The 72,089-nt window shown below is 40.5% G+C and overlaps 1 protein-coding gene across 1 annotated transcript; it reads right to left on the bottom strand.

The window, feature by feature from the left end:
• Positions 1-7,425: 7,425 nt before the first annotated feature.
• meis2b (Meis homeobox 2b) lies at positions 7,426-35,040 on the bottom strand. Its single transcript, XM_068708236.1, has 13 exons — positions 34,690-35,040; positions 34,208-34,437; positions 33,500-33,641; positions 33,353-33,403; positions 33,033-33,083; positions 32,732-32,878; positions 27,890-28,004; positions 18,848-18,987; positions 15,786-15,862; positions 13,994-14,052; positions 13,575-13,664; positions 12,528-12,624; positions 7,426-8,830 (listed from the first exon to the last, which is right to left on the bottom strand). Exons 1-12 carry the CDS (start codon positions 34,699-34,701, stop codon positions 12,566-12,568), a joined length of 1,173 nt encoding a protein of 390 aa, XP_068564337.1. The 5' UTR covers positions 34,702-35,040; the 3' UTR covers positions 7,426-8,830; positions 12,528-12,565.
• Positions 35,041-72,089: the final 37,049 nt, after the last annotated feature.

Raw genomic sequence — 72,089 nt, forward strand, 5'->3', positions numbered from 1 at the left:
ACATGTCACCAATTTTGAACTGCCTGGCACCAGCTGAGAAATAATTAGTGCATCCTTTGGGAAGGATTGGCCACGGTGCAGACATTCACGGAACTGACTCACATAATCGAACACATTTTTCTCGGACAACTTTCGCAAGAGGAATTTCACGTAAAAGGGCATTTAAAGGCAAAAAGGACAAAAGGTATCCCTTTATCCCAACTTTTTTCCTTCTTGAAACAATATTTACGCAGCATGAATTACAAAAACTGGTGCCATTGCTACAAAGCGCCCTTATGATGATGTGCGCTGGAGACAACATGGGACACATCTAAAGTTATAAGCGCCAACACAGTCTACTATGACCCACTGAACTCGCTCTCCTATTGCATTTAGAGTCTGTATTGGTGCAGGCGAAATTACTTGGTTTGGTTTACCAGCTATCTGGCACGCATGACAACTACAGCATTAATTGGCTACATCAGAACCCTGCCAAATGAACTCAGAACAAGTTGATATGTTTTATATACACCCAAATGTCCAGGCTACTGACATACATATGCCAAAGTAAAGATTTGGTGACAGTAACTTGTAGGCACGACAATCTGGTGGACCACACTCCAGTCTGAGCCGTCAGCTATTGCTGGTGACTATTTACACATCTGAATGTCTTGATCCATAAAGTAACCTACAGTCTTGTTATTAATTTGGTTTCCCCATAGATCTGAAAAACACTTCCGTAAACTTTGGTAGCAAGTCACTCTTGGCTTACTGGCAGCAGCAGCTCTTCAGGTTTGCTGGGCTGCTTTAGCTCAGCCTTTCAGGGTCACCACAGGACACTGCTGCCATCCCGGACTCTGGCTCAGATTCTCTTAAAGACTGGCATAAATAGACTGTCAGACAAATCAATCTTGTCGATTTCTGTTTTTTTTTTCCTGGATTGTACATGTACACGATGCAGTGACTGCAGGATGTATCCCATTTCAATACCACTTAGTACAGTACTGTAACCACAGGCCGTTATTTTGGAGAATGGCAGAACTCCGCCGAGGACAACCAATTGTGAACCTCGGGTATCACATAAAATGGGCACGAGTTGCTGACCTTTTGGAACGGCTGTAAATGCAGGATTACCACTGCTCCACTTGGCTTGGTCTTAACTAAGTTGCTGGAAGTTTCAAAGAGTTCAAATTGATAGAAGAGATATCTGCACACTTAGATACTTTATTTGAGCTTTCAGTCTAAAGGTCCTTTATCAGAGCATACATGATTCAAGTGGAACAGCAGGTGAATAAACAAACTAATGGTTCCAATCACTCTATGTAAAACACCTGCACACTGTGGTGGTAGAGGCTTCACCTCCTGGGAACTACAGCCTTAAAGTGCTGAATGGAGAAGTGAGAGGCTTACAAGTGGATGCCAGACTTACCTAAAGATCACCTGTTAATGACACTAACCCATCAGAAACTAATGGTTTTAAAAGCTAACATTTTTGCAATAACATGTCCAGTTTTTTGGCAGTAGAAACTTTCTCTCTTCTCCTTGTTGAGAGCAGACACCTTAGGTGAGCTCCTCAGGCGTATTAGCTATAGAGCGAGGTTTGTCATTGGAGGGCAGAGGGCATACAGTTTTGTGTTATGTGAAAGGCAAAACCTTCCGCTTTACAAGCAGCATACCATTTTTCACATAATGTGGTCTCTTAATTTCTGGCTGTAGGCCTCTGGGACCAATTCATAAGCACACAATATTGTAGTTTTGACAGTTCCATACTGAAGACTATCCTCTAGAGGGAGTGCCAAAACTGCTTTTTTGAGATTTGCATAGAATTTTAGCCTGCAAAAGCAATGCCCACGTATCAGAAGGCCAATTGAGAGCAGTAGTGATGCGCTCAAAAGCACCAAAATAAGAGTCCAGTTCTGTGGCCGGAAATATTGGCACCAAAGAAATGTGTTTACTTATGTCAAATGAATGGATATGTAAACCAGTGTAAATAGAAGGAGAGCTTGCCGACCTAGAAGATACATCTTCTGTGTGAGCTTCTCTCTGGAACTCAAGATCAAGCTGACGCAGCCTGACAGCCCTGTCCGCCTAGCTGTGCTTGTCGGACATGAGCTTTTTCTCGCACGTCTACCTTCAGACGGGCTTCTTTGTGAGATCCCGATAAGCCTGGGGAAAGGGGGGGTTTCAACCCCTCCCTCACAAATTTGGCCCTGCACAAAACAATAACTTTGTGTCACAAGAACTATTATCCCTGGAGCCCCCGTTTGTTAAGGGCCTCAGAAAATACAGTAAAATAGCAATATATATACAATCACAGACAAATAAGTGGAACTGATATTATATTAAGAGAACGGCCGCGACTGGTGCCATATCATTAACAAACAAAAACAATTGCACTTACTTACTTAGAGACTGCAGGTGTGAGTGGAGTGACCACATTGGGGAACCAGTCCTGGGTAAGCGGAGTGCAGCAGCACGCCACCATAGTCCCACCGTAGGTCCAGCCTGGACAGCTGAGGACGCGAGGTCTGGACTCTCTATCTGCTCCCCGGTCCAAATCCATTCTTGCTGTTAGCTCAACAGTCCTTCAAGACTGCTACAATAAGCTAACTGTTGCATTGGCTACTGCCTGATTAAAAAAGGGAAACATGAATATGATTAAAAAAAAGTAGACTGTATAAATTTCAATTTTTTCTAATATACTTCTGTATGAATCTATGTATCGCTTAACTGCCAGTTTGTCACACTCACATACAATACAGTGGTAGAGAATTGATAAGGAAATTATCATTGGACCAAGACGATAAATGATACTGAGATTTGGTTAAGCCCTCAGCGTGAAGGGTATTACAAACAAAAACCACAATCAAGCAAATTCACTTTTTTCTCCAGTCAAATCGTCTTGACCAAACTTTACCAAAACCTAATATGCAAACCTAATGTACAGAGTACTAATGCTGACATGGTGTAAAATCAGCAGTTGAAGCTTTCCATTTTCCGACCCTGGTCCAACCCACCTCTCGACCTGGGACGCGAGGCCGATTTGTTCAGTGCAGGTTAACACTTTCAAACAGAAAATGAACGCTGGTTCAACTTTGGTTAAGCCCTCAGCGTGAAGGGTATTACAAACAAAAACCACAATCAAGCAAATTCACTTTTTTCTCCAGTCAAATCGTAAGCTTAACCACAATCCAAACAAGAAGTATAAAGGTGTAACTGTTGGACTGCTTTACCTCACTATGGTCAATACATCAACAGTTAGTCAATGTGTGTATAGGGTAGAAGTAATAATTGAATAGGACTAAATGAGCTAACCTGCAAGCGAATGATTGCAGAGGGCTGTCACAGGGAAAGGACCTAAACTATCAGATGTTTATAAACCAGGACATCAAGCCTGGACAGAGAGGTTTTAGAGCAGTGTGGCCCAAACACAGATTTTTTTGTAGTTCATATGGTCTAAATTATGGTTCAACTTTAAAACTATGTTTCAATAAATTAACTGATGGGATGCAAATCCCACAAACCTTACACCAAACTATACCAAAACCTAATATGCAAACCTAATGTACAGAGTACTAATGCTGACATGGTGTAAAATCAGCAGTTGAAGCTTTCTGCTAAATTGTGCGATAATGTAGTTTGGAGTATTTCTTTAGGCCTAGACTTCAGGACACTTGGTTAAGGTTGACCTCTATGTCCACATTCTTCACCATGGATACAGCAGTTCAACAACACAATCTAAATTTAAGATCAGTTCAACAGTTTTTTTTCAATCTTAAGACAGTATCACATGTTCTTAATCAGAAGGTGGAGTTTTCACAGTTGTCCCAGAACTGTAGATGTTTAACCATTCCAAACTTTCAAACTCAACGCCTAAGCCAAAGTGTTATTTGAAAAAAAACATCTGAAAGGATTGCCAAAACCAATGGCCCGATTGTCATGAAACTGAAGTGATTATCCGTGGACTCCAGAGGATGATCTGGTAAGCAAATGCTACTGCCACTATGAATAGTGTGATCATGTACAAGAATCTTATTGCAGGTCATTGATTAATTTTTATCCTAATGGTATTGGTTAAAGCTGACTAATCAATATTTTTCTATAGATCAAGTGTAGAGCAGGTCATCCTTCAACAACAAGATTAGGGGTTCGATCCCCAGCTAGTTCATGTCGATGTGTCCTTGGGCAAGACACGTGACCCCAAATTTTATATATATATATATATATATATATATATATATATATACATATATGATCAATTTATAAAATATGATTGAGTGCTATAGATTAAATTAATTGTAAAGTAGATAATTTGTAGACCCAAGTGAGTACTTTTGTACTTTTACTTAAGTTAAAGCATGAAGTTAGGATTTTGACTATAAGTAATAATGTATCTTTAAAGTGGTATTGCTGAAGTAAAATATATCAGTACTGCCACCACTTTGTCTTGTTAACAGGATGAAGATATGATTGGGAAGATGAGTGAGTATCACCAAGTCTATGATCCTCTCTCCTCCACTACACTTGTGTCTCTCTGCCTGTACCAAAAAACTTTCTGGACTGAGCCTGAAGATGTCTGTAAGACTCCTTTGAAACACATTCAGGTATGCTTGTCTGGTTTTGGGGTGCTGCCCCTGAAGAAGTAGGAGTATCACTTTGGCAGGAGTCAGGATAGGATAACTCTTGTGTATTACTACAAGGGTCTTATATGCTTTTGGCCATTGTTCCTAAGATTGCTCTAACTAATCTTAGGAATGTTTGACTCAACTGCAATAGCTGAGAACTGGAAACATGGTGACATCAGTAAAATTAAGTAGATATAATTGTGGTAATCTTAAGAGTGTGCAGAAGACAATTTGACTTGTCATATTAGGTGTTGCTAATAACATGGACAATGGCTGCGTTCTATTCAGGTGCCTCATAAATCTTAACAGTGTGACAGTGAGGAACAGGAAGAACAATGCCAAGAGCCTGAAATGGAAGCAGATGGAATCCAGCCGTCATTCATTTTATTATGAAGGAATTAAAATACAACCAAACCGTACAGTGCCAATGAAAATGTTTAGTCTGGATCGGAGGATCCCAGGACAGAGGATGTCGTATGTGTACGGATTGTAAAGCCCTCCGAGGCAAATTTGTGATTTTGGGCAATACTAAATAAATTTAGTTGAAGTATTTATACTTGTGCTTTGTACAATTTGTGTTTTTTGTGCTAGTGGAAAATAGAGAGGAGACTTCCAGACGAAATTCACAGACATTGTAATTACATAGTCAAATTCAGTCAAGTCAATTTTATTTATGTATTCGCAAATCATGAGTTTTCTCAAGACACTTTTCATGTAGAGCAATTCTATAGCCCTGGCGTACTCTATGCTCTGGGTGGGCGCCATCTGCCTCCAAAGGTTGGGCTATGAGACAAAGTGAGTAAGAGGAAAGGAGAAATACACAGCAGCAACAATGATAACACAACTGCTGTAATAATTATAGAAATGGGATTATTAATAATAGTAGTGGGGGTTTTATATTATAGAATGATACTCAGTGCCACGTGGATGCCACCAGGTTTTTCCTTTTCTCCAAAGGGTAAAATTTTGCTTTGGAGATTATTTATGTTGTACTTCAAATAAGGAATTTTAGATATATTGAGACTGTACAAAATCTGAGATTCACACAAAGCATCTACAGCCTGGTAAGATTTTCTAAGAAAAAAGAAAAGAAAGGTGAAATTTAACATGTGCTGTCACCGTTTTCCAAGTTCTCATCCATGAACTTGGTGAGTGAAGTGTTATTGATAGAAATGATCCATGAAAATAGAGTCGCTGAAATATCTTTTAGCCAGATTTTGAGTATCAATAAAGATTGATCTTTTGATTCAATAGTATTACAATACTTTACAATTCTGGTAATGTCTGTCTTTTGGCCCTTATGAGCTTGTAGTGTAGAAGTTGGAGCGAATATGTTATTAAATATATGCATGTTCTTCACCTTTCTCTATATTTCAGATTTTTTCGGAGTTTGTAGTAATCTTATTGTTGGCAAAGTTTCTTTTACAATATTCCTTTAATAACGCAAAGTATATGTGTGATAAGAAATCAAATGTATTCGAATGGATTGTACTCCTTTTGATATTTGTATAACCTACCGGTTTTCTATGATTTAATACGATATTCTTGCTGTAGCCTACTTTTTGAATTTTGAAATGGTATCATACTCTTCGGTAGCTTGAATGCCCTGCTGTTGTAAGGAGGCATTACGTGTAAAAAGCAGTTTGTGCATTATGTGATGCAGCTTTCTGCGGGAGCTCTGACCCATATTTCAAATGGATAGGCGCTTGTTTCCGGCAGCCTTCAAAACGCATTTATCTTCAGCAGAGTCGGCAGGGCTGAATGAATTAGGCCTGTTAGAGCGCTGACAGAGAATACAGAAAAGCATTACACTCTGTATTTGTCTTTATGCTGCTTCACGTGAGCGACGGTCGATTTTACATTTTTCATATAAGGTTTCAGAAGAAATGTTCGTTAGTCGCATTGACGGATTCAGTTTGGAATATTTTCATCCGTTAATATGATAATATGACACGTTGTGTATTCTGAGGAAACACAATCTAAATATAAAATGGCCCGTCCTCTGAAGCATAGGGCTACTATGCAGGCAGTGAGCAGAAAATATAAACCAGCAGCGCGCAATGTAGTGAAACCCAATGCAATAACTGCAATATATATACAGTGTAGAATTCGATTACATTATGCTCTGTTTCCTATTATCCACTCAGGTAAAAATACTTTGTATTTCTATTATTATTAGTTTTTAAAATTGTGTTTTACCGTGTAAAGAGCCTAAGTGGAATCGGATTTGGAACAGACCACACACCCAGGCCCGCAGCTCAGAATCTGGACCTAAACATGATGTGCTTTTCGTCTGTAGAAGGCAGCAAGCAATTGCTTGCTCAATGTATAATTCAAAAGGTGAATGTGGCTGAGAAGTTATTATATTTGATGACAGTGTGACAGCACTTACGGAGAAATTATCACCCTCCTTAAAAGTCACTTTACAGATTAAAATAAATAAAATAGCCCAGTACAACAATAATAATAATAATAACAACAATAATTTAGATTATTGTTATTATTGTTGCTGTTATTATCATTATTATTCTTGTTGTTGTTGTAAAAATAATAATAAACAGTCATAATTTAGACACGGTACAAAGCGAAATCATTCGGATTTAAACGAAGCGCGTGATCATTTCGGTCAGCAGTTGTCAAATTAAATTAATATTTATCAATAATCCTAAAGGCCCATTTAGGCCTTCTCCAGTCTGCGCTGACGGGTGCTCTCCCCATCAATACAAACCGCAGAGAATCGTAACAGGCTGACAGTGATAAATGAACCAAAGCTCAGCTGTCTTTATTTATTTATTTATTTATTATTCTATGTCCTGTGACGCACATGTGGAGAAGGTAGCATACCCTAGAAAATACCCTGGAAAAGTACAAATTAAAATTGTCAGTGTTTCATTGGAAACGAAGGGATTTACACATTTTAAGGAAACAACCTTACGTTTTGTTTTCATTTCTCTAGGAGTACATATTTGTCTCTCCGTGTCACAGTCACACATATGCATCGAATCATTCCAGCAGTAGACCAAATAAAAACAACCAGATTTAGTAAAAGCTGCAGCCTCCTACTTCGCTGATTTTCTTGAATTTAGTATCCAGGCCATCCATCATTCCTGTCACCATCAATCGAATAACGCAAGACAACTGCAATCCCGTCTCATATCGAACCAGAGCTGGCACGTGACCTGCTCCACCAACTAATGTCGTTGCTTAAACCATTTTCTCCAACGCCTACACTGACCTTTCTCTTCGGGTTTTTAAAGTGAGCCCGTAGGAAAATAACAACGGAAACGATCAGAATCAGGCCGGCCATCTGCTCTTCACATTAAAAACACTTTGCTGAAGCCTTGTTTTGTCTTCGTCAATTTACTCTTTATTTTGGTTTTAGTGCAGACTTCTTCTGTGTTTTGGTGCTAAAAACTATTCAAAACATTGTCAAAAATGGAATCGCCATTAAGTCATGTCTTGTCAGTTCCAATTCATAAGAACACAAGTAAGCTAAAATAAAACAGAAGAAAGAGACGCAGTGCATGAAGAACATAAACAAACATTCAGATATTTAGTTTTCCTTTAACATCTTGGTTTGAGTTGGAATTTAAAAAACATGTCAGTGGTAAATGCTCTCTCTAACATCTAGTGATTACAAGCGCAAACATGGCTAGAAACAGTCAAATTAAAAGCACCCATCTATACAGCACAACAATTAAAACTCTCACCGAGTCCTCCTCATTTTTTAAAAAGATATTCACAGTGTGTCTTGTTCGGTGTGTGTATGTGTTTTCTTTGTACAATATTTGTCCAGAGGAGATGGGCCCTAGGGCATGGGAGGGCTTTACTTGGAAAAGAAGAAAGACAGTCGTTTCCTCCTTGGTCCGTCGTTTTAGAAAAATAAATAAATAATTTAAAAAGAACTGGAGAGGAGTCGAACTGCTTTTCTTCGCCATGAAGTGTCGTGCAATAGGCCGAAGCTGTACGGGTCCTTGCAGCCTACAGCTCCGGGTCTCTGTTCCGTTTCAAGTCAAAGTTTGTGGGCGGGCTCTGGCGCAGAGCTCAGGCGTTTCCATGGTGATGCTCTACACGCGCGCACCGTGCAAGCTCAGGCAAGGTGAGGTGGGGGTGCTCAAGTGTGTGAACGGTCAGGTGGGTTTGACGTGGTGGCTGCAGAGGCAGCTCCAGTAGGCTACTGAGCTCCACAGCAAGATGAAGAAGATCCCTGAGCCAACCATGGAGGCCTGTATACACAGGGACAGAGGACAGGGCACAGAGGTTAGGATACAAAAGTCCAGGTGTGGTTCAAGACTTAACTGGCAGCCCCCAAACCCCAACATTATAGAGACATCAAAGTTAAGAGCAATTAAGTGCATCTTGCCTTTTTTTTGCATCCATTTTTGATTGTATGTATAACACATATTCCAAGGTTTTGTTTTGCCGAGGCATTTAATGAAAACTGACACTCTTCAGTAGTTGTCTTATTTTGAACACAGTATTTCCCCCCTGAATAGTTTTGAATCTTCCAACATCAATAAACACAGCATGTATAGCAGTTCTAGGAAAACTATACATATTTGGCCTGAGATGTGACAGATGATTCAGGGTCATATTTTTGTTTAATACGCATGCCATTTTTAATTGTCACATATAAATAGAGCTATGAACAGGCATGAATTGTGAACTGCATGTAACCTATCCCAAACATTAGAAACAATAACCTCTGTAAAGCAGGGAATCAAAACGCCAACCTTGTGGTTGAAGGAAGACCCACTCAACCCCCTCAGCCACAGCTGGACCCTTCTGACATCCGTCATGCTGCAGGATCATACCATATCATTCTGACTTTATACTCTCAGGAGTCCAACTTTACTCACAGAAGACTTTTCTTAAAATGTTTGTTTGAGTGGAATGAACCATTTCCTTCAATTTATGATCACTGGGTACAAAAAGTTGTGTATAATCTATACAATTTTGAAATTCTATGTTATGTGAAAACACTTTTTAACTTTATTGGAAAATATGGAAGCGGATAAACTGAACCCATACTGTAACTGTTTTCACTCCTGTGTGACTTATTTATTCATGATTTCAAATGGAATAATTTGTCTGGTTAAAGTGTTGTTATGGGTGAGGTGGGGGATATTAAAAAGAGAATCCTCACTCAAGGTTCACTTACGAGCTTTTACTGAAGCTTTAAACCTCTTCTTACAATCTTTATGGATGGACTTTGCTCAGCTGTCAGGGAGATACTTAAGTTCAATTGTCATCATCTGATTTACTGAAAGTATGGAGCTTAGAAGATGTTGCTATGCAATACTTCCTCCATCTGCTGATGAAGACCATGGGATGCATTTGAAAGCTCCAGAAAAACTGAGGACCTCAACTGAAGATTATTTTGTCAAACTTCTTTTTCAGTTCTTCATTTTCTTAAAAATTTTGACTTTAATCTTTGTTTCATCACTTCTCATTTCAATTTTTTCTTTGAGATTTATCTCAGAAAAATAATTTAGGTCTCATTCCTCTTCCGTCATGTTGCTTTTGAAATTAACTCTTTCAGATATTCTCTCTACAACATGTACACTCTAGATGTGCAGTATGAAATAAAGCATATTGTGGACTCAGCTGTATTGTGCAGCAGAGAGGAGAGTAAAGTAGTGCAGATTCAGTCATGTATTCCATAATGGTTAAATGTTATGGCTCGGGCTTTATCGTGCATAGAAAACCCTCATATTACTCCAAACATGGCTCTCTTCCTTCCTGCAGTCCTGGGGAGATTTACTGCTGTAGTCAGCATACGCTCTCGCCACAGATCAAATTAGGGGAAGCAAAAACATCCGGCTCTACTGAGCTATTACTGTAACTAGTCAATGATCCATCAATGAGAAATAATTAGATTAAATACTCTCTAAAAATATATAGGCATCATTTACTCAGAGCCTGATGTCACTATGCAGATAGATGTATTTATTAATTTATTTTTTACACGAAGCGTCACAATCTGCTCGTTGAACTTTATTAGCAAAGCTGGGGGAATTATCAGACAGGGAAGGGGGAGCTTAGTGAAAATTGGCCCCAGTGAAAAAAAATGAAGCAAGTACAGCTCCTATTTACATATAAAGAGCTCTATTAATCAAGGTAAGTGTCATTACATCGTGGCTCATTGAGCAGTGGAGAGTGGGTGTTAAATAAAATTTTCTGTGCTTGGGTGCCTCCGGCATGCCATACGTCTTGATTTGAGAACTGTCAGCAGTGGTGGGGAGCTGATAGAGGCTGGAGGAGGGGGAATAGTACCCCGATTCTTAATCAGAATGCCAGGGGAGAGGAGATAGAGGAAAAGAAAAATGGAGGAAGAGGAGCAGAGAGATGGAGAGGAAAAAAGGAAGTGTTCTGGAGATAGAGTGATGGAGATGAATGTGTTTCCCACACGTTATTAATAATAATATATATATATTTTATTTTCTGTCCAAAATCAAGATGCACACAGGTTGTATATAGACCATGATCTATATATACTATATTCCAACTTGCTAAAACATCAATGTCAGGACCAAATTCTGGTGGGAAGATAATTAAATAAATAAAACCCTACAACCCTAACTGGTTGCTTTGGCCCCGTGTTGTACTCACCAGGTTACCTGATGAGATCCGGGAAAAGGGTGACATTGGTACGAACAATATTCATAAAATTGCCAGAATCGTCTCCCCTTGTTCACGGTTAGACAATCATACAAGCAAATAATTCTAAGATGACTAATGCTGACAGAAACGAAGGTCATAACTATGTCAACAAACCCTAAATTGCAATAAACTGGAATTATCCTGAACAAATAAAATCCCAAAAAGCAGTATGCTCACAGGCTATCTTGCCTTAAAATCAAACCGTGACAAGAACAGCAAATATTGATATTGTGAAAAGACAACTGTGAATATATTTCTTGAGCAGCATGGTGTTAATCCTATCCTGGGCACAGTGGGCAGTACCTGCTCTTCCTTTCTGATCTCCATCACCTCTTTTCTTTTTCTCTCCTCCTCTTGTCCCGTATCTCCTCCTTTCCGAAAGCTGAATATTGAACATTGACAGTCTTTCCTCTTTTGTTTGTCTCAGTAAAAGTAAACACATGTATGGCTGAAAGTGAACTAACTGGTGGGCATTGGTTTTTAATGTAGCGTGACCACACAGGGAGCTATTGGTCAGATGATGTCTGTCTGGGGATAAATGGCATTGAAATACTAATAATATACTAATACTAATACTAATAATATCTAATAATAACATCTAGTTATCTGAATCACGCATAATCAAAGAATAGTAAATAGACTGTACTGGTATAGCGCTTTGTCTTCCGACCACTGAAAGCGCTTTAACACTACATGTCATCATTCACCCATTCACACCCATTCATACTCTGATGGTAGGGGCTACCATGCTAGGTGCCACCTGCCCATCCACCTAACATTCACACACATTCGCACACCGCAGACACAGCGGGTTAAAGGTCTTACCCAAGGACACATCAACATGGACTAGTGGAGCCGGGGATCAGACCGCCAATCCTCTGATTGAAGGACGACCACTCCTTCAATCAGACTGTGACTGAGCCTCAGTCACCCCAAAGAACCACCGTGTTGAGTGAAGATGCTATAGTAACAACAAGATCATCCACTTCTGTGAATATATTTCTTGCATCAACATGAATGGGCTTGGAAATGGACTTGTTCAGCGCTTTTCTAGTCTCTTGACCACTCAAAGCACATTTACACTGATTCATACACTGAGCCACAGTCGCACATGAAAGTCACTCCAGCAAAGATCCAGGTGGCAAAGTAATTTTTCCAGTCAGGATTAGATTGTTAAGGGAGGTGAGGAATAGAGTAGAAATCTGAGTGAAAGCAGTGGAGGAGAAGTGAGTGAATAAAGACAAAGACGGGACTACTTACTTCACCCTGTTTTTCAGGCTTGCCTCAGTGGAGTGAATTTACATGTAGTGCCACTGCCCATCCATGCCCATGTTCATACCCATTCCACCCATCGGCCCTGGAGTGAGAAGTAAAAGCAAGATTAAAGATTACAGACCACGCAGAACATGGTAAACAACTTCTGTCCAGTAAAAGTGTATGTACTAGCTTCAGCTTTGATGGTAACACAAAGCATAAAAATGCCTTAGCCACAAAGAAAAATCATCTTCTTCAAATTGTATGTATCAAAGCTTTTGTGTTATTTTATCTTACTTCTGTTTCCAGTAACAGTGACAGGGATACCACAGACCTGGAATCAGGAGCAAACTGCCACCGTAGCTCCATCAATTTATAAATTATGCTATTTTATACTAATACTATTCTAACACTGTTATATCTAAATGTTACCCAAAAGCCAACATCAACTTAACTGTGTATCCTATTAAATAGGCCCTATTTTCTGAAGAAACTAGGGCCACGCATCATCCTAATAACTAATAACTAGCTAGAGATATCATTTTCCGTCCATAAGATGTTGTCTGTCTCCCGTCTGCCTGATTCCATGGAATGCAGCATAACATCAGCTCCTTTCACCTTAAATTCATCAGCGAAAGTTGGAAAGACTATACAGTTTTTTGAAGAATAACCTACAACATCATTTTCAGAAATGAATGTTGACAATGTTTAGTGAAAGTGTTAAAATAAAAGCAAATTCACACTCCCGTTCTCTGTATAAAATAAAGAACACACATCTACGCCTTTATCTACCAAGGCATAGATAAAGTACACAATAGGTCCTGCATTGACACCAAGCATGGACATAAATCCTGAGATGTGTAATTGTGGTCGTCTCTGAAATGTTGCTATGAGAAAAACAGACACCTGCATGACATGTTACTGGATGTACATATGGGGAGTCCGTAAAAGAGAGAGAGAGCGTTTTGTTTGAAACTTAGCTGACCACAAACAGAAAATAATTTTAGAGATTTTGCCCTTGATGGTTTGATAAATGTATGGGATATTGCTCACCTCCAGGTCGGAGACCCATGTGCTGCTGCCCATCAAGAACAAAGCCTCCCATTGGCTGGCCATCTGGACTGTAAGTTGTACCCTGACTCACTGTGAGCATAGAGGAAAAGCAAGATTGTCAGAGTGAGCAACCCAGAGTACTACAATCACTCTGCTTCACACCCAAACATGCTGCACACAAAGCCACCTCTTCATTCTGGAGGTCCTTCATGCAATCAATTCTCCAAAAGCCTTAAGGCTGACTTCTCTGATACATAATCTGTCTCACTTTACATACTGTGTGTAAATCCTGTCGTCCACTCAGTAGCCAGTGGAGTGATATCAGTAAGACACCATAGTTTGCATTTAGTTTCAACTGATCAGTCGAGAATGGAAGGTAGTATTTAGTACATTGAACACTGAATGAACTGCAGCTTTACCTGCTCTGTTGGACTGGTCAATCATAGGTTGGACTATTCTCCTCCTTGCATTGATGAACCTGGAAAAAAGAGCAATATTATGTGAACTATTTGATAAACAGGAGAAAGAGTCACTACATATTGAATGGAGCTAAAGCATTCCAAAATGAATTATTAAAAGCTTCCACATTACCAAAATCAACATGTTTTAAAGTTTAGCATTCCTGACCTTGGAACACTTACATGTGATGAAATATAAACTCAAGGGGTCACTTTGCACTCTGCTTTTTTCCAGCCTTTTGACAGTATTCCACTGCCTTTTTTCGTGAATGGACTTTGCTCAGGTGTCATCCTGTGAACCTTAGTATGGAACTTTGGTGACATGAGTAAGTTAAAGTCACTAAATAATCCATGAAGCTAGTAAGTAAACTTTGAGTTCATAGTACAAACAGTTCTTAAGTCTTAAATCTATTTTGTGCACATTATGTTAATGGAATCAGCTGGATCATTAGTACAATTAGCAAAAACAGAGATCCCAAATGTTTTGAAATGGGTTAACAACAATTCTGCAATTCTGCAAAGAAGAGTGGGCCAAAATTCTTCCACAGCGATGTGAAAGACTCATTGCCAGTTATCGCAAACGCTGGATTGCAATTGTTGCCGCCAAGGGTGACAAAACCAGTTATCAGGTTTAGGGGGCAATTACTTTTTCACATAGGGCCAAGTAGGTTTGGATAGCTTTTCTCCCTTAATAAATTAAATCATCATTTAAAAACAGCATTTTGTATTTACTCGGGTTATCTTTGTCTAATATTAAAATGAGTTTGATGATCTGAAACATTTAAGTGTGACAAATATGCAAAAAAATAAGAAACCAGGAAGGGGGCAAATACTTTTTCACAGCACTGTATATATATATAGTTTTTTAAAATATGCAGAAATGTATCGTCTGGATACATCATCTTTAACTCCTTGAACCTTCAGCTGCTTTTCCACAGTTTTTATTCCCTTTATTCAGAGGCCTGTAGTCACTTCATGTCTTAGCCAAGCATGCCATAAATTGTTATTTTCAGGATAAGGTAGGTGTGTTTTAAGTGAATTTAGCATGTCAGTGGTACTTTACATGTTCTAGGACAGTTTAGTTTAGTAATATGTCATTTGGCTTAAATTATAGGGAAATAGATACACTGTTTAATTGGTACACTTCCAATAAATTCAGTTTAAAAAATTGCCAGCGTAAAATAGAGAGTTGTTCTCTCAGTGCACAGCAACTAAACATAAAACAATTTTAAATGTACAGACAGACACACGATACAAGATACAATAACGATACAGTGTAACAATTAATTAATATTTACTTGGATTTGATATGTATAAACTCATCACAATTTGAACACTAAATATATAACCTTGATCAGAATTACAGACCTGTAATATTAAGTGTTACCAAAATTTCCAAACAAGGTTTTATATTTTTACAATATCACCATAGCTACTTAGGACTCAGCATATCTTTTGATGAATTTTAAGCAACTGTTTGGACTTTTATTTGTGATGGCCATCAGAGATGGCGACACCCCGGAGACACCCCTACTGCTGGAAGAACAGTAAGTCACACTAAATCCAACAATATGTGTATAACGTGTTTTGGTTTGACTAAATTACAACTTTATTACTCACAGTCAAGACTGAGGTGAAGATATAATATGTATTCTAAAGTCAAATGTATTTATAAAATGCATTTCGCAAACCAAAGATTCAGATTGTGTGTGCATTTGTGAGTAGATTCCAATCTGGCGTTAAAGTGACTTACCAGTTGTTCACTTGAAGGATGGTGAGGCCTGTGTCTTGTGCTAGCTGCTTTTTCTGCTCCTCTGAGGGGTATGGATGCTGTGAGTGACAAAAAGATCAGAAAGCATTCAATAAATACAAATAGGTAAAAGTAACGGAAAGGCTTAAGCCAAAAACAGCTTGCAATTATCCATAGACATATAGTGCAGGCTCTTGTACTTCAAGAAAAAAGTTCCACTCAGGAAGTACAATTATATTCTGTGGCAGTCTCTCCTGTGTATTCCTGGAAACAAGTGCATAAGTTGGCTCTGGAAAAACAGAGGCTGACCAGAGTTTGGCCCCCCGAACACTTCATGTTAAAAGCGCGTGCCATTGTGTGACAGTATTTGACATTATTTTACATTGCTTGACAAATGATCGGGTGGCATATAAAGAGGCACAATGGTGGCTTTTGTTTGAGGCCCCGATAAGGTTAGGCCCCCTGTCACCCCCCAACCCCTCCCTGCCTTGCTCCTTCGGCCCTGATCCCTTCGCTGGTTTTGTGTGTGTGTTTGTGAGACAGTGGGAGGAGGACGGCAGATGGTAGACAGAGGTGATCCTTGTACTGAGAGCAGGGTCGCGGGCCAGTCCCCATTCTGCTGCTGTCAGGCCAGCAGCCATCTCCTGTGGTTATCGGTGAAGGATGAGCTTCCAAGCACTTCATTTTTTAACTGCCTTTCAGGCTTAGTACACACACACACACACACACGCACACACACACACACACATGCATATATCATTACACTTGCATATGTAGACAGGCGGAAATGTGCATTAATACAAACACAAGCTCATACAAAAGCTTACAAATGCAATTACACATGCACTGTAGTACACCGCAGGGATTCCTAACGAGGGCTGTCAGCTTCATTTTACTAAGGATTCATAAGTCACAAAGGTTGTGGACAATTACCACTACTACTACTACTATACAGTACCAACACATGCACATACATACATGTAAATACACACAAACACAAAAATCTGCATATAACAATTAGTATAAACAAGTAAGAAAATGGACACATAAGACACACACAAACATCTGTACTGAGGTTGTATTTTGGAGCAACTTGAAGCACACCTCCCAGCTTGGTGGCTGAAAGTCAAGTGACAAATTACTCTTAACTCTGCCTTCAAATCAAAGCTTTTTCTCTGCTTCTCTCTCTCTCTCTCTCTCTCTCTCTCTCTCTCTCTCTCTCTCTCTCTCTCTCTGTTTCTCTCTCTGTCTATGTCTCTTTCTCTCTCTCTCTCTCTCTCTAGAGAGAGAGAGAGAGAGAGTTAATGATAAACTATAACAGAACATGAAAAGTACAACTTGATTAGGATAGACTGAGGATATGAAGTTAATAAGTTACATTTTATTGATATATATATATACATAAATAAATAAATTGCTAGAACTTATATACTAAAATACATATATACTAATCTATAACTGTACTTTTCATATTCTGCTATGGTTTATCATTAACCAAATTGCCCTGGTTATCTTTGTGGGTTTGGTCAAAATGCACATACACGCGGGTGTTTTAAATCACTTCTCATTTTCACATTCTTTATGTCTCTTCCCTTCAATTGTGAGAGCTCCACTTTCAATCCAATTGCCCCCTCCAATGTCTGACTAAAGATTTTACAACTAGCCGTTCCCGTTTCCACTGAACCATGGAGGTACAGACAACCACTGGATTACTTTTATACTGATGAGGCAAGATCTAAAATGTTTTTCTTTTGTACATAATGTCTAAACAGATTTATGGATATTTGTCTGGAATTGAGATCAATGTCTGCTTATTCCGGAATATGTCTGATCATGAAAAGAAGGGGCAAAAATGCACAGTTGGGTTCTAAACCTGCTGCAGGGTCAAAACATTGGAACAAAAACCTTTGTTAGGAGCAAGGAGAAGACGTTTTTGTCTAATTAGATTGTGGGGGATAATTAAGTTGTCATAGATGCTTGTCCATTACATATAGACAGGCAATTAATTCTTCTATCTCAACTGAGAACACAATCAGACTTTAGCTGACTTTGACACAACACTTGTGACCTTCAGTGGATTCCAGGTTTGCGCCCCAGACTCTTTGGCAGTAATCATTGAATGTGGATAAATGCAAGGTTGCATGGAAACCAACAGTTACGACCAGGCTAATAGGCCAATAATGAATAATATAATGAATCAAAACCTTTCACAGCTGCTTTCTCTATAGCTTCCTCAGAGGGGATCTTTTAAGGGTCTTCAGAATGGACAACAAAAGCAGGAGACTACGGCTAGTGGTGGACAGAAACAGCCCCCCTAACGGCCTTCCAACCGCGGGCCTCACACTGCAACGTCTGACAAAACATAATCCCGCTCTTTTCACACCCTCAAGACTGATGAATGCTTGATCGCTTGGGTGTTGCAATAGGCCTTTCTGAGGCCAAAGTCCCTTTGCACACTTTTCATAGGCACATCCTGCCATGGCAAACACTTGTGCTTAACAAATTAGGCCTGAAAGGGAATGGGGAACAGAGAGGGGATAATTCAATTATCCTCCTTTTTCATCTGGAAAATCTAAAGGTGGGCTTTGGAAAAGAGGGGATTACTCCGAGTACAGGACCTGTATGGGCTTTTTACAAATTGAACAACTGAGAGGTAGAACAACTGTGGTAGCGGCAGCGGCGGTGGTATCTTTTGGACCTTGGATAAAAGGTAAAGCTCTGCTCTTACAAAACTCAAAATACTAAATACTGCTGCTAATTCTAAATGAAATTCTAAAAATAAAGGCTCCTGATATAGATTTCTGTACAAACTGTGGACTACTATTTCAAGAAGGAAATTTAAATGTGAGTATGTCTTTGCTTTGTTCTCTTACAATGGAACATAACTGAACTTTCAGGATGCCTTCAGGAAATCTAGCCAAGGCTCATTCCTGGATGTTGGCTGATTGAGGAGCTGGGGTTAGACAACATTTATTTCTAGCATTAAGTTAAATCTATGTAGGGCTGCTGTTAAAACAAAGTTTTGTGTTTGAAATCTATACAATGCAACAGCTAGATTCCCTTACCGTAAGGTGCTGGAAGAGCCACGCTCTCATTATATTTGTGGCTACTTTGGGGAAGATGCCTCGTTTCTTCTGCCTCTTCTTGTCCTGGTCATCCTCGTCTCCTGTGCCCGGTGATGCCAAGCTGTTGTCGAGGGCATCTCCTGCGAGACAAGAGGAGTCCCGTTACGAGAAAGCTTTAATTTGGTCCTATCACCTTCACAAAATCATGTTGCGAAAGGACTGACAGAGGAAGATTTCACTCCTCTGTGGAACAGCAGCACAAGATTCTTCCTCTCACCTCTGCTTGACTCCTCAGCCATTGGATAATGAAGAGGAGTTTGTAGTGTGGGAGCTCAATAAAACCAAGAGCCATTAATTCAATCTAAGCCACGCATTTGACATGAGGTAATGACTGTGGGAGTCGTGCGCCTGCCATAAAATAATGACCGTTCATACTGCAGTCGGAGTCAGTCCAATGTACTGATATTTATATGTGACCTTTTCTTAACTAATAATTTCCCAGTATATATATATATATATATATATATATACATATAAAAGAAGGAAACAACAAAAGTATATCCTGTGCAGAAGTATGAACCCAATAACATCAAACCATGTGCTGTTTGAAGTCCGAAACAAGGGGTTAATTTAGGGTATTGAGGTAGAATGTGGGGGTTGTGAAAGGGTGGATTCCCATATGTCCACTGATGGACCAGGTCCCTCCACCCCACACACCACCCCCGACTGACAACTTCAGTTCAACTTCAGCTATGGATCCTGCCATTAGCAGCATCCTTGTTTGATTTCAGCAGGAAGCTGACGTGGATCAAGGCAGGGGACTTCTTTTAAGCTGAGATTTCCGCTCCTGCTAGCTAACTCACTCCATCTTGTATCACAAGGGGCACCCCGCTCCCTCTCAGCCATTAATTGTGCATCAGCCGAGATGATTTACTTTTAACAGTGGTGGTTATTTTTCTTGCCCTCGAGGCAGAGAAGCCTTGAAAGCTTGCCTGGAGGGCATGTGAATAATGCATCTGAGAGACTCCTCCCCCGAGGCGGGTCAGGAACCCTACTTTTCTTAAGATTTGCCCTAGCATGTCTTTTTGTTTTTAGAGATGCATCAATCAAACACGCCTATATAAGCCATATTCATGAATAAATATTTCAGCTAATGAATATTGACATTAAATAGGATGTGTTCTAGGGTCGTGGGCTATGGGGGTTGTGAGAGTTTTGACGGATGGTGTCCAGCTCTGAGTCATGGGCAGGATACAGGGTTCAAACTGCCTCTGTCCACTACTCTTTAAGTTGTTTTGGCCCCCACCTCTCCTACAGCCTGTCATTTAAGTAACTTTTTTTCCGGGCAAATATTCCCTTAGGTAGTGGAAAGTTCAAGATTGAGATGTCATCTTCCTACGTACCTCACAAGCTACCTAGCTGCAGAGACCAGCAACTTTTAAATCATCAAATTTGTTTGATCATCTTGAAAAACATTAACAGCTTCTAGCAACCTCATGGATAAGGGCAAAACAAAAGAACCTCACAACAAGAAATAAGCTAAGATGAACACCATGTAGAGTTGACCGAATGAAGACAAAACTAAATGGCAATTCAGTCTGATTATCAGGCTTTAGTATTCTAGAAAAAATCACATCAACATATTAAAAGATATTTGACGACCAAATTATTTTTCAATACCAACTTTATATTACTGATGAGACTGGTGCATCTCTATCTCTTAAAGAAAAAGGGCAAGTCCATTCAATATATAATAATATAAATCAAAATGCGGCCTCAATAATAAACAAGGACTTGAGTTTCATATTTGGGTGGTGGTGGTGGTACTGTAGTATTTTTCATCTTCAGATCAGAAAGCTACAGTTCATATTTGGTAACAAAAAGCATCATAAAAAGTTAAGAATGGAAAGAGAGAAAGACCTTATTATATCTGAGGAAGGCATGCTGTTCACCCCTCCAACCCCCACCCTCAACACCCCACCCTGGTCCACCTCCTCTCCTCTCCTCATCCCTCTTTCTTCTGCTCTGGAGAGGGTAGAGCCGCAGGGCAGATCCTCTGCTACACTAATCGCTACTGACTGTTCCCCGGCAACTCAGCCAATCTAACCAGTGTGTGACGGTGCAGTCTCAAAGTCATACACCCGTGCAAGTCTCCCATGCCTACCCTTCACCCCCACCCAACCCCTCCCCTCTGCAGTAATGCCCACCCCTCCGGGGTGGGCATTACTGCAGGGATGGCTGGAGTATTGCCCCGGGGCTAAGAAGAAAACACGCAGAAAAAAAGCACCTTAAGATATGAAGAGTCTTCTTGTCCTTTCTAGCGCCTTCTACATCTGCTTCTCACATACGCTCAACTCTGTTCTGCCTTTGTTGTTGTAGACTACCTCTTTATACTATTTAGGTCAATGCAACTCAGCCTTAATTGCTTTTTTTCTTATATATTATTTTACTTACTACATTCAAAGCATTTTGGAGCTATTGAGATTAGGAATACGGCAGATATTTCTATCTTACTTTGCAAAATTTGCCTAAGTTTGATAATGAAAGCTTTTTTAGGAGATGAAACTGAAGCACATATTCAATTGAAATATCTTACTTAATATTATTGTGGCTGACAAAAAGTTACAGATTAAAGCTTTGCCACAGGGCTGATCATTTTGTACGTATATGTATACCAGACCTTTCAGTCTCCTCCACTACTGCATTACCATTTCTTTATTTTATGATTTAATACTTATTTTCATTCTAATTTACCATCAATGTATTAATGTATATGTAATACATGCTTGTCCATGTGGTGATTACTGTTTGTTGGATATTCTTGACATTTGTCAATGTATTTTTTATTTATTTTTTTTGTTTCATTTCCTCTCATGCTGCCTCCCAAGTCCCTGCTCTTTGTAGCTCAGGGGCTCTTAGCGCTGGGTAAAGTAGTCTTTGGATGACGTGTCCATAAGAGAAAGTGCAGAGCGGCTAGCAGAACTGATTATAGCTCTCCCAGCTGCATCAGTGATGCAAAGCCAGTGCAGCCTGTCTAATGAGCTCAGCGGGGCCTGATCCATCATCGGTGGCACCTTGGGGCTCCTCCCCTTATTAGACATGATACACAGCTCTAAATAGAGTAGTCTGGAAGGTTTCCAAGACATGAAGAATCCTCCGTATGAGAAGTTGAACATGGTAATTATAAGCTCTTGATGGGGAGATGCAACTTTTGAAAGCTGTTTCAAGCTGAGCAGTTTGCAAGTACTGTTTGAACAATTCTACCTGCAGTGGCCAGTATTTCACTGAAAAGTTGCACAAGCAAGTGTTGAATGAAGAACATTTCTGGGGATGGTGAAGTGCTTTCTAAACCACTGAATGGGACCATTTGCTTTTCACTATTAGGTCATTTATCACATTGAAGGTTAAGTGTTTAACAGAGATCATAGATGACTAGAGTACATAAATATAGGTATTTACCATTCAGGCAAACAGGGCTCGATATTGTGCTAAAAGTTGACAAGCCTGCTGTCTACAAACCATCCTTTATTTGGTTTTAAAGGATTTAATTACGATAAAAAATATATTAATTCCCACTCAAATCTGGAGGTGAATAGCATTAATCAAAATTCAACAGCAACATATCTTTCCAGAAGAAAATGTAAATGTTTCAAATGTAATTATGTGCTATGACCAGCACAGAATGAAATTCCATTCACCTTAATTTTATTAGGCTGGAAACGGATCTCAAAACCTAAACTATTTGCATGCATAGATGCCTCTAAAAATAAGTGAGGAAATAATTATTTTGAAATTCAGTTGAACTGACCCTTTAAGAGTAAAATATGCAAAATGGTCAGTACACACAATTTTGGTCATTTGTTTTCAAGTAAATAATGTATTATTTCCTGTAAGAGTTGACACAACAATGTGTACTTTCCTTCCCTCCACATCCAGCATTTATCTCTTACTATTCCCTCCCTTTAAAAAAATTCTGACATCCACAACATGACAGATGCTAAAGGGACATTAGCCCTCAGTATCAGTGAAGCTGTGATGTCATTGGCATGTCAGCACCTCTACCTCCCCACATTCCTGACTCCTGACTCCAGGCTCTGGATGTGACAAAAAGATGCAACACATCCTGTTCCTCACATTCCATTTCTCAACATGGGTGTGCAGGATATTTTTGAGTCACTCCCACTGCCTTTTGTTTTATTTGGGTCATTGTGATGGACATTTCAAGCCTCATTATTGTCCTCCCCCTTTCAAACATTCCTTGGAGAGCTCAGCCCCTTTCCCTGTGGTCAACAGCAGTCACCCTGGGGGTTGAGCTATCCATGAGAGCCCTCTCTGCATATCACACAGCGTACAAGGCAACAAACAAAACCTCAGAGCTTCCAGAGGAGGAGGCAGCCATAACCCAAACCACCAGCCACACATTGTATGGATCATCTACCTGTGGTTAGATAGGGCTGAAAGCCACATCACCACCACTTTAGTGTTCCCAAATGACAGTAGATTTTAAAAGGTTTCATCAGACTACGGAATCATTATTAGTGACATCCCACTGCTCAGGGCTGGACTCATTTTCCTCTAGTGGACAGTGAGGAAAGTGGTAGGACTCAGCCTTTGTACCTCGGGCGCACCCCAGCCCAGGAGTTTCATGCCTCAGACCAGCCCATTTAAGTTCACAACCTTTGATACTGGAGATATATAATTATAGCTTTACTATGTAAATTCGGTATAGTGCACTATTTCTCCACAATCTTCTTATTCAATTTTTTTTTAATTCTGCCTTTTCCAGCTTACCCTTTTCTCTTTATGTTCTCCTTCATGTCTTTTTAGTCGACTTATATTTATTTGTCTTTGTCAGATCTTCTTCCTGGAAGTGTAGCCTATGGTGTAATCTAAGTTCAAAGTGATGTCCTATATCATCACGCTTCAGAGTTTAGGGCTCACACGGTGCCTGTGTCCAAGTGGAGCTAATCATGGTTAAGTTAGCCTACTGCTACATGCTGTGTGTGAAGTTGATGTTGAATAAAAGTAATAAACATACTTAAAATAGTCACCAGTTATTAAAAAAAGAACATGATGGCCTACATGATCTAATTACATCTCACTTGTTTATAGTCCTTTTATCTGTGCATTTGTGCACTTTATTTTATATTTCACTTTATTTTATATTTTACTTTATTTTATATTTTACTGTAAATTCTACTTTGCACTGTGTTGATTGTTAAATGTTATGCACCACCCGTCATGTCAAATTCCTTGTATGTTCAACATACCATGGCAATAAACAGTTCTGATTCTGATTCTGATTATAACATGATTGTGTTTTGCAGCCCAGCAATTGCTGTTGGACAGCACAATCACTTCCTGTGTTCTGTTGAATTGTCTTATTTCAAACTTTCATCATTATTCTTGAGTAGTATTTTGATAACCTCATGATCATCTTTGACATTTGTAATTTTGAAAAACTGGGAATTTATTTATTAATAGTTTTATCTATGTTTGATTGAACTTTCTGTTGTTGCACACAGTCACAGATATAGTGTTCTCTCTGTCACCCAACCTGGGGGATACTTCCAGAAGACTTTTTTAAACAAAAAACAAATATATTCTCTCGTTTTGCTCAACAAGACAACAGATAGAACACGTTGACCTTTTTAAATATCATGTAATTTAAGTGTTTTAGGTGCCTAAGCCTGTGGGACACAGCACGTAAACCCTGGTCTCCTTTGCATGGTAAACCATCCTTCTCGACCACCACACCAAGAGCCATTTCCTGAGTTGGAAAAAACTTTGCCAGGGAGCATAATCCGGGCATCAGTTATGGTTCCACCAAAATGTTCTGGCAAGGGTAATTAGTAGAGTATAATTTTATGTTGTGGCAGACAGGGTGCCCCTTCAAATTTACTCGCTGCTCAACTGTGATACTTCCTTAAGTTCAACCTTGTTAATGTTAAAACAGTAAGGAGGGAGTAAACTTTTTGGATTTACAGGTGATACTTGGGCAAAGGCACAAACTTTGGTAATCAGTGCATCCTTCAAAAAATATGCAAAATGGACTACTGGACGGAGAAGGGACACAAACTTGGCAGGCTGGTGTTGGAGAACTCAATCATCAATCCTTTCATTAATCTATAACCAGCAATGCAGAATAATTGCAAATGAACATAATCTTAAGGAGACTTTAAGATGAACTGAATAAAAGATGATGACTTTGTCTGCATTCATGCTCACATCAGTGTACCTCAGGAACAAGGTGAGCGTTCTTTCCAAGTACTGAACTAATTCTAAACCTGTAGGCCATCTACCTGCTCCAGATGAGATTAACATGATACACCTCTAACTGTCCTTTCTATACTTTCAGGTTGTGTTTTTGACTCTTCCCTGGCATGAGAATAGACTGGAAACAAGGCAGAGAGGCCCGGGGAGAAGCAGCAGGTAGCATGCAGCACATCCTGCAGCAGCAACCACAGCTCTGATCATTCTGCCTTCTTCTTTTCCTTTGTTCCTCATACATAAAGTACTCTGTCCTTACATCCCTTCAGGGGGCATTCTGCACTCCCATCCCCTATGCATTCTCTCCCAGGTCAAAAGGGCATGGACTTTGGGTTTCCCCCCACTGTTGTTTTATTTTTTTTAAAAAGCCCAAAGGAAAGAAGCTATTTATAACTCAATATACAATTTCTGGATACTGAATGCTTGAATAAAGATTTATCAAAACAATTATGTCACACTCTCGTGTATCTTATGTGAAGCTAATATCATTTTCAAGAGTCTTAATCTGTTCCTGATTTTCTCTTAATCCTTTGAGTTTCTCTTGTCTTGCAAAGCATCCTCCTATTGTTCTTGGCAATGCTCTGCTCCTTGATGCCTGATGGGCAGAGGGTGGAAAGTTGCTTTAAAGTCCATTCTATTTTTACTGTGCTCAAAGGGGAGAAAAACAAAAACAAGCCATAAAACCCTTATAGTCTTCAATGAGCACATCAGAAATCCCATTAAATGCAGGAACACCATGGGTGACACAAGAAGGAACAGGGCTAGATGGCATCAGAGGGAGACAGCAACTAGAGTAAACTCAGAAGATCTCTCCATCAGCGTTAACTGACCTGTAACTGAGAACCTACACAACTGTGAAAGTGGGGGAGCCCTAGTTCCATGGGGAAATCAACATTAACAATCTACGACTATTGTATCTTGTCATTTTTTCTCACTTGTCAACTAATACCATAATTGTTGTGAGCTTGTCTCTTAATCAAAGCTCTAGCCAGGATTTTAGAAAAGTGTAGGTCTCAAATCCTCAAATCCTGTCCAATTTTTTTATTTTCAGTAGATACAGTTTAATATCGCAAAAGTCTAAATAAAGTTTCTCCTTGACACAACGACCCTTTGAGACGTAAATCCATTTACAGGTCAAAAAACCCAGGAGTTCCAGTTGGTCATGCCCCCGAGTGAAACCAAGTCAACATTGACTTAGTTTACCGTAGTTTTGTTACGTAATTCCTGAACTATTACGTAATAAAACATAGTTATTTTACCTAACAAACCATATATACCTAAAACTACATAAACCTACGTTGGAAGTGTATTTTGAAAACGTGAAAAGAGCAGACACTGAGACGTCATCTCTGACAACTCCAAAACCAATACTAGAGGGAAATCACTAAACAAGTGTAGGATCACTGAACAAGCCACAGTATTTGTAGGGAGTGAGATTAAATCCTGGTTTGGAAGTAGTGAATCCTTAATCTATTTATTCATTTTGTTGATGTAGAAAGTGAAATGTTCATATATAGAATCTAAAATAACTGAAATTATGCAATTCAGTATGCACCATGTGCATTTTCTTACTATATAGAACACCCCCAGGTTTCTAAAACTACCAAATCCCAAGACAAATATATAGTAGACATGACCTCATCGTCATCTCATCACATCTTCAACCGCTTATCCGGGATCGGGTCGCAGGGGCAACAGCTCCAGCAGGGGACCCCAAACTTCCCTTTCCCGGGCCACATCAGCCAGCTCTGACTGGGGGATCCCGAGGCGCTCCCAGGCCAGTTTGGAGATATAGTCCCTCCACCTGGTCCTGGGCCTCCCTCGGGGTCTCCTCCCAGCTGGTCGTGCCTGGAACACCTCCCTAGGGAGGCGCCCAGGTGGCATCCTTACCAGATGCCCGAACCACCTCAACTGGCTCCTTTCCACGCAAAGGAGCAGCGGCTCTACTCCGAGTCCCTCACGGATGACCGAACTTCTCACCCTTCTCTAAGGGAGATGCCAGCCACCCTCCTGAGGAAACCCATTTCGGCCGCTTGTACCCGCAATCTAATTCTTTCGGTCATGACCCAGTCCACATGACCATAGGTGAGGGTAGGAACGAAAATTGCCCGGTAGATAGAGAGCTTTGCCTTGCGGCTCAGCTCTCTTTTCGTCACAACGGTGCGGTAGAGCGACTGCAATACCGCCCCAGCTACTCCGATTCTCCGGCCAATCTCACGTTCCATTGTTCCCTCACTCGCGAACAAGACCCCGAGGTACTTGAACTCCTTCACTTGGGGTAAGGACTCATTCCCTACCCGGAGAGGGCAATCCACCGGTTTCCTGCTGAGAACCATGGCCTCAGATTTAGAGGTGCTGATCCTCATCCCAACCACTTCACACACAGACAGCTACAGTCTGTCTCTCAATTCTGACTTTCCTACTATGTCTGTAGCACTCACCCCAAAGCCAATTGGTTCATACTGAAGATATAAAATGGCTCACAAATATAGAGTTTAATTTAAAAAACAAAATGCTCAGTAATTTCCTGAAGCAGCTGAAAACTTTTTGGAAAACATTACTCAAACAGGAATACATTTGTTGGGAACTCTTTACAATGGCAGATTGATAAATATTAGAGTTACGGTTATTCCTCACTAAACTTACATTATCTGTTTTAACTCCAACCCCCCGAGTCACCAGTGCAGCAGTCCCCATGCCTCAGAAAGAGGTCACAGAAATGTCAAAGCTTTGATATGAAAGAGGGCGCAGGAGGCCTGTAGGTGCTCTTACCGAGTTCACTGGTGTTGTCGCCACTATGAGAGACGTGGCCCCCACTGGAAGGTCCCGGGGTGCCCACAGAAGGCGTGGAGTGGGCGTCATCCATGTCTCTCCAGGACGCTGGGTTCTGAGAGGTCAGGGAGAGGTCCGCACACCAGGGGACAGGAGATAAGGAAACAGAGGAGAAGAAGAGAGAAGAGAGCAAAAAATAGATGAGGAAGGTCCGGTAGGTCCAGTATGAGGTCCATTATGTAGTTTCCCAAAGACCAAAAGACAACTGAGTCGAATGATTAGCATACGTAGTAAGGCAGCAACCAAGTTGTAAAAAATATGAAAAAACATTACCATCCTGACCAAGAGGCTAGGTTTAAATATAGTTGCAGAATGAGGAGCAGCACAAGTTTAGAGAACACTTCAGTAACCCTGCAGCATGTGGACCCTCCTGTGTCCTGGCTGTTTCTGTGACTTGAGTTAGGGAGAAGACCTGTATTTATTGGGTAGATTGGCCTGGCCACTCAGACAGCCATAAGGCCAAACCAAACAGCAGATCTCCCACTTCAGCCTCTCTGCGTCAGCTGTTTGCCGGATGGTGATCAGATGAAGAGCTCAGCAGATGACAACAAGAAGAGCGGGGACAATGGCGCAGTGTGAACGAGCCCTCTCAATGACGGCCCCTCTTTTCTTATCCAGCCACCCAATTATTACAACTCCTGAGTACACACAGCTACTCAAAGAGGTGCCATGTGTTTCCGCGTTTATCAAGCTAATGAAGGTCTCATTTCCCAACCACCCCATCTGTTAAAACCCAATTAACCAGAATGGCATGGAGTGTACAGCCAAGACTAAGAATCATAAACAGATGCAAATAATTCTTTATGTTTACCTTATATTGCTCTTTTCCTCTCATTGTTATCCAGAGGACTCACTGTAAAGACTGGTTAAATTCCGACACCAAATGACCACTAGCAGCAAATATAAGATAAAGACAATTAGCAAAATGTACACAATCTTTATGTTTTTTTAAACATGGCAAATATAGGGAATGAAGGATGTTTGTTTAGCAAAATTAAGTAAAACTTAACATGTAAAACTTTTCAGCTACATATTGGTCCAACTTTCACCCTGCCACATCTGTCACAAATTAAACAGATTCATATGGAGGTATAGTCTACAAAACTGACTTTAGGTTTTGGGATTGATTTTGATTTAAATAAATCTATCAACGTGCCTAATTGTTCAAAGCACTGACCATGTGTAGTAACATCATCATTTTGATTCAGACCACAGATCTTCATTGAATGCCTCAAACTTCTACTCACCAATAAAGGAAAATGCCTAGTTTGAGTATCGCCTGATAGTAAAAGTTTCACAATGATTTTACTGAACCAAACTGAAATGTAGATGCTACAGGATGGTCTGAATGCTATTTCAGATGCGTTTTCATCCTTTGAGGATAAACAAGGAAAGAAAACCTTGTTTTGAGTTGTTTTTTTGTGATGAGAAAATGGTTTCAAATTGTAAGGTGTACTTTTTTTTCATTAATGATGATAATAGAGATAAGTATAAATATGTTCACAGTGCAGTTTACTTTAATTTTAGAATGTTCTGAAGGAAAATGTCCCTCAATAAAACTTAAAATTGGAACCTGATGGAATAAAATTGTACTGCTAGATTTCCGCTTGCTTTGAGGAAATAAAATGTTCGGACTCTATAGATCAGGTCATCAATCAGGAAATTCAGTCCAACCCAACATTGTGAGCCTTCCCAGTGTCAGTGGAATGCAGAAACACAACCAGTCCAACAAACCAAACAGAATCAAATGGCACAAGCATGCCTTTAAACTCATAAACTGCTTTTAGCCCTTGTGAATGATAAACAGACTGTGGTACACTCAGTGGTTAAGATGCATGTACGTTACACAGCTGTGCATGTCTTCGTACCCACAGGACAGCAGCACATCTATTATGCAGCAGGCATTACAGCAGGAGAGTGTCCTGTCACATCAACTGGTGGCCTCACACAGACACACACACAAACACGTCAACTGAGTTTTGTCGCTTAAGAAGGATGCGTATTAAGAACTGTATTCTCAAGAGCAATTCATGAAATCAATTAAGTCAATACTAATATTTTTCACGGCCGACAATATTTTGTGCTATTCATATGTTTTATATATTACCGGTGAACACCTTTTTTTTTGCAAGGAAAAAATAACACTTTAACAACATTTCTCATGACCCCATGAGTTGCACATTTGGAAATACAGAAAATAGAACTTATTTACAACCTTTATACAATATATTCATATCAATATATATATATATATATATATGTATATGTATATGTATGTATATGTATATATATGTATATACTATATTGCTTCTTGAGGGTCCCATTTGTGGAAACAACAAGCTCCTAAAGGTTGAGAAGTTAAGTGTAGGTCATGCAGTTCATGGAGGAACTTCCATCATATCCAAAGGAAATGATAGTTAAGTGCTCTCTGACATGAAAAACAATCAGTTAATCTCAGGAGTAAGTAAATGGCAAATGGACTGTACTTGTACCGTTCTTTTCTAGTCTTCTAACTACTCAAAACGCTTTAACACTACATGTCATCATTCACCCATTCACACTCATTCATACACTTATGATAGGAGCTACCATGCAAGGTACCACCTGCCCATCAGGACTATCTAACATTCATACACCGCAGGAACAGCTACGTGAGCAATTTGGGGTTGAGTGTCTTGCCCAAGGACACATCAACATGGACTAGCGGAGCTGGGGATCGAACCGCCGATTGAAGGACGACCCTGTTTAATCACTGAGCCACAGTAAGGAGTCAATCTGTTTTCTGCACACAGTCCAAATTGATTTGTTGTAGTAATGTGTCAATAGACACATCATTACAACATTGCTGCTGCTAGACTGTAACTCTAAATCACTTCCAACATCTGAATTTGCTTCTTTGTAAATGAACACAGGTGCCAAAAATAGGCTGTGTAAAGCACACAACAGGGGGGCCACCTAACAAAGAGCCCCTGCACTCTAGCTATAAAAATCCTATTGGCTGATAACACCAGGCTGATTGAGGCTGAAGCCCAATAGCAAACACAACCCTTTCAGCTGCACTTTGTGCTATGAAGATCATCATCATCATCACGTCTGACTATTTTTCTTTATAAATCAATAGATAAATAAAGTTAAAAAGACTACTTTACAGGCAAAATATGATTTAAATAACAAATCTCAACAGTCCATATTGTTATTAGCGGAAGAAAGGAGAAATGGCAAAGCGTACACATCCAGATGGAAAAAATAAATAAAAAAATTGGTAGAGAAGGACGGAGTGACGTTTAGGCAAATATGTGAGTCTATGTAATATGATTTATATTATGAAGTAGGCTACATTTCTCTTCATCATAATTGTAGGTTGATTTTATTTAAAAGAACCCCCTTTTAATATTTCAATAAACTAATTTTGACATACAAATGTGGAAGATGTACTCAGGAAGTAAGTAAGAAAAGGTTGTAATGCTACAGTTTAAAATACTATGTTACATGTAAAAGTCCTGCATTCAAAATATTACTGAAGTAAAATGTATTAGCATCAAAATAAAGTTAAAGTAAGTAAAGGTACTCACTATGCAGACTAATATATATTATGGTATTGTATTATAATAATGATGCATTAATGTGTACATCACTTTAATGTTGCAGCTGGTAAAGGTAGAGCTCATTTTGATGACTTTAATGGGTAGTTTAATCTATAATAATAGATAATCATGTATTACAGTGATTGTATATATTCTGTATTATTAATCTGAATGTATGTAAAGTAAAGCTGTCAGATAAATGAAGTGCAGTAAAAAGACAACCTCTGAGAAGATAGAAGGGTAAACTAGCATAAACAGTTTTTCCACTTTTAGTCAATGATAACAGTTTGAAAGTGAAGTATTCTGTTTCTACTCAATATAATTCTAATTGCTCCAAACTACTAATATTTGTATTACAATTCATAATTCATCTGGAAAGTATTTTTTTGAGGTACACACTTCATTTTTGCAATGATTAAGACATAAACTTTGAATGTAATTGAGGTGCCAGAGTGCATACAAATATTGTGTATTTATAAAAAAGAAATTCCCCCTATAGAGGTCAGGGCTAAGCCCTGAATGTCCTCAAATGCTACAAACACCCCAGCTGACATGCCATTAAACAGACAACACCACCAGAACCGACAAATTGTCATCTGTTTTTTCAAATGCATATTCTTTAATCAGTTTAAAGGCCTTTTGTGAACAGGTTAAAGTAGTTTAACTCTAACATCCTGTGAGATTCACCCATGTGCATTGTCAGTAAAGAAAATATATTTAAATGACAGGCAAAAGGAAGGCTCCTGTTGATGAATGCATTGGTCTAAAGCAGCAATTCTCAACGTTTTTGCCTGATGAACTCTTAAAATGAAGCATAGCCTTCCTCACATGTTGAATATGTAAATTAGTTCCTCTTCTCAGATTGTTTTATTGAATCGTTTTAGAGGTCTGAAGAGGTAAAACTCTCCAGTATATTACTCTAAAATGAATGGATAAGAGAAAAATCAGAACCCCCCCCCCAAACAGTGTTCTACAGTATACAGCAACTTTTAGCCACTTGTGGGTAAAGAACCGCTAGGCAAACTTTTTAATAATGGGAATAATATGAGTTAACGGTGAGCAGGCATCTGCAAGCACCTCTCATCTCATCTCATCTCTCTTAAATCCGAAGAAAATAATGATTCTGGCGAAGAAAGAAAACTTTTTTGTGCTGCCGCACTGAGGTTATCCTGTCTATGAAGCAGGCGGGTTGACTCACATGATCTGCGAGGTTGGTAGAGGATCCGGAGAGGTCGTCGAAATCCGACTTGCAGACGTCTCGCTCCTCTATGACCAGGTCGATGGGCATTTTGCCTTTTAGGCAGCTGATGTACCGGTGGCAGAAGTTATCACAGAGCTCATGAACCTGCGAACACAGTCTTTCATTTAGATTATCCGAGTTTGGGCCGAGCACCAGAATAATCAAAACATAGTTTAATAATATAAACAATTACAGTGTCGGTAAATGTGTGATTTAGATCTGGCACTCAGCCATAATTCATATATACTGTGCAGCCTACCTTCTCTAATTCCAGCAGATGAAATCGAAGGACTTGGATCGCTTGAATCATCTATAAACACATACATTTGAAATCACCCCTCCCAAAAATACATGATAAGAAAACAATATGATTTCAGAGACGCCCAGTGCATTTGCTAATTACCAACGTAATACAAATATTGTTCTTGTATTACAAAAAGGAATGTGATATTCAGGTATAAAGTTGCCACGGGCAAGTGTGAGACCTCGCGGTGCGGGTGGACAGCATCACATCGCATAAAACAGCTGAGAATTAAAATAGGAAAAAAGGTGAGAAAAGAAAGCGAAGGAAGTGCTCACCAAGTTATCCAGCTCTGGGTTGGAAGAAAATAGAGGTTTCTCTGAGCGGATCTGAGGAGGGGACGAAAATTAAATCCTGGTGTTTTCAAGCTGATTTGTTTTTCTTGCTTCTTGTCCAACATGGCTTCATTACTTATTTGATCCTACCTGTTTTGCAAATACGGCTATGTCTTCATTGAAGGAGTCGGAGGAGCAGACGTCTCCGCCCGCCACCCCGGGCTCTCTGGGCGTGCAGGTCGCCAGCTCGCACTTCTCGAACACCAGAGCCAGCAGCGGGAATAAAGGGTGGCTGCAACACAGGCAGAGACAGGCCCATTTGGTTCTCTAGCCATTGTTAGGCCTGTACATGAACTATCGCCTACAGTACATCAAAGCAGCGACAGATAACATTTCACATTTAGCTTGATGAGTTTAACAACAGAATACCACGTTGTACTCTGCAACAAATATTGATTCATTCCTCCTTAATTCAAGAGAACAACTGCGCCGCTGCAGTGAGATTATTTCATCTGTTTCCAAAGCAAACAACCTGTTCAGAGATTTGAATCAGTTATCCGGGCAACTGGGGAATTTAGTCTCGTTTCAAGAAGCAAAAAAAGAGAGATACATTTGAAACTGCATCGAAAATTATTGTATTGGCCTATTAGTTCTGAGTTTTTTTAAAAAAAGAGATAACTAGATTTTTTACGCAATTTCTGCTCTCTGTATAATTTAAATAAAATGAGCGTTTGTGCCTTTTCATGTTTAGGCCTCCAATTTCTATCCTCTCATAACACAAATCTGCTCACAATAATAATAGTAATAATAATAATTAAACGATTATTCATAATATTGTTATTATATGCCTATCCATACCCGTAGATTTGGTCCTTGTCTCTCTTTAGTGCGTCGTTGACGGCGCTGCCCATGCTGCTCGGCATGATGTGCGGCGCGTGTGCTCCATAGTGCTGCGTCGGGTGCGGGGGCGGCCCGTGGTTCAGGTGGTGGACCTGGGGCAGGGGCCGTGGGGCATGCGGGTCTCCGTACATGGACGTGGGGACTCCGACTCCATCCATCGCTCCTCCGTAATGAGCCAGCTCGTCGTACTGGGTGAAAGTTGAAGATGACATTAGGACAAGAATACAGGGGAATACTACTAATACAATGTGTTTATTGTATTTAGTGGGACTATATAGGTATTAGACCTGGTTTCATGCAAAAATTGGAACATTCATATTTTATATAAAACCACTCGCTTAATTAAGTTTTTGCTAGAAATTCACATCATATGGTTTATGTACGTTTATAATAATAACTTTTTTAACAATTTAAACAATAATCTGTCAAATTAGATTTACCCTTTGCGCCATCTCCGTGCGCAATTTCCAGAGGTGTATGCTAAAAGACAAGTTTGGTGTTGATGAGTAGTTAAATCGATGACTTTTAAATCCAAGAGGGAATTATAATCCTGTCCTGTTTTGTGCCATGGAGCAAATCGATAATTACGCAAAGTGATCAAAAACAGTCTCTGTCCTCCGTTGCCAAAATACGCTCTGGCAACAGGCAAACTGGTTTTCTGTGGTTCTTCAACGGGAGGATAAATAATAATCTGTCAGATATGAGAGTCTAATGTTAGTTCCGGGCATCAGTTGTCAATTTCACAGGAATGCGCTGACGGTCCGCGGCCAGTCCTTTGCACTCAGTGTGTCCTCGTGTCCATGTCTCTGTGCGACACGCTCACTGTCTGCAGGTCTGCGAGGGAGCCGCTTATAGGACTGCTGTGTGATCTGCAGGACACGCTGATGACGGAACGGAACGTGGGGAGCAGGGGGGTTGCATCCTGCCCCTGACTGCTGACAAGTTACTGTATTTTTAAACGTTGTTTTCCGGTCATTACTTTCAAAATAAACTCATTGACTAAACGACTTTAGTGATCCCGCAGCAAAAAGGGTTGATTCAGTGGATTTCTTTTTGCTACATGCATTCATAAGGTAAAATATCCATTGCATGGAACTCGTCTTCTTTGTATTTGTCTGCCCTTGTCTGATGCCAGGCATATACAATGGCTAATTTACTAATACATTACAATAATGTTAATTTGCGTTTTTCACGCATTTATTGAAAAATAACTTGTGCTTTACACTAGCCACAGCTGACAGTTTTATAAAGCATATTTAGATTTAAATGCAGTGTTTTTCCTGCCTGCCTTTTGACCATACATTTATTTGAATTTATTAGTACATTATCATATCATTTACATGGTTATGTTATTGTTGCATGAAATATGTAGTGTTGACTCCTCAAATCAATTCAAACTTTTAAAAAATGTTTTATGTATAATTATTTACATAGATATTTGACCCACAAGTGAGATGAGGCATGGTGTTTGGATTAGCTAACTGACTGAAGCAAGTTCTATATACTCTGTAAATAAACAGTCTGGAAGACCAAAAACTAATTTAAAACACTTAAACAATACCATGCCTTGGGAAACAGATGGTCATAGAGAAAATAGCCTTTGAACTGTTTTCGGAACATCTGAATTGATCCATTAAATGAGCCACAGACTCATCATGTCAGACATGGACTGCTAATATGTGTCTACTGTCTGTTAAATTCTCTCAATAAAGTTCAGTATTGATGTTTTTATTTTGAAGACAACTTCACCCATTTGAATAAACGGCAACTGGAGCCAGAGACACCAATATATTAATTTTGGAATAAATCCATAAAGTTTACAGCTAAACCATATTTTCATATAGTAGTGATACTACTTCTATAACTATCACTACAATTTATCAAGGTACAAAAGTTATATTTTCTTTCTGTCTTTAGGGAGGTCAAACATCAAACGTCAACATCTGGAGCTGCTGGAGTTAGTGCCCTTCTACTGACTCCTCATTAACTTGCCATAGAGGACACAAGTGATCGGTCAGTTTGGATAATTGTTTCAGCTACCAATCTCGCTCTCTTGATTTGTGCGCCAAGGTAAGACAATTGCATGGTCAAGGTTTCATTGAATATTATTTTACAACACAGCGTTGCGCAAAGAAATGCAGTTGTAGTCCAATTTTGCTATAAGAAACACACACAAAAAAGCAAAATAATATTAGAATAAGAGAATAGAGGATGAATTTAGGAGTTTAACAGCCAGAGAAAAGAAGCTGTTCTGAAGTCTGGTGGTACGGCAGCAGGGTGAACAGGCTGTGGCTGGGTGGGTATTGTCTCTTTGCAGGCTCATCTTCTCATCAATACAGTGCTAGAGTGCTAAGTTTACCAGTCAATTGCATGGGGGGACTTTGTTGAATGTGGAGCTGAAATCAACAAACAACATTCTGATGTAGGTATTGTTATTTTCCAGATGAGTGAGGGCTGAGTGGAGAGCAGTGAAGATGGCATCCTCTGTGGATCTGTTGGCTCTGTATGCAAACTGGTGAGGATCCAAGCTGGCTGGGATGTTGTTTTTGATGTGCTGGAGAACCAGTTTCTCAAAGCACTTCATGCCACAGGGTGGTAGTCATTTAGACTGGACACTGTAGACTTTTTAGGTACAGGAACAATGGTACCTGCCTTGAAGCAGGTAGGAACACTCTCCTGTGAAAGTGATTTGTTGAAAATGTCAGTGATGACATCAGTTAGCTGGTTGGTACACTAGTACGGACCAGGGATGTTATCAGGCCCAGCAGCTTTTATTATGAATGTATTTCTCCAAAGTCATATTACACTGGTTGGCGAAATGTGGTCTGCATAAAGGTGTAATTTAAACATATGTAATGTTTTATATAAAATGCCATATAGAACTACAGACAAGTATAATTTTATGATACTCACGATGCAGGCTAGGCTGTTAGCTTGTAGTGTTAGCATGATAGCTTGTAGCATACTGCAGCATGGACCACCACTAAACATAAGCATTATGTGTAATGTTGGCAACTGGCTTTACGGGCTGTTGCTCAAGCTCAAGTTATAAAATTGAGTTTTCAGGCCATTTCACATCTAAAATACACTACAGAAAGCGAGTGTATAGAAAACATACAGTTTGAATGGGGAGGAAGTAAATACAACATCATTGCTTGTTAACCTCAGGGAAGTGAAGACGCTTCATAGTGGCAAATTGGCTTGATAGCGCCCCCTACAAAATTTCTACAAAGCAGCCCTTGCAGTATGTGTCACATAGATTTACAAGATCTGGTAGGCACATGTATCACAGGTGGACTCAAAAAAAAGTCTCTGGGACCATGCCCTAAACCAAACCGGAAGTCAGCCATTTTTAATTTTGTGTGAAATTCTCATAGTTTCTTTGTCATTTCCAGGCGCTCTACTTTACCGAACTCCTCTTAGGGAATTAATCAGATCAACTTTGAATTTGGTCAGAACAATCTAAAGACCTTAGTGATTAAAAGCTATAAAAAGCTTGAGGTTTCATTGAATGTTGAGAACGTGTTGTGGCGGCCATTTTACATGGTTCGCCAGCATACATCAAGCTGTTGTAGCTGGACTGTACTTTTTCCAAACTGTTCCAAACTTGACATGCTTGATGACTGTCATGGCTTTAGAACTTCTGCATGCCAATATTAGCTCATAGCGCCACCTTCTGGCAACCATGGCCGTAAGCAGGATTCTAAAATGACAGCTGTCCAAACAATCAACTTATTAAATATTCCTGGGCACATCACCACAAAATAAGATTCTCTGATCTAAATATGTGCAAAGTGAGATGTTTGGAGAACGTTCAGCCATTTCTCCTCAACTGATCCCGCTTTGAGTCACTCAGCAATGATTGTCAGAGGTACCTGCACAAACAAACAGTCGGTTTTGAGACCTGCATTTACTTTGACAGTCTGTTATGTTACACTAAAGCGCATTCACAAACAATGATCTTCTTATCAATATTTACAGGCTTACATTTAGGATTGTATTTGAAGATACACTCAAAACAATCAAGTCTTAAGACCTGACAAAATTACCTGGCCATGCCGCTGGTACCACAGGAAATAGCGTCTAACTCGTGCATGCTGTGTATGATGGTCACAGAACTGAATGGCCACATCAACCAGAGTCCTGCCAGTACACTCGACGTGCGTGAAGATGCGAGGGCCCGATCAATGCTGCTTGCAGCTTTAATTTTTAATGGTTCCCACACTATTTGAAATTTATTAAAGAATATATTTAAATATTTCATACAATCACAATCAAATTTAAATATTAAATCATGTAATCATCCACATGGGCTTTTATTTTCCTTTATCAGTCCAGCTGTAGTGTCCTGTGTCTTCATCAGTTGCCTCTATTTCTTCTTTATTCAAACTATTGAAGCATTTGCTTAAAAAGCAGAATATTTCAAGCATGTTCTCTTTTCCATCAGAAATATCTTACACACTTTCTTTTGATATGCCCTGTCTGTGAATTATTAAAGGCATATATTTGAATTATAAATACACTAACTATAAGGAAACAGGCAAAACATGCACAATGCCCCAGGCTACATCTCTCCTCATCGCATATCATTTCCATGTAGTCTCTCTCGGTTTCCTCCTCTCTCTGCTTTCTCCTTCTTTGTGTTTACCTCCCCCTCCCTCCCCTCCTCAGCACACATCCTCCCACCACCCAGCCCAGCAAATGTGATCTGAATGGAGGCTGATTCAGGTTGTCAGGCCCTGTCCTAAATGTAATAAATTACCATTGAGCCCGGGAATAGTGCATCTCTCCCGACACATCACCAGAGAAGGGGCCTGTGCACCACCATCCTTGACCTCGTCTTCTATCCCCCACGCCTAACAGACACACACACGCACACACACACACACACACACACACACACACACACACACACACACACACACACACACACACACACACACTACTCGCCAGTCCAATTTCACATCTACACCCCCTTCCCCTCCATCGTCAGCCAGCCCTGGTCCGGTTGACTCTGTCACCCTTCATCCTGTGCCCCAGTGAGAATCATTAGCATTGTCAGAACTGGCTGGGAAAGGAGGCCAGCAGAGACCTGAGTGGAGGTGTGTATGTGTGTGTGTGTGGGGAGGGTATGCAAGTACGCATAGATGAGTATTTGCATTAAGGTAATGCTTTATGAACAAATGTGTGTGTTTTCTAGCGTGGCTTTGAGTGTCAGGGAGGATTGTTGCGTGTGTGTGTGTTTGTTTGGTTAACATAGAGCAATAGCAGTTAGCTGGTGATGCATGTAGATAGAGGTAGCCTTTGGTGAGGGGTTCTGATCAATGAAGTGGCAGGTCTTGGCGTTTGCTGAGTGGAGTTGTTGTGTAAGCTGAGCTGTGGTGATGAAATGTGCAGAAATGGTGCAAAAATGTGTAAAATCCACATACACTATTATACTATTCTTGCAATTATAGTTCACAAACTCAACAGATCCCACTTTTTGATTCACTTACTTTCACTGTGGTTGTATGTTGTGAGTGTTTGATGCATATATTTGGACATATTTCTTGTATTTCTCATTCCTTGTTTCTTGTTTTTGTTATTTACTTGTATTCTCTTATATGCTATCTTCTGCTTATAAGTAAGAGCAACTGTAATGCACAAATTTCCCCCTGGGGATCAGTTAAGTATTTCTGATTCTTTTGTGAGGAGGTTTTCCATTGGTCTGTTTTGGATCAGTTTTGGATGGTTGGAGGGAAAAGTTAAAGTGAGCACACTTAAAATTACTCATAACAATGTTGAAGCAGGATGTGGGTCCGTAAACCGGGATGGATGTTTGAAATGGACAAGTTGATAATTTTACTGTTCACCTCCGTTTTCTCTCTCACATATGTTTGTCTAACCGTTTGGTCTGTTTCCAACCTGTTTGAACAGCTGACTGCTCGTGTTTCTTGACTTAATTTTAGTGATGTTGCCATGTTACGAGATCTCAGCAAAGGAGATATTCCTTTGATCCCAGTCTCTGTTCAAAGATGGTTTCTGGTATCAGATATGAAAGTCCTCCTTGAGCTTTTGCTGGTCCTCGTCAGTCCTCCTCCTGACCCCTTAACTCTTCACAGTGGATGCTGTGAATAGTTGAGATGATGCCTAAAAGCATACTTCACAGGGGTTTGGATACCTAAACTTGTGTGCCACTGTATCTTCCATCATAATTTATCAAATTTAGCACCAGGCTTCCCAATGTGCAGCATTAACCTAGCCATGATGCAATCTGATGATCATTAGCCTGCTATGATCAAGCGGCAACCTCCTGTGTTGAGAAATGAAGCCTACATGGAAGTGCCAAAAACTGCAGTTCTTCAAATGACCAGTTGAGGCTGGCTCCAAAAGCGAATTAATCCCTATAGACCTCCATGTTAAAATGGCCAAGTTTACAGCAGAAATAAACACGTTTATAGCCTGGTACAACAAGAATGTTGGCCTCTAGAGGTGATATCGTAGTTCATGGCAACTGTACGGGGGTGAATTTTTATACAAAATGTTCAAGGTTTGGCATAATTGAAGGCGTGGCAGTTTGAGTGACGGGTGGGTGCCGTACCAGGTCACTAGCTGCTAGCTGTCTGTTGTACTACGTAAGCTCCACCGACAATCCACCTCATTGCCTATCTTTAGATTCTGGCTGTGTTGTCAGTACCAAGATGATGATAGCCAGAGCCACCCACTTTGAGCTTCACAGCAACTCCTCACAAACCTATGGTGAGGTCACAGACACCACAAGTGAAGGCACATGTACCACATGTGCCTTCACCTGCAGTACATGTGCATACCTCTCCTACTTTAATACAGTAATTGTTGAGCTTTGAAGAAAGGTAGTCATTTCTACAAACCATAAATCAAAGCTTACATATTATAAATCTCTCAACTAATGCAGCTCGTACACACCATTAATCTTTTTGATATTAATTTCTTTGCATGCTAATATTCATTAGACTACATACTCCGTCTGCACTCCTGAAAATCCAAAGTAACATGTAAGTGTATAGTCTGTCTATTACGTTATGTTTTTTTTCTTCTTTGAAGGCTTTGATTACAAATTTTATTTCAATATATTCCTTCAACAGTACAGCTAGATACATTTTTTCTCCGCTCTTTTGCATTCATTCAATTTTCGGATCATGTTTTCCATAAATTAACTTTTACTTTTACCAAAATAATATTTATCTGATGTCTGAACTTTTATTTATTAATTATTATGAATCCAAATCTCAATGATTTCCATCTTGAGCTTATTTTACCTATCGTTTACGTTTATTCTTCAACACTGTATAGACCTAAGCATGGTATGTAGGTTTGCATTTCCTATGATTCAAACCAGATAGTGAATAGAAAAAATTTACTTCTATTTGGACATTATAAGGAAAATAAACATCAGTAAGAATCCATGACAAAGCCTGTGAAGGGAGTCAGGGGAGATGAGAAGTCAAACAATGTGCAGAGGTTATTATTTACTGCTCAAGTCAGAGCCTGTGATTGCTTTGTCTTGCACCCATGGGTCACTGATCACTGTGTGGAAGCTGAGACATGAGAGAAGACCCACAATGAGCCTGTTTGTGTGTTCCCCTCTAATGATTAGCCTGTCATTGTTGAGTGGTGCGCCAAGGTGGCAGACTAGACCGGAGCCCCCATTCTGTGTGTATGTGTGTGTATTCATGCGAGTGCGTGGCTGAATGAGAATGAGGTGCCCAGACTCATGTGCATGTGTGTGTGTACTCTTCCCCCAGTCTGGGCCTCAGTATTAATGAGCCCAGATTTCATTTCCGATGAGCGATTATTTGACTGTTCATTTGGCTAAGATTTATGACGAGGCCCTATATCTGTAGCCTCCAGCACTGCTCTAGTCTTTAATAATGGGAAATGAACACATTAATCACCCTGTAGCAGTCAGCCACAGAAAGCACAGGAGCACCATCCAATCTACATCACTGGACGAAGAGAATATCACCTCATATTCATTTAAAAGCCTTATCTAGTACATGGTGGTAGGAAAAATTACCTGTCTAATTGAATATGATTTAACATGCTAAAAATTGGACAAGAGTCACCCACACAATGACATGCACGCATACACTTGTGGTCCTCCTGTGATCAAAAACCTGGACAAAGCTCGGCCTGATTGCCTGGTTAGTTTACCAACCGAGGACGGATACACATTGTTACCACAACAAACCCACAGGTTTACCCAGGGAGGAGCAGGGCCTCTGACTAAAAACCCCATGAGTCACATGAGTACCTATCACTAACCACACCTGACACAGGGCCAGAGGTTTGAGATTTTGAAGCCACCTGAACAAAAGATCACAGGTAGCGCTGCCTTTTCATTGCTTTCACCTATCAGGAGCCCTACCCTCACAGAGCTGAGGAATCATAATGATTTCACAAGTACACAGATTACATGAAGTGGCAGCATAATGGCCCGATCTGAATCCTACAAACATGTTTAGCTAAGCCTTCCTTTAAAGCATTAATGCATGACATTCTTTGATGATTCTCACTATCATAGGTCTTGTAAAAGAGAAACCCTAATATGTTAAAATGTTTTGTTAAAATAACAAAGCACATATCAGTGCTTCCTGTAGCACTGGAATCTTAAAATTTACATCCTGGCTGATCTGGTGAGGCCTGTGATTATTATGTGTGTGTATTTACACATATAGCGACACATTTTTATATTCAAAATATCTTCACTTCATGCTGTTCTGGCACTGAAATTTCATAAAGTTAAGACTTAATGTATAATTCACAATAATTTGTTCACTGTATGTTTTTGCTTTTTGTTGAAGGCATTAAAGGAACCCGATGAAGAAAAATAGGTCTCATTCCTGCATGCCTGGGAGAAGTGCAGTTCACTTCTCCCAGGCATGCATAATGATTCATCATCTCTGTGTCCTTAAACCATTCCTTTATATTACTCATATTTTGCCTCCAGTTCAGTTCTAATGATATAAATTACAAGCAAATAAAAAAACAAAAGTTCTAAGTCCTCTTCCTTCATTAATTTTGGGCCCTGCTCTGTACTGTCACTAAAGATCTGGTTGGTCATTAACCATTCAAAGCACTGGAGTGTGTGTGCATATGTGCTTGTGTGTGTGTGTGTTTTTACATTCCCTTGGGCATTGTGGACAGAAGCCAGCGAGCTCATTATGTCTCCTTTGGAGGATTTTAATTGTTTAAACAGGACAAAGACACACAGACCATGGTATGTGGCAGAGAGCATATATATATATATATACACATATACAATGTAGATATGTTCATTCTGCAGAACACGGTTGCCTTGCTTTATCTATAATTCTCAGATATCGTCATACCGTCATTTATCCTCGGAAGAGAAAATATTTCGGTATATAATATAAAATAAAAGTGTAAGTGTTACATTATTCATAGGATGTGTTTAAATCTAAGATCAACTAGATTGAAAATGAAGCTGTCATTTTTTGTGCAACATCAAGCTGGTCCATATGACTTTATTAGACACAGTTACTTCATGTTGTAAAATTGTTCTTTTACAGACACAGCCATTCACTGTAGACAATTTGCAACTTAGGATGACACTAAACTATAAATACCATAGATACATAACTCCTGGGAACAATAATTGATTTTTGACTGGTCAATCATATTTTTAAAGAAAAGAGCAGTAAATGTCATTGGCTCAAAGAAACATACTTAAAAGCTCATAATCGTTTTGCAGCCTCTGGCACAGAGCCGGGCATAAATTTTGTGCTATCACAACCTGACTTCTGCCTTGCATCTTAATGGGACGGATGTACTGCAGCTCGGCTACACTGTAGGCTGGATAAACTCCCTGCTAGGTAAGCTGGTAACAAACATTCTCTGGCTATACAGCCAAACATCCCCATCTACTGGACGTATGACAATATCAATAGTAGTCAGGTATTAAGGTCTGCTGCTGCAGTTGGGTCCTTTCTTAGTCAAAAATTAAACTTGTGAACATTTTCAACTGTAGGAATGGAAGCGTAGGTAAATAATACGTGGTACATAAAACAAAAATAATAATAGAATAACAAATATAAAACTATACAATATATGGAGACAAAAATGAGTGTTAAAAATAGTGAGCAGAATCAGCAACATATATACGTATAGGCTACACCAGACTTATGATAAAATTTAAGTTACTGTGAAGAACTTTTAACTGGTTCTGGACCAGTCTCAGCTTAATCTTGATGCTGCTATGTGACCTTCATCAGTAACTGAGACCATCAGAGAAAAGATTTTCTATTTCTATATAGTTTTTCTTAATGCTCGTCATCGGTGACACCATGTCGGATTCTGGTGAAATCAGATGAAATCATGCAGGTTCACCAGAAACTCCTTCAGCTCAGACTCAAGCAGGGCCTCCAGCAGAGACCAGTCCACTGTGGACAGACCCAGATCCAGCTTTACTGCTGCCTTATTCGACCTGCAGTCAACGCTCCGGTTGGAGGGGGAGAGCTCACCGGCCATCAGCAGCGTCTCCTCCTCCTCCTCCAGGAGCAGAGCTTCTCCTCTCTGCTCCTCTGTTCCCCGCTAGGAGCCAACACAGGCACCACACTGCTGGAGACCCAAGCTGTATTGCTGGGCCTGCTGGAGGGAAGTTAGGCACAGGAGAACCAGAACCAGGACTCAGCGGAGCAGATCCTGCTGCAGTAAAATGATAGATTCTCTAAAAAGATTCTGGTACTTGGAAACACTACCGTTTTCTTCGACAGGGAATGCCAAAGTCAACACAAATAAAAGTTCCTAGTAGTAGCTTTAAACAGAGGTAGTGGTACTTAGTGTTGTGTATATTATAAAATATGATGCAAAAATCAGTCATTTGTATATAAAACATGGTAAATAAGGCTGCTGTCTGTGTTTCCATTGCTGTTGTTTTGCACCTGGATGAGATTATCCTGTGGCTGAGTATGGGGTCAGATCAGTCTCAATAATTGAAAATATAAACTAAATAAAATGCGCACAGAACAATTCACAAATATATTCAATTTACAAATGCACACAGAAAGATTTACAAATAGATTTGACTCACAAATGCACGCAGAACGATTCACAAATACATTCTAATGCACACATAAATAAATTACGATTTATATAAATGTAAAACTTACCGGTGAGGCAATGTTGGTTGAAGTTAGTAAAAATTATTGTATAGTGACTAAGTTAGCTTATTATCCTAGGTTGTCTGTATGCATTATATTGCAAAGGAGTTAGCTAACGCTTGTATTAAAATGCCGCAAAATACATCCACGATGCAACATATTTGACAGAGCAATAGTTACGTAATTAATCATTCACGCCATGAAACTTTCATTTACACTTGAAGCGGGAGCGCCGCCACTACCAGACGCCATTGTTTGCTGACTTCTGACCTGTCACCTCCGCAAATTGCGCAACTGTACCGCTGGCAGCCTCGTGGGGAGGGGTGGGGGGAGCTGCGCTCATGTGATTGGTTGAAAATGAGGCTGACATCTGATTGGCTACAGATAAGTCCATGTTGAAAAAAACGCATTTGTGAATCAGGCCACATCAGGGGAGTCTCAAAAAACCCACACACAAATGTGGAGCGATCCACAAACAAATGCAGTGCGATCCACAAACAAATACATACAAATCCACAAACAAATAGAAAAATCCACACACAAATACAAACAAATGCAGATATGTATTTGTGATTTCTTTTACATTTATATAAATCGTAATTTATTTATGTGCGCATTGTATTTGTGAATCGTTCTGCGTGCATTTGTGAGTCAAATTTATTTGTAAATCCTTCTGTGTGCATTTGTAAATCAAATATATTTGTGAATTGTTCTGTGCGCATTTGTGAGTCTTTCTGTGTGCATTTCAATTATTGAGACTGATCTGACCCCATAGCTGAGTGCCCATCTGCCACAGGTATTTGAGAGAAAATCAGATGACGGTATCTTGGCAAGATGTAGTAACTAACTAACTTTCATGTTGACAAATCAAATTGAATTAAAGCTGCAAGCAGCATTGATCGGGCCCTCGCAACTACACGCACGTCGAGGGTACTGGCAGGACTTTGGTTGACGTGGCCATGCATTTCTGTGACCATCATACACTGTGTGCACGAGTTAGATGATATTTCTGTGTCGACCAACAGCGTAGCAAGATCATGTTGCCAGGCATTATGCCTCAAATGTTTTGAGTTTACTCCGATACAATCATAAATGTAAGCCTGTTAAGATCATTAAGAAAATGAATGTGTGTGAATGCGCTTCAGTGTTTGTAACATAACAAACTGTCAGTTTACTGGGATGATGTTCAGCTCCCTGCAGTGTCCTGCTGATTGTATTTGGACTTACATGAAAGTTAACAGAACAGTAGTGTCATTTGCTTTTACTTTAACACTTCAATTTAACACTGTTTTCATTTTAAGCTCTTCGGTAACTTTAGATTGTAGTGTGAAGCATTCATTATAACATTTAACCTGATTCTCATGTAGAAGCTCTGGACAGATCATTTATACTAATGCCCACTGACATGGTTTGAGAACCACTGTTGTCTAACTTTTGCTCTCCAAGCATCTTAGTTTGCACATATTTAGATCAGAGAAGTCTTTTTCTCATGGTGTGACCACAAACCCTTTTATTAAGTTCAATGTTTGGGCCGCTGTAATGATAGAATCCTGCTTACGTCCATGGTTGCCAGTAGGTGGCGCTATGACTATGAGTTAATATTGGCATGCAGATGTCCTAAAATCATGACAGTAATCAAGCATGTCAACTTTGGGACAGTTTTGACAAAGTACAGTTGAGTTACAACAGCTTGATGGATGATGGCGAACCATGTAAAATGGCCGCTACACCAAGTCCATGTTTGATAAATTCTAAACTTTTAATCACAAAGGTCTTTAGATTGTTCTGAGCAAATTCTAAGCTGATCTGATTAATTACCTAGGACTAGTTCGTAGTACAGCAACTGGAAATGGGAAAAATACACGAGAAATTCATACAAAATTAGAAATGGCTGACTTCCTGTTGGGTTTAGAGCATGGACCCCTAAGACTTTTTTTTAAGTTTACATGTGATACACCTGCTTACTTAATTTCATACATCTAGGTGAAACGTACTGCGAGGGCTGCATCGTCGAAATATTGTAGGTGGTGCTATCGAGCCGAGTTGCCACTCTGAAGCATTAAAATCACATCAGATAACTACATTCAGGATTTTAAATGTGTGTGACAAGTTTGATTTTGTTTTGAGTATTTTTAGCCCCTCAAAAACACCTTTGTTTTTCATGGCGAGGAATGCATCGCCACGGCAACGGCATTTCACGAAACAACAAGCTTTGAGTAACTTTTAATCACAAAGGTCTTTAGATTGTTCTGACCAAATTCTAAGTTGATCTGATTAGTTCCCTGGGAGGAGTTCGTTAAAGTAGAGCGCCTGGAAATTGAAAAAACGACACTAGAAATTCAGACTAAATTCAAAATGGCTGACTTTCGGTTGGGTTTAGGGCATGGCCCCAAGAGACTTTTATTTAAGTCCACATGTGATACATGTGCCTACCAAATTTTGTTAATCTATGTGAAACGTACTGCGAGGGCTGCTTCGTCAAAATTTTGTAGGGGGCGCTATTTAGCCGATTTAACACTCTGATTGAATAAAATCATATTATAGAACTACATTTTGGCCTTGTGATCTGTGTGTCAAGTTTGCTTGTGTTTCGAGCTTTTTTAACCTCTCCAAATGATCATCGTTTTTCACGGCGAAGACTGCGTTACCACGGCAACGGCGTTCGACGAAACATCAAAAGCTTAGAGAACTGGCATTATGAACTTCTTACATTTGTGTGGAACAAATTTGATGTTGATCTGATTTTCCAACTAAGAGAAACAAGCCAAAGTATAAAGACTTTAACTTACTGTTGCCAGTAGGTGGCGCTATGACTATGATTCAAATTGGCTTGCAGATGTCTTCAGGCCTGGAGTTTAATCAAACATGTGAAATCTGGTAAAGATCTGATGATGCGGAGTCGAGTTACATCAGTTTATTCGTTCATGGCGAAGGATCGAAATTCGCAGAGCCGCCACGTCGCCACGCTTCGACAACTTCCTACAATTTTCACAATGAAGCATTATCAAGGTCTTAAGGCTTTTGTGACAAAATTTGAGAGGGATCCGATTAATCTGTGAGCAGTAGGGTGTCAAAGTACACAACCTATGACTTCCTGTTGCCACTAGGTGGCGCTATTACTATGATTCTAAATTGTCATATACATGTGTTCAGGGTCAGGATGTTATGACATATGAGAAATTTGGAGCAGATTAGGCAATGTACAGCCGAGTTACAACAACTTCCTGTTTCATGGCGAATGGTGTTTTTTTGCCGCCACGCCACGGACACATAGTTCGATAACTTTTTGATCTTTGAGTATCGTTTCACTGCCAAGGTCTCAAGAGCATACTGACCAAATCTGAAGGCAATCGGGTTTAATCTCTAGGAGGAGTTCGTTAAAGTACGGCGCCTTGAAACGGTCCAAAAACGTCATAAAATTCAAAATGGCCGACTTCCTGTTTGGTTTAGGATATACCTCCTTTTGACTTTTTTGTATGTCCCATCACGTTCCACATACCTACCAAATTTCATACAGCTAGGTGAAACCCAAAGTTGGGGCTACTCTGTAGGGGGCGCTATTGAGCCAAAATGTCATGCCGCAGCTGGACACCCCAATAATACTGGAATTTTCACCACGATTGAATTTTGTGCCAAATTTCAAAAGATTCCCAGTATCCCAAGCACCTCCTTTTTGCGATGAAACTGGTACGATAATAATAATAATAAAAAACATTAGAATAACAATAGGTCCTCCGCTCCGACTACGTCGGTGCTCGGGCCCTAATTAAAGCTGCAAGCAGCATTGATCGGGCCCTCGCAACTTCACGCACGTCGAGGGTACTGGCAGGACTCTGGTTGACGCGGCCATGCATTTCTGTGACAATCATAAACTGCGTGCACAAGTTAAACTATATTTCCTGCCTCAACCAGCAGCGTAGCAAGATCATGTTGCCAGGTCTTAAGCCTCAAATGTTTTGAGTGTACCTCCGATACAATCATAAATGTAAGCCTGTTAAGATCATTAAGAAAATGAATGTGTGAATGTGTTTCAGTGTTTATAAAATAACAGACCGTCAGTTTACTGGGATGGGGTTCAACTCCCTGCAGTGTCCTGCTGATTGTATTTGAACTTACATGAAAGTTAACAGAACAGGATTGTCATTTGCTTTTACTTTAACACTTTAATTTAACACTGTTTTAATTTTAAGCTCTTCTATAACTTTAGATTGTAGTGTGAAGCATTCATTGTAACATTTAACGTGATTTTCATGTAGAAGCTCTGGACAGATCATTTATACTAATGCCCACTGACATGGTTTGAGAACCACTGTTGTCTAACTTTTGCTCTCCAAGCATCTTAGTTTGCACATATTTAGATCAGAGAAGTCTTTTTCTCATGGTGTACCCACGAACCCTTTAAATAAATTCAGTGTTTGGGCTGCTGCAATTAAAGAATCCTGCTTACTTCTGTGGTTGCCAGTAGGTGGTGCTATGACTATGAGTTAATATTGGCATGCAAAAGTCATAAAATCATGACGGTAATCAAGCATGTCAAGTTTGGGACAGTTTTGTCAAAGCACAGTTGAGTTACAACAGCTTGGTGGATGATGGCGAACCATGTAAAATGGCCGCTACACCAAGTCCATGTTGTTTGATGAAACCTCAAGCTTTTAGTAACTTTTAATCGCTACGGTCTTTAGATTGTTCTGACCAAATTCTAAGTTGATCGGATTAATTCCCTAGGAGGAGTTCGTAGTACAGCTCATGGAAATGGAAAAAAACAGGAGAAATTCATACAAAATTCAAAATGGCTGACTTCCGGTTGGGTTTAGAGCATGAACCCCGAAGACTTTTTGTTAAGTCTACATGTGATACATCTGCTTACCAAATTTTATACAGCTAGGTGAAACGTACCGCGAGGGCTGCGTCGTCAAAAAATTGTAGGGGGCGCTATCGAGCCAACTTGCCGCTCTGAAGCATTAAAATCACATCAGATAACTACATTCAGGATTTTAAATGTGTTTGACAAGTTTGGTTACGTTTTGAGCATTTTTAGCCCCTCAAAAACACTTTTGTTTTTCGTGGCGAAGAATGCGTCGCCATGGCAACGGCTTTTCACGAAACAACAACATTTGAGTAACTTTTCATAACAAAGATCTTTAGATTGTACTGACCAAATTTGAAGTTGATTTGATTAATTCCCTAGGAGGAGTTTGTTAAAGTAGAGCACCTGGAAATTGAAAAAACGACACTAGAAATTCTATCAAAATTCAAAATGGCTGACTTCCGGTTGGGTTTAGGGCATGGCCCAAAGATACTTTTATTTAAGTCCACATGTGATACATATTCCTACCAAATTTCATACATCTAGGTCTAACGTACTGCGAGGGCTTCTTTGTCGAAATATTGTAGGGGGCGCTATTGAGCCGACTCTCCACTCTAGAGCAATAGAACCATAACATGTAACTAAACTTTTGGCTTTAAATCTGTGTGCCAAGTTTGCATATGTTTCAAGCATTTTTAGCCCCTCAAAAGCATCTTCGTTTTTCACGGCGAAGACTGCGTCGCTACGGCAACGGCGTTTGACAAAACATCAAAAGCTTCATGACCTGGCATTATGAACTTCTTAAATTTGTGTGGAACTAATTTGATGTTCATCAGCTTTATCTACTAAGAGAAACATGCCAAAGTACAGAGACTTTTACTTCCTGTTACCAGTAGGTGGCGCTATGACTATTATACAAAATTGTTCTGTAGATGTCTTCAGGACCACAGACTCATCAAACATGGGAAATCTGGTAAAGGTCTGATGATGCGGAGTCGAGTTACATCAGTTTATTTGTTCATGGCGAAGGATCGAAATTCGCAGAGCCGCCACGTCGCCACGCTTCGACAACTTCCTACAATTTTCACAATGAAGCATTATCAAGGTCTTAAGGCTTTTGTGACAAAATTTGAGAGGGATCCGATTAATCTGTGAGCAGTAGGGTGTCAAAGTACACAACCTATGACTTCCTGTTGCCACTAGGTGGCGCTATTACTATGATTCAAAATTGTCATATCCATGTGTTCAGGGTCAGGATGTTATGACACCTGAGAAATTTGGAGCAGATTAGGCAATGTAGAGCCGAGTTACAACAACTTCCTGTTTCATGGCGAATGATGTTTTTTTGCTGCCACGCCACGGACACATAGTTCGATAACTTTTTGATCTTTGAGTATCGTTTCACTGCCAAGGTCTCAAGAGCATACTGACCAAATCTGAAGGCAATCGGGTTTAATCTCTAGGAGGAGTTCGTTAAATACAGCTAGGTGAAACCCAAAGTTGGGGCTACTCTGTAGGGGGCGCTATCGAGCCAAAATGTCATGCCGCAGCTGGACACCCCAATAATACTGGAATTTTCACCACGATTGAATTTTGTGCCAAATTTCAAAAGATTCCCAGTATCCCAAGCACCTCCTTTTTGCGATGAAACTGGTACGATAATAATAATAATAATAATAAAAAAAAACATTAGAATAACAATAGGTCCTCCGCTCCGACTACGTCGGTGCTCGGGCCCTAACTAGAAAATGCATTTCCTGCTGAAAATGCGTTGGAATGCTGAAAGCTGAAAGCTGAAATGAATTGCAAAAACATTGCTGAAAATACAGAAATGAGAGACTACCGATCTGAAAAATGTTGAAGCTCGAAAGCATTTAAACTGCACTGCTGAAAACCCTTCTAGTTGAAACGTCCAACTATGGTGTCTGTAGCTGAAAGTATGAGAAAGAAGGCTTTGAAAGTTGAAGAAGTTTAACAGGATTTGAAGATTTTCTCCATAGATATCCCATTCAAAACAAATTGCAAAAAGCTTAATAATTTAAAAAGTTTAAAGATTACAAATATGAAAAATATCACCCCTCTCCTGAAAAAGCTGAATATTTTGATATTCGAACAGCTTCTGTGGCTTAAAAAATGTCAGCAGTAGTGATATTTGTAGTAGTAGACGTTGTAGTTGTAGTAGAAGTATTATTAGTAGTAGAAGTATTAGTAATTAGAAGAAGCAGTATAAGTAGTAGTATCAGTAGTCGTAGTAATAGCTGTAGTAGTGGTCGTAGTATTTAATATAACAGTAGTAGTAGTAGAAGAAGTAGTAATAGTAATGGCAGTATTTGAAGTGATAGCAGTAGTATTAGTACTAGTAGCAATCGTACTAATAGCTGTAGTAGTATTGGTAATGGTAGTAGCATGAATAGCAGCAGTAGTGGTAGCAGAGAGAGAGCCAGAGGGAGAGAGGGAGAGACAGAAAGAAAGACAGAGAGAGAAACACAGAATGACAGGAAGACAGAGATAAAGAGACTGAATGAATGAGTGTGAGAGAGTGAGAAAGGCAGACAGACAGTTATATGTACTGAGTGAGTGAGGGAGACAGGAGGACAGACAGTCATCTGGATTGAGTGAGAAGAGCAGACAGACAGTTATATGTACTGAGTGTGTGGGAGAGAGAGACAGGCAGACAGACAGTTATATGAACTGAGTAAGTGAGTGAGACAGGCAGACAGACAGTTATATGTACTTAGTGTGTAGAGAGAGAAAGACAGACAGACAGTTAGATGGACTGATAGTGTGGGAGAGAGAGATAGGCAGACAGACAGTTATATGAACTGAGTGACTGAGTGAGGCAGACAGAAAGTTATATGTACTGAGTGTGTAGAGAGAGACAGACAGACAGACAGTTAGATGGACTGATAGTGTGGGAGAGAGAGATAGGCAGACAGACAGTTATATGAACTGAGTGAGTGAGTGAGGCAGACAGACAGTTATATGTACTGAGTATGTAGAGAGAGACAGACAGACAGAGAAAAAGAGAGAGAGTGTGTGTGTGTGTGTGTCATTGGTTCCCATGGAAAAAACATTGCTGAAAATACAGAAATGAGAGAGTACCTGTTTGAAAAATGTTGAAGCCCGAAAGCATTTAACCTGCACTGCTGAAAACCCTTCTAGTTGAAACGTCTAACTATAGTGTCTGCAGCTGAAAGTATGAGAAAGAAGAAGGCTTTGAAAATTGAAAAAGTTTAACAGGATTTGAAGATTTTCTCAATAGATATCTTATTCAAAACAAATTGCAAAAAGCTTAATAATTCAAAAATGTAAAGATTATAAATATGAAAAGTCATATCACCCTCTCCTGAAAGAGCTGAACATTTTGATATTCAAATAGTTTCTGTGGCTTAAAAAATGTCAGCAGTAGTGATATTTGTAGAAGTTGTAGTAGAAGTGTTATTAGTTGTAGAAGTATTAGTAATTCAAAGAAGTAGTAGAAGTAGTCGTAGTAATAGCTGTAGCAGTGGTTGTTGTATTAAATATAACAGTAGTAGTAGTAGAAGAAGTAGTAGTATTAGTAATAGTAATGGCAGTATTTGAAGTAGCAGTAATAGCAGTAGTATAAATACTAGTAGCATTCATACTAATAGCTGTAGTAGTATTAGTACTGGTAGTAGTATGAATAGCAGCAGTAGTAGTAGTAGTAGTAGCAGTTGTAGTATAAGTAATAGTAGTACTGGTCGTATTAGCAGTAGTGGTAGTAATAATAGCAGTAGTAGTAATGGTAATAGTTGCAACAGCAAAAGTTGTAGTAGAAGTAGTATTAGTAGCAGTAGTAGTAATACTAGAAATATTTGCAGCAGTAGTAGTAGTTGTCATAGTATTAGTAAGAACATTAATTATTTCAACAAAAAAAGCCTCATTTTGAGCTTAATGTTTAAATACAGTTAATCCATGGGGCTTTTATTTTGAAAGGGTGGGGCTGGGTGGGTTAGACAGGAGGAGAGGAGACTGAATCATAATGTTAGATGAACACAAACAGGTTATTAAATGACAGGCTTCATCAAAAGCATTTCAGTTGGAATTCATTCGGTGGGGCTTGTACTTTAAAATGGTGTGTGTGTGTGTGTGTGTGTGTGAGTGTGTGGGGGGGGGTCCTCTAAAAGTCTCTAATACCTGAATGACTGTATAAGAGATACACACGCAGAGAGAGAGAGACACACAGAGAGATAGAGAGACACACAGAGAGAGAGATACACACGCAGAGAGAGAGAGACACACAGAGAGATAGAGAGACACACAGAGAGAGAGAGAGATACACACGCAGAGAGAGAGACACACACAGAGAGATAGAGAGAGAGGCTTGTGTCTGTGAGTCTGTGTGTTTATAAACATCAGTAATTAGCTCAAGCACGAACACCTGTGAGCCTGCCGCCTTTTCATGAGAAAAAAACTGGAAAACACCTGTCAAACAAAACCCCAAAAAACACCATAACCATAGCCCCTATTGCTCCAAAATGAATACTCGAGAGGGAGGATGACTTGAAGAACAGATCATGCGAAAATTGTGTCTGTAGTGTAAAAAAAAGTGGCTTCAATGGCGATTTAGAAATGGGGTACGGTTGTCTGTGCAAGACTTTTTTGAAGTACGTTTTAACATTGGGGTCTATGGAGGAGAAAGTTGGTTTTCCTCTCAAGTAAAGGCTTTTGTGCCAAATGTGTAAATCTGTGAGATTCCATAGTCATATGTCTACGACAAGGACAAGATTAGCTACGTTTCCATCCAAAAATTATGCATGTAGAGTGAAAATTGAGGAGTCAGTCGCAAAAGACAAATATTTTTTTCACAGAAATCTCAGGCTTCTCTTCACTCTAGCGATGACATCACGCACTCTAAGCTGCGCAATACACACCCATTATAAAAGCAGAAAAGGACTGAAAAACACATAAAAGCAAAATTGCTACAGCTCAAAAAGTATAAAAGATATCAAAATTATTATAACATACAATCATTGATCAGGGTTTTCTCAACATTTGAAAGTTTAAATGGTGTCTGTAGCTGAAAGTATGAGGAAGTAGAATGATCTGAAAGTTGAACAAGTTTAAGAGGATTTGAAAAGTTTCTCCATAGACATCCCATTCAAAAAAAAATTGCAAAATGCTTAATAATTAAAAAAGTTGAAAGATTAGAAACATAAAAAGACATAGCACCCCTCTCCTGAAAAAGCTGAACATTTTCATATTTGAACGGTTTCTGTAGCTTAAGAAATGTGGACGTTATTAAGTGCCAAAATACGTACGGAAGAAATAGTTGAAGAATAAAGATTAGGATAACAATACTTGGAATGCTGAATCAGCATTCCAACAACTAGAAAATGCATTTCCTGCTGAAAATGCGTTGGAATGCTGAAAGCTGAAATGAATTGCAAAAACATTGCTGAAAATACAGAAATGAGAGACTACCTGTCTGAAAAATGTTGAAGCCCGAAAACATTTAAACTGCACTGCTGAAAACCCTTCTAGTTGAAACGTCTAACTATGGTGTCTGTAGCTGAAAGTATGAGAAAGAAGAATGCTTTGAAAATTGAAGAAGTTTAACAGGATTTGAAGATTTTCTCCATAGATATCTTATTCAAAACAAATTGCAAAAAGCTTAATAATTCAAAAATGTAAAGATTATAAATATGAAAAGTCATATCACTCTCTCCTGAAAGAGCTGAACATTTTGATATTTGAATGGTTTCTGTGGCTTAAAAAATGTCAGCAGTAGTGATATTTGTAGAAGTTGTAGTAGAAGTATTGTTTGAAGTAGAAGTATTAGTAGCATTAGAGATATTTATAGTAGTAGTAGAAGTTGTAGTTGTAATAGAAGTATTAGTCGTAGAAGTATTAGTAATTCAAAGAAGTAGTAGAAGTAGTCGTAGTAATAGCTGTAGCAGTGGTTGTTGTATTTAATATAACAGTAGTAGTAGTAGAAGTAGTAGTATTAGTAATAGTAATGGCAGTATTTGAAGTAGCAGTAATAGCAGTAGTAGAAATACTAGTAGTATTCATACTAATAGCTGTAGTAGTATTAGTACTGGTAGTAGTATGAATAGCAGCAGTAGTAGTAGTAGTAGTAGTAGTAGCAGTTGTAGTATAAGTAATAGTAGTACTGGTCGTATTAGCAGTAGTGGTAGTAATAATAGCAGTAGTAGTAATGGTAATAGTTGCAACAGCAAAAGTTGTAAAAAGTTGTAGTAGAAGTAGTATTAGTAGCAGTAGTAGTAATACGAGAAATATTTGCAGCAGTAGTGGTAGTTGTCATAGTATTAGTAAGAACATTAATTATTTCAACAAAAAAGCCTCATTTTGAGCTTAATGTTTAAATACAGTTAATCCATGGGGCTTTTATTTTGAAAAGGTGGGGCTGGGTGGGTTAGACAGGAGGAGAGGAGACTGAATCATAATGTTAGATAAACACAAACAGGTTATTAAATGACAGGCTTCATCAAAAGCATTTCAGTTGGAATTCATTCGGTGGGGCTTGTACTTTAAAATGGTGTGTGTGTGTGTGAGTGTGTGGGGGGGTCCTCTAAAAGTCTTTAATACCTGAATGACTGTATAAGAGATACACACGCAGAGAGAGAGAGACACACAGAGAGATAGAGAGACACACAGAGAGAGAGAGATACACACGCAGAGAGAGAGACACACACAGAGAGATAGAGAGAGAGGCTTGTGTCTGTGAGTCTGTGTGTTTATAAACATCAGTAATTAGCTCAAGCACGAACACCTGTGAGCCTGCCGCCTTTTCATGAGAAAAAAACTGGAAAACACCTGTCAAACAAAACCCAAAAAACACCATAACCATAGCCCCTATTGCTCCAAAATGAATAATCGAGAGGGAGGATGACTTGAAGAACAGATCATGCGAAAATTGTGTCTGTAGTGTAAAAAAAAGTGGCTTCAATGGCGATTTAGAAATGGGGTACGGTTGTCTGTGCAAGACTTTTTTGAAGTACGTTTTAACATTGGGGTCTATGGAGGAGAAAGTTGGTTTTCCTCTCAAGTAAAGGCTTTTGTGCCAAATGTGTAAATCTGTGAGATTCCATAGTCATATGTCTACGACAAGGACAAGATTAGCTACGTTTCCATCCAAAAATTATGCATGTAGAGTGAAAATTGAGGATTCAGTCGCAAAAGACAAATATTTTTTTCACAGAAATCTCAGGCTTCTCTTCACTCTAGCGATGACATCACGCACTCTAAGCTGCGCAATACACACCCATTATAAAAGCAGAAAAGGACTGAAAAACACATAAAAGCAAAATTGCTACAGCTCAAAAAGTATAAAAGATATCAAAATTATTATAACATACAATCATTGATCAGGGTTTTCTCAACATTTGAAAGTTTAAATGGTGTCTGTAGCTGAAAGTATGAGGAAGTAGAATGATCTGCAAGTTGAACAAGTTTAAGAGGATTTGAAAAGTTTCTCCATAGACATCCCATTCAAAAAAAAATTGCAAAATGCTTAATAATTAAAAAAGTTGAAAGATTAGAAACATAAAAAGACATAGCACCCCTCTCCTGAAAAAGCTGAACATTTTCATATTTGAACGGTTTCTGTAGCTTAAGAAATGTGGACGTTATTAAGTGCCAAAATACGTACGGAAGAAATAGTTGAAGAATAAAGATTCGAAGAACAATACTTGGAATGCTGAATCAGCATTCCAACAATAAAGATTCGAAGAACAATACTTGGAATGCTGAATCAGCATTCCAACAATAAGCCCGCAGGATTACAGTCAGTGTGCTTTGGCACAGGCAGTATTACTGCCTTGTGCCACAAAGCCACACTGAATAATAAGCCCGCAGGATTACAGTCAGTGTGCTTTGGCACAGGCAGTATTACTGCCTTGTGCCACAAAGCCACACTGAATAAGCCCGCAGGATTACAGTCAGTGTGCTTTGGCAGAGGCAGTATTACTGCCTTGTGCCACAAAGCCACACTGAATAATACCCCATAGAATTTCAATAGGGCCTTCGCTGGCCCGACGTTGTCGGTGGCTCGGGCCCTAATAATAATACCCCATAGAATTTCAATAGGGCTTTCGCTGGCCCGATGTTGTCGGTGGCTCGGGCCCTAATAATAATAATAATAATAATATTAAAGCTGCAAGCAGCATTGATCGGGCCCTCGCAACTTCACGCACGTCGAGGGTACTGGCAGGACTCTGGTTGACGCGGCCATGCATTTCTGTGACCATCGTACATTGCGTGCACGAGTTAAACAGTATTTCCTGCCTCAACCAGCAGCGTAGCAAGATCATGTTGCCAGGTCTTAAGCCTCAAATGTTTTGAGTGTACCTCCGATACAATCATAAATGTAAGCCTGTTAAGATCATTAAGAAAATGAATATGTGTGAATGTGTTTCAGTGTTTATAAAATAACAGACCGTCAGTTTACTGGGATGGGGTTCAACTCCCTGCAGTGTCCTGCTGATTGTATTTGAACTTACATGAAAGTTAACAGAACAGTATTGTCACTTGCTTTTACTTTAACACTTTAATTTAACACTGTTTTCATTTTAAGCTCTTCTATAACTTTAGATTGTAGTGTGAAGCATTCATAGTAACATTTAACGTGATTTTCATGTAGAAGGTCTGGACAGATCATTTATACTAATGCCCACTGACATGGTTTGAGAAACACTGTTGTCTAACTTTTGCTCTCCATGCATCTTAGTTTGCACATATTTAGATCAGAGAAGTCTTTTTCTCATGGTGTGCCCACGAACCCTTTAAATAAATTCAGTGTTTGGGCTGCTGTAATTAAAGAATCCTGCTTACTTCTGTGGTTGCCAGTAGGTGGTGCTATGACTATGAGTTAATATTGGCATGCAAAAGTCCTAAAATCATGACGGTAATCAAGCATGTCAAGTTTGGGACAGTTTTGTCAAAGTACAGTTGAGTTACAACAGCTTGGTGGATGATGGCGAATCATGTAAAATGGCCGCTACACCAAGTCCATGTTTGATGAATTCTAAAGTTTTAATCGCAAAGGTCTTTAGATTGTTCTGACCAAATTCTAAGCTGATCTGATTAATTACCTAGGACTAGTTCGTAGTACAGCACCTGGAAATGGGAAAAATACACAAGAAATTCATACAAAATTAGAAATGGCTGACTTCTGGTTGAGTTTAGAGCATGGACCCCTAAGACTTTTTTTTAAATCCACATGTGATACATCTGCTTACCAAATGTTATACATCTAGGTGAAACGTACTGCGAGGGCTGCATCGTCAAAATATTGTAGGGGGCGCTATCGAGCCGAGTTGCCACTCTGAAGCATTAAAATCACATCAGATAACTACATTCAGGATTTTAAATGTGTGTGACAAGTTTGATTTTGTTTTGAGTATTTTTAGCCCCTCAAAAACACCTTTGTTTTTCATGGCGAGGAATGCGTCGCCACGGCAACGGCATTTCACGAAACAACAAGCTTTGAGTAACTTTTAATCACAAAGGTCTTTAGATTGTTCTGACCAAATTCTAAGTTGATCTGATTAATTCCCTGGGAGGAGTTCGTTAAAGTAGAGTGCCTGGAAATTGAAAAAACGACACTAGAAATTCAGACTAAATTCAAAATGGCTGACTTCCGGTTGGGTTTAGGGCATGGCCCCAAGAGACTTTTATTTAAGTCCACATGTGATACATGTACCTACCAAATTTTGTTCATCTATGTGAAACGTACTGCGAGGGCTGCTTTGTTGAAATTTTGTAGGGGGCGCTATTGAGCCGATTTAACACTCTGATTGAATAAAATCATATTATAGAACTACATTTTGGCCTTGTGATCTGTGTGTCAAGTTTGCTTGTGTTTAGAGCTTTTTTAACCTCTCCAAATGACCATCGTTTTTCACAGCAAAGACTGCGTTACCACGGCAACGGCGTTCGACGAAACATCAAAAGCTTAAAGAACTGGCATTATGAACTTCTTACATTTGTGTGGAACAAATTTGATGTTGATCTGATTTTCCAACTAAGAGAAACAAGCCAAAGTATAAAGACTTTAACTTACTGTTGCCAGTAGGTGGCGCTATGACTATGACTCAAAATTGGCTTGCAGATGTCTTCAGGCCTGGAGTTTAATCAAACATGTGAAATCTGGTAAAGATCTGATCATGCGGAGTCGAGTTACATCAGTTTATTCGTTCATGGCGAAGGATCGAAGTTCGCCGAGCCGCCACGTCGCCGCCCTTCGACAACTTCTTACAATCTTCACAATGAAGCATTATCAACATCTTAAGGCTTTTCTGACAAAACTTTAGAGGGATTGGAATAATCAGTGAGGAGCAGGATGTCAAAGTACAAAACGTACAACTTCCAGTTGCCACTAGGTGGCGCTATTACTATGATTCTAAATTGTCATATACATGTGTTCAGGGTCAAGATGTTATGACATCTGAGAAATTTGGAGCAGATTAGGCAATGTACAGCCGAGTTACAACAACTTCCTGTTTCATGGCGAATGGTGTTTTTTTGCCGCCACGCCACGGACACATAGTTCGATAACTTTTTGATCTTTGAGTATCGTTTCACTGCCAAGGTCTCAAGAGCATACTGACCAAATCTGAAGGCAATCGGGTTTAATCTCTTGGAGGAGTTCGTTAAAGTACGGTGCCTTGAAACGGTCCAAAAACGTCATAAAATTCAAAATGGCCGACTTCCTGTTTGGTTTAGGATATACCTCCTTTTGACTTTTTTGTACGTCCCATCACGTTCCACATACCTACCAAATTTCATACAGCTAGGTGAAACCCAAAGTTGGGGCTACTCTGTAGGGGGCGCTATCGAGCCAAAATGTCATGCCGCAGCTGGACACCCCAATAATACTGGAATTTTCACCACGATTGAATTTTGTACCAAATTTCAAAAGATTCCCAGTATCCCAAGCACCTCCTTTTTGCGATGAAACTGGTACGATAATAATAATAATAATAATAAAAAACATTAGAATAACAATAGGTCCTCCGCTCCGACTACGTCGGTGCTCGGGCCCTAATAATAAAAAACATTAGAATAACAATAGGTCCTCCGCTCCGACTACGTCGGTGCTCGGGCCCTAAATAATAATACCCCATAGAATTTCAATAGGACCTTCGCTGGCCCAACGTTGTCGGTGGCTCGGGCCCTAATAATACCCCATAGAATTTCAATAGGGCCTTCGCTGGCCCGACATTGTCGGTGGCTCGGGCCCTAATAATACCCCATACAATTTCAATAGGGCCTTCGCTGGCCCGACGTTGTCGGTTGCTCGGGCCCTAATAATAAACATTAGAATCTCAATAGGGCCTTCGCTGGCCCGACGTTGTCGGTGGCTCGGGCCCTAATAATACCCCATACAATTTCAATAGGGCCTTCGCTGGCCCGACGTTGTCGGTTGCTCGGGCCCTAATAATAAACATTAGAATCTCAATAGGGCCTTCGCTGGCCCGACGTTGTCGGTTGCTCGGGCCCCAATAATAAAAAACATTTGAATTTCAATAGGGCCTTTCGCTGGCCCAACGTTGTCGGTGGCTCGGGCCCTAATAATACCCCATACAATTTCAATAGGGCCTTCGCTGGCCCGACGTTGTCGGTTGCTCGGGCCCTAATAATAATAATTCTTTGAATTACAATAGGGCCTTCGCCCGACTTCGTCGGTGCTCGGGCCCTAATAATAATAATAATAATAAACATTTGAAGAACAATAGATCCTACGCTACCGACTACGTCAGTGCTCGGGCCCTAATAATAATAATAATAATTCCTACAGTTTCAATAGGGACCTCGCGGCCCGACGTTGTCGGTGCTCGGGCCCTAATTAACGAGGTCCACTCGGGCTCACGTGGTACAACGGCCTCTCGGCAATCAGCCTGATCTTGGCTCACCCCAATTGGCTGGGGTGAGGGAGCGGTGGAGGCTTTTGCCGGATCTTGTTGAGTTCTGAGTTTCTTGAAAAAGTTGCTGGATGCGGGCCCGTAATTCAGCTGGGCATAGGCAACAGGTCGGGAGAGTTAAAAGAAAGGCCAGGAAGAGAAGAGAGTGATGCTCTTCTTCTAGTTTTATAGTCTCCTGTCCAAGGGGTGTGGGGTGTATGTCCCATCAATAACAATTATTGTCTAAAGCAATCCTAAGAGTCAATATAAATCTAGTTGAGGAAAAATAATAATAAATATTTGTCTTGCAAATATTGTATGTTTTAGTTTTCTGTTATTCTGTTTTATCTGTTAATGAAACATATACTCACACTCACTGCTACTATTATAATTAGTCATATTTCTATTACTATTACTGCCACTAATATTATTCTGTTAAATCCACTGCTGCTGTTATTAATATTTTTTCCTTTTCTGCTGCAAGGGTTACAAGACAGAGGATGTTGTATATTTGTGATATTAGGTTTTAGAAATACAATTGACTTGAACTGCAGTGAATATAGAAACTTTTAAAGTGAAAATTTAAATAACTATTAAAATACTTATATAGGCAGTCAACTGCAACAAGTTCTGATGCAGCGGCTATTTAAATTAAGGTATTTATTAATGCAGAACATTAGAGGATGTCACAACTTCAGCCAGGCTTTAGTTTTTCATTTGTCTGTCTCCTGTTTTGCCACACTAACTCTCATGTCATTTCAGAATCTGCCACTCCCCCCCGCTCTGCACTAATTGCTGATTTCATTTCACCTGGCCTGCCCCACCTCCATACTCACCTGCTCCTCATCAGCAATCAGCCCCTCAGTGTATATGTACCGGCCCATTTCCCTCAGTTCTCTGCCAGATTGTCTAGTGTGTTTCCCTTGCTATCCAGCAACCTGTCATTCCGATTCTGATCCTGATTATCCGTGTATTGACCTGCCTTTTTGGACTTTGGACCTTCTCTTTTGCCTGCTCCCACTGGATTTGTTTGCCACGCGGGTTACTACCTGGTTTGACATCTGCTGGTTATTAAACCCGGTTTCTACACCTGAACTGTTTTCTGTGTCGTGCTATTGGGTTCTTGTCTGTCGTTTTGTGATACCTGACAGTACAATCTGGCCAAAAATGAACCCAGCCGACATGGAGAAAATAAGGCAGGAAATGGCAGCACAAGCTGCTGCCCTACACCATCATGAGAAGCAATTCACCGCTATGGCGACGGCTCTCCAGGAGACTTCTGCACGCCACAACCAACATTTGGAGGCTCTGAGCAATCAGCTTCAGCAGCTCATACAGCCCAGACAAACGCCAGCGGTTTCACCACCCACCAGTCCTTCTGTTCCCACTGTTCTGGGTCCAGAACCCCGCTTAAGTGCTCTGGAGCGCTTTTCTGGAGCTCCAGGTACCTGCCGCTCTTTTCTGACTTTGTGCAAATTGACTTTTGAACTTCAGCCTCTCACATATCCCACTGAGAGGTCAAGAGTGGCTTTCATGATCACCCAGCTTACTGGGCGGGCTCGGGACTGGGGCACCGCTGAGTGGGAGAAGCAGTCGGCTTTCTGTTCTTCTGTGACTGCCTTCTCTGAGGGTCTTCGGAAGGTGTTCGATCACGCTACCCCTGGTCGAGAGGCTGCTCGTGGACTGTTAAACCTGGTTCAGGGGAACCGGAGAGTGACTGATTATTCCATTGAGTTCCGGACACTTGCTGCGGAGAGTGACTGGAACGCTTCCTCCCTGACTGACGCTTTCTACAACGGCCTTTCTGATGGCATCAAGGATGAGCTGGCGGCTCGGGATCCTCCGACTGATTTGGACACGCTCGTCGCCACGGCCATCCGCATTGACGGGCGTCTCCAAGAAAGGAGACGAGAGAGAGCGCTGATCAGTACTCCCCGGAGCCTTCCACGTCCTCCATCGTCGCCTCCCACTTCAATGTTTTCTCCTCCCACCGGTGCCTCTGGAGACCCGGTTGAACCCATGCAACTTGGCTGGACCAGGCTGTCAGCGGCTGAACGACAGCGGCGCCAAAGGGAGAACTGCTGCATGTACTGTGGGCAGGGAGGTCATTATGTGTCTTCCTGTCCAGTAAAAGACAGGGCTCACCAGGAATCCAGAGGGCGCTGGTGAGCCATATCATGAACTCTGAAATGCCCTCTCGTCCACTACTTCACGCCCAGCTCAACTGTAATGGACAATCACACGCTGTCTCTGTCCTCATTGACTCCGGGGCCGATGCCAACCTTCTGGATCGTGGTCTTGCCATGCAACTGGGTATTAACCAGGAACCCTTGGTCGAGCCTATCAAGGCGACTGCTCTGGATGGGCGCCTCCTCTGCACAGTAACCCACCGCACTGTTCCTCTTCATCTGGGCATATCTGGTAACCACACTGAATCACTTACCTTTCACCTGATAAATACTCCTCAGCACCCAATCATCCTGGGGTTTCCTTGGTTAATAAAACATAATCCACATATTGACTGGGGGACTGGTTCCATTCTACAATGGAGTGAACATTGTCATGCGGTCTGTCTGAAATCTGCTTTGCTACCTGCCTTCAACACCTCTTCCTCTAATGAGCTCCCAGATCTCTCAGGTGTCCCATCCGAGTACTATGACTTAAGGGAGGTGTTCAACAAAGTACGGGCCACATCGCTTCCCCCACACCGCCCGTACGATTGTGCCATTGACCTCCTCCCTGGCTCATCACCGCCAAGGGGGAGACTCTTTTCTCTGTCAGCCCCTGAAACCAAGGCCATGGACGACTACATTAACAACTCACTGGCAGCAGGCATCATCCGTCCCTCTTCATCCCCTGCTGGAGCCGGATTTTTCTTTGTGGATAAGAAGGACAAATCCCTCCGACCCTGCATCGATTACCGCGGTCTGAATGATGTCACCATTAAAAACCGGTACCCCCTCCCACTCATCTCTTCTGCATTTGAACTGTTACAAGGGTCTTCTGTGTTTACCAAGCTTGATCTCAGGAATGCCTATCACCTTGTTCGCATCCGGGAGGGGGATGAGTGGAAGACGGCGTTCAACACCCCTAGAGGCCACTATGAGTACCTGGTTATGCCTTTCGGACTCACTAATGCTCCTGCAATATTCCAAGCCTTAGTGAACGATGTGCTCCGGGATTTTCTCAATGTGTTTGTGTTTGTATATCTTGACGATATCCTCATCTTTTCAAAGACTGAACGGGAACATGTGCAGCATGTCCGCAGTGTTCTCCAGAGACTCCTAGAGAACCAGCTGTTTGTGAAAGTGGAGAAGTCTGAGTTCCATGCCACTGAGGTGTCGTTCCTGGGATACATCATTTCAGTTGGACGTATTCATATGGATCCCACCAAGGTTAAAGCGGTGGCGGATTGGCCGGTTCCCACCACTCGGAAGAAGCTTCAACAGTTCCTTGGGTTTGCCAATTTCTATCGTAGGTTTATCCGCAACTATAGTTCTGTGGCAGCTCCCCTGACAGCCCTCACCTCCCAGAAGATAGCCTTCCAATGGTCCCCTGCTGCAGAAAGGAGGTTCAAGGAGTTAAAATCACGGTTCTCTTCTGCTCCCATTCTCATCTTTCCAGATCCTGAACACCAGTTTGTTGTGGAAGTGGATGCGTCAGACTCTGGGGTGGGGGCAGTCCTGTCTCAGCGGTCAGCTGAGGACCAAAAGTTACACCCATGTGCTTTTTTCTCCCGCAAGTTGTCCCCAGCAGAAAGGAATTACGACGTCGGAAACCGGGAGTTACTGGCTGTCAAACTGGCTCTCGAGGAGTGGAGGCACTGGTTGGAGGGGGCAAAGCATCCGTTTGTGGTGTGGACGGACCACAAAAACCTGGAGTACATCCGGTCAGCCAAACGGTTGAACTCCCGTCAGGCCAGATGGGCATTATTCTTTAATCGCTTTGATTTTACCCTGTCTTATCGCCCAGGTACAAGGAACGTCAAACCAGATGCCCTGTCCCGTCAGTTCCAGTCAGACAACTGTCCCACACAGCCTGAGAGTATCCTCCCCACTAAGGTGGTCATCGGTGCAGTTACCTGGGACATTGTGGACAAGGTAAAACAGTCCCAGGCCGACCACCCGGCTCCCAGTGCCTGCCCTGATGATCGTCTGTATGTGCCTGTGAGTCTCCGCTCTCAGGTCCTCCAGTGGGGACATTCTTCTCGCCTTGCCTGTCACCCAGGGGTTAGGCGCACCCTAGCTCTGCTAAAGCAACGTTTCTGGTGGGCTTCCATTGAAGAGGACACCAAGGAGTTTATCGCCGCTTGCCAGATTTGTGCTCAGCATAAGACTGCTCGCCATGCCCCTTCTGGTCTTCTTCAGCCACTGCCTATTCCTCATCGTCCATGGTCCCATGTCTCACTTGACTTTGTCACCGGACTGCCTCCCTCAGAGGGTAACACCACCATTCTGACTATTGTGGACAGATTTTCTAAGTCTGCTCAGTTTGTTCCGTTGCCAAAATTACCATCTGCCAAAGAAACAGCTGAACTTATGTTACATCATGTTTTCCGTCTGCACGGCCTCCCCTGTGATATTGTCTCAGACCGGGGGCCACAGTTCACTTCTCGTTTCTGGACAGAGTTTTGCCAGCTGTTGGGGGCCACGGTCAGCCTATCCTCTGGGTTCCATCCTCAATCCAACGGACAGACGGAACGGATGAACCAGGAAATGGAGACTGCCTTGCGTTGCATTGCATCCCAGACACCGACCTCCTGGTCCAAACAGCTTCTGTGGGTGGAGTATGCTCACAATACGCTTCCAAGCTCAGCAACAGGGCTTTCTCCTTTCCAGTGCTCTCGGGGATATCAACCTCCACTGTTCCCGGAGCAGGAGCGAGAGGCCAGGGTCCCATCTGTCCAGGCGTTCATCCAGCGCTGTCGGCGCACCTGGTGGCGGGCCCGTTCTGCTCTCCTGCGTTCGTCCAACCGGTACCAGAGAAATGCCAACCGCCGTCGGATCCCTGCACCCTGCTACACTCCTGGTCAGAAGGTTTGGCTGTCCACACATGACCTCCCACTCCGGGTAGAGTCTAGGAAGTTGGCCCCAAGGTTTGTGGGCCCGTTCTCCATCACTAAGGTCATCAACCCTGCTGCAGTCCGTCTCCGCCTTCCTCGCTCCATGAGAATTCATCCCACCTTTCATGTCTCCAAGATCAAACCCGTAAAGGAGAGCCAGCTCCAGCCCTCCTCCAGACCCCCGCCACCCCCCCGGCTCATTGACGGGGGTCCTGCTTACTCTGTCCATCGTCTCATCAAGTCACGACCGCGGGGAAGGGGTTTTCAATACCTGGTCGATTGGGAGGGTTATGGCCCTGAGGAGCGCTCATGGGTTCCAGCTCGTAACATCTTGGACCCTGACCTCATCTCAGCTTTCCATAGGGACCATCCTGACCAGCCCGGTGGGACGTCAGGAGCCGTCCCTAGAAGGGGAGGTTCTGTCACAACTTCAGCCAGGCTTTAGTTTTTCATTTGTCTGTCTCCTGTTTTGCCACACTAACTCTCATGTCATTTCAGAATCTGCCACTCCCCCCCGCTCTGCACTAATTGCTGATTTCATTTCACCTGGCCTGCCCCACCTCCATACTCACCTGCTCCTCATCAGCAATCAGCCCCTCAGTGTATATGTACCGGCCCATTTCCCTCAGTTCTCTGCCAGATTGTCTAGTGTGTTTCCCTTGCTATCCAGCAACCTGTCATTCCGATTCTGATCCTGATTATCCGTGTATTGACCTGCCTTTTTGGACTTTGGACCTTCTCTTTTGCCTGCTCCCACTGGATTTGTTTGCCACGCGGGTTACTACCTGGTTTGACATCTGCTGGTTATTAAACCCGGTTTCTACACCTGAACTGTTTTCTGTGTCGTGCTATTGGGTTCTTGTCTGTCGTTTTGTGATACCTGACAGAGGATTTGAATGCGTTAATACAACACTCTCAGAGTTATAAAAAGTGTCAGTTTTGAAACGTTATTCATGGGGGAGTGCATGTATGAACATCATATGTCCACCGTATAAACATACGCTGGACATACCTTTATGGAAATGTCAATAAGAAGAGTTACGAGTGGGCTGCTGTACGTTTTAAATGCTAAAATGTTGAAATGACGACATAATGCACTCTTTAAGCTACCTAGCAAGGCTCTGTGCTAAAATAACCCGCTGTTCTTTTGTAGTGTGCTGTGTGTGAGCTGTAGCGGGCCAATTGTATGACTGACCATTATATATTCTGCTCCTATCCAGATAATAAATGGATGAACAAGCCTCCTGCTCATCCTTTTCTACCTAACACAGAGTCCAGGGGTTGCAACAAGTTACATTCGTGTCTGATGGAGCTGCCCTGTGAGGATCAGTCCCTATCGATATCAAAAGGAGCAATGCAGATGTCTAACTATAGTGCGAGTGTGTGAGCAGCAGGCCTCATGCTGCTGCCTCACTGCTCATGGTAGTGACAGATGGCCTAATTTGATTAATAGGAAGCACAGTGTCACTGCCTTGTCATGTGTCACTGTTTGCACAAGCATAAATGATAAATGATAAACATGTTAACATGCATAGATGGAGTTAGAGGAGATGCCCTCAGCTTAGGACAGATACAGGAGATCATTCCTGCCCACTGCAATAAGACTTTATAATAAATCACCTCTGGCCAAATCATTCACAAAACTATAACACTGTTGGTTGTTTGTTTGGTTCAATCTTGCACTGTTGTTTAGTTAGTTAATTTAATATTATTATATTTTATAGTATATATTGTGCATTTTTATATTTAATATTTTTACTCAGTTATTTGTATTGCTTTGCTTTAAATTTTCCCTGTACCTATAAATGCTACTGTAGCAAAATAATTCCCCCTTGCGGAATTAATAAAGTATCTATCTATCTGTCTGTCTGTCTGTCTGTCTGTGTGTGTGTCTGTGTGTGTGTGTGTGTGTGTGTGTGTGTGTGTGTGTGTTTTCTCAAGGCTTTTTATCTTCGTAGATTTTTTGTTGACACCTATGTATAATACGTAATCTATTGTTTTACATAAAAGTGTACTTGGGACAGAAATATCCAACAGGTTTAACATAACTGTGCCTGCTGGTGGAAACCTTTACTGTGCATCTCCTGTACTATCTGTGCATGTTTTCAGCACAGACAAAGATGGAGCTGCACTTTATTAACTGACTATATTGAGTCCTTGAGTCTAATTGTTGTGGGGAATGTCTATTTAAAGTGTTAAATTGGGGTTGGCAATAGTTAAGAGACATAGCATTACAGCACAAGGTTTAAGTTTAGGCTCAGCTCACTATATTATTGTAACCATTATAGAATGCATCAACGGTGATGGAAAGGCATCACTCTCCAGAAGTCCAGTCAATGTTAAAAAAATCAGAGTTAAAAAAATGTAGTTCTATTATTTGTCCACTAAGTGGTGGTAAAACACTGAATATTAGCTCAACACAGAAAGATAAATTTGGAAAAACTGAATGTCAACCATTAATGCTTTTATTATAATGATTATCATATTCTATCCACTGCTGCTGCTGTTATTATTAGTAGTTGTGATTTTTCCATCTGCCTACTACTTTCATTATATGAATAATTTGTATCATATGCATTGAATGTGTTGTAACTCTGTTATGTTGTTCATTCTGTACACATGACATCTATTGCACTTCTGTCCATCCTGATAGAGGGATCCCTCCTCTGTTGCTCTCTCGGAGGTTTCTTCCTTTTTTGGGGGGAGTTTCTCCTGTTCTGATGTGAGGGTCCTGGAACAGAGGATGTTGTATGTTGTACAGATTGTAAAACCCTCTGAGGCAAATTCGAAATTTTGGGCTGCACAAATAAATTAAATAATTTCAATCACTAATTATACTTTATATTACATTTCTAATTGATTATTTATTAATGTGTTTTATATCATTTTTGGATCACTGTTGAGTAAAGGCCCTATGGAAAGCTTATTATCCACAAATACTGATGAAACTACTTAATGGTTGAAAAGAAAAAAAAGTATGTACCCGAGTGGAAAGAAAAAACTAAATAAATGTACAAATCAACAGAAAAAGTGGGGAGAACTGCAGAATGAAGAGCTGAAGAATGTTGAATAAAGGAATAGGATAGAGCAGTAATTATTGAACAGTTTCTGGTATTGGGGGAGATTAAAGGGCATGCAGGTCTAACTTTTGCTTTTAGTCATATTCAACGTCCACAATTAAACTTCAAATACAGTAAATCGTTTTTCATCTAACATGAGCTTTCATGACTCAGACTGGATGCTGGAACAGTACCATTAAGGAAAAAAGGTTGCATTAGGTGTTGTATATTTAATTGAAACCAAACAATAACAACAGCTACATCAAAATATTGTTTGTTGATTTCAGCTCAGTCTTCAACACAATCTCCCCCATGAAACTGGCTTGAGTACCTTACTCTGCATTTAGACTTTCAGCCAAACTTCCTCTGGGGCTGTGTGACCAGCCCCCTTCTGTTTGCACTGTACTCCCACCCCAAACATGAAGAGAACTCTGCTGTGAAATTTGCATGACACTACCGCCATGGGCTGGATTATAAAACAAGGAGACTTCATAGGCCTCGCAAATGGATGCTGTGCTTGGTCGTGCACTTCTAAATTTTGTAACTGTAAGCATGTGGCACACGTGATTAGAGCTTTTCAAACGTGACTGTCCCAAATATTCACTGACAAAAGCACTATTAACATGTCTGTGGATTCAACAAAGATGGCCAATTCATTTTAGATCATTTAGAAACAGGAGGTCATAAAAAAAAATCTACATTTCAGTATATATTTTGCAAGCCAAATCAAATTGTTTACAGGATATTCATCCTTTGTTTCTTTATAATGAATTTAATACTTGACATCTTTCTTTACAGATCTTGTATAAAGGTGATAAAGTAGTCCATGAATATGAGATATGATTTTACAGTTAATTACAATTTCTCCTCGGCTTTGTGGAGGTTGGTTTATTACGTTTACACTCATTGTCTTCTTTGCTTTGTTAAGAGATCGTAGAAAAGTATGAAAGCATAAAAGTATAACAATTAAACCTATAAACTTTTGATAGAAGTGATTAAACCTATAACTTGTTTTATTTTTTGATAGATGTGGTTAACCATATAAACTGCATATACGCCTTATATAAAATAGTCACTCAAAACGTATCCTTCCTCTTCTGAACAGGATCAAACCAGTTAAAACCAGTTACATTCTGTGTCTGATTTAGAAAGAGGAGAAATCATGTGTGAGTGACACATGAAATTAAGGAGGTGCCAGCTTTTTAGCAGCATAAAAAAGAGCAGAGAATCTGTGAGTTTGGGCTTTTTTCCCCCCAACTAGACTTAGGGATATTACCCCCCTTAGAAGTGAGAGGGGGCTTTTTCCCCAACTAGGGGATAGGATAGACTTCTGGAATAGACCCTTAAGGGTCATAACCCCCTTAGAATAGAGGATAAGAAGACTCCTCTGCTATCAAAGAGGGAAGCATGAGAAAAAAAAAGTCTCAGAGAGCGGACTGAGAGAGCCTGCACTTACAGGAAGACAGCAGAGCAGAGTAGAGAGAAGAAAGAGGGGGAGATTTCCATGAGAGAGACTAGATACACCTCATAGCAAAATCAGTGAAAGCTGATAAAGAGGAAAACACCATTACAATAGGAGTGTTATAATTACTTATTGTAGCACAGAGACTGTTTCATTGAATTGAAATTATTTTATGTGATTTTTGTATGAAAAACTTAAATAAAAACACAGCCTTACATTTTGTAAGTGTCTGAAGTAAAACAAAGTATTCTGGTTAACAATTTAACTCTTTTCCCCTGTCCGTTAACGGTGTGATCAGAAGTGATGACTGAAGCTTCCAGGGGAGCTTAATGTATGTTCCCTGGGTGAAGACTTGGCAGTGTTAGACTACATCCATACTACTCCGTTTTGGTTTGGAAACATTGTTTTCAAACGAAAACAA

The sequence above is a fragment of the Cebidichthys violaceus genome, unplaced genomic scaffold, assembly GCF_023349555.1.
Source record: "Cebidichthys violaceus isolate CVI_PGR_0920_01 unplaced genomic scaffold, fCebVio1.0.p SCAF_14, whole genome shotgun sequence".
NCBI lineage: Eukaryota > Metazoa > Chordata > Actinopteri > Perciformes > Stichaeidae > Cebidichthys > Cebidichthys violaceus.

What these genes read in the sequence shown, in the direction of transcription:
- meis2b (XM_068708236.1), bottom strand. An exon ending in ACCCAGAGCTGGATAACTTG is followed by an intron (nt 33,084 to 33,352) that starts GTGAGCACTTCC and finishes ATGTGTTTATAG; the next exon opens with ATGATTCAAGCGATCCAAGT. An exon ending in TGACCAGTCCAACAGAGCAG is followed by an intron (nt 13,665 to 13,993) that starts GTAAAGCTGCAG and finishes CTATGCTCACAG; the next exon opens with TGAGTCAGGGTACAACTTAC.